Source organism: Pongo abelii, chromosome 11 (assembly GCF_028885655.2).
Source record: "Pongo abelii isolate AG06213 chromosome 11, NHGRI_mPonAbe1-v2.0_pri, whole genome shotgun sequence".
Taxonomy (NCBI): Eukaryota; Metazoa; Chordata; class Mammalia; order Primates; family Hominidae; genus Pongo; species Pongo abelii.
The window spans coordinates 92,467,571-92,539,659 of record NC_071996.2 but is presented as its reverse complement, the minus strand read 5'-3'; the positions used below and the strand labels follow the sequence as shown (position 1 = coordinate 92,539,659).

At 38.2% G+C, this 72,089-nt stretch overlaps 1 protein-coding gene across 1 annotated transcript; it reads left to right on the top strand.

The window, feature by feature from the left end:
- Window positions 1-14,641: 14,641 nt before the first annotated feature.
- On the top strand, window positions 14,642-34,778 carry SLC40A1 (solute carrier family 40 member 1). The gene is given in 8 exon segments (NM_001132161.1): window positions 14,642-15,022; window positions 15,560-15,627; window positions 20,151-20,310; window positions 22,526-22,641; window positions 23,644-23,770; window positions 29,760-30,005; window positions 31,146-31,793; window positions 33,167-34,778. Coding segments are annotated over 8 exon segments (1,722 nt in total). The 5' UTR covers window positions 14,642-14,979; the 3' UTR covers window positions 33,481-34,778.
- The last annotated feature ends 37,311 nt before the right edge of the window (window positions 34,779-72,089 follow it).

Below are 72,089 nucleotides of genomic sequence, written 5' to 3'. Positions count from 1 at the left end.
ACATAACATCTAAAAATAAATAACCTTTAATTTTAATGTATTGACTTTTTTAAAAAAAGGAGAAATGAGTGTTTTGGTTTGGTAGCTATACTTTGATAGATATCTGTCTTTAATAAAATATAAATGTAGATACATTTGGAGACAGAGTTTGATAGCGAATGGAAAATTATGTTTTAAAAACTCTTTTATCCAAATTATAATCTTAAACACTCATACAAAAATTACTGGAAATAAGTGCTTTCTTTTGGAGGAATTTTCACCTGAGACTCCTTACATGATGCAGGCAATTTTTAGGGCTCTTGTTGTTGTTGTTGTTTGGTTTTTTGTTTGTTTGTTTGTTTTTTGAGACAGGGTCTGGCTCTGTCATCCAGGCTGGAGTGCAGTGACATGAACATAATTCACTGCATCCTCGACTTCTTGGGCTCAAGCGATCCTCCTACCTCAGCCTCCTGAATAGCTGGGACTACAGGCACAAGCCACCACACTCGACTAATTTTGTTTATTTTTTTGTGGAGATGAGGTGTCACTATGTTGGACTCAAGTGATCCTCCCACCTTAGCCTCCCAAAATGCTGAGGTTACGGGCATGAGCCACTGCACCTGGCCCAATTTTTAGTATTTTGATATTTGATGCCCATCACTTAAATAATAACAATTTGGAGTATCTCACAAAGCAGCAAAACCTGTCATAGCTACCCTATGAATTACTATTTTCTAAAACCTTGTATTTTGCTGAAACTGAAAACAGCAACTTGAGACCAAGTTCGTGTTTTCACAAACAAGTAGTTTAACTAAATTAAATTTTAAAAGGCTGGATTCCATTTATTTTGAGGGCTTTTATGATACTAGATGCTAGATGAGGTATCTAGGGCTTCTATCATACTATGATACTAGAAAGCTGTTTGAATTTTTTACATCTTGTTTCGTTATTTTCTTGTGGACACTGATTAGTACAGCAAACAGAAACTCTAGATATTCTTATGTTCACAATAAAAGAAACACATTTTCAAAATAAATCCATATGTTAATTTAATTTTATTTGTTGAAATAAATTTTTATTCTCTTAATAAGGCAAATAGCCATTTAAATAATAAGTAATACCAAAAAAATGCTGGCAAAATCACAGGTACTGATGAAAATTCAGAAGCATTATTAGTCTTTTTCCTTGAATTATACATGGCATTTAATTAAACAGCACTTCTTTAGTTCAGCATTCCACTTTAGCAGTGATAACTAAAAGCATCAATTCTATGTCTAGTTATAGCCAAGGAATACCAACAGAACACTGGGGTTTGTTTGTTTGTTTGATACAGGGTCTCGCTCTGTCACCCAGGTTGGAGTGCAGTGGAGTGATCACCACTCTCTGCAGCCTCAACCTCCTGGGCTCAAGCCATCCTCCTGCCTCAACCTCCTGAGTAGCTGGGACTACAGGCATGCACCATCATACCTGGGTAATTTTTAAAAATTATTTGTAGAGGTGGGGTCTTGCCATGTTGCCAAAAGCCATCCCCACTAATTCCTCCTTGTTAGCAGAACCTCTGTTAGATGTTACTTGAAGAGCCTATAATCTTGAGGAAAGTGATCCTAGTTTCTGGCCTAAAAGCAGGTATATGACCTAGTTCTGTTCAATGAAGTGAAGGGAAAATCCCCTGGGAGTCTCCTCGGAATATTTTTCCCTTTGATAAAAGAAGGGGCTACTAAGGGAGGCTCCCTGCCCTGTACTCATAGCTACTTCTGCCTTTGAACATGGTTAGAGATAGGACATGATGCATGGAAATCCTGCAACAATCTTGCAACTCTGTAAAGTCCAACAGACTCTAAACCTGACATCATAGAACCACTGGGTCAACACACCCACAACTGCCTTCTTGCAAACTGTGCGGGGAAATAAATCTCATTTGTTTATGCCACTATTAGGTGACTTGTGACTGAAAACATTCCTAACTGATATAACAAGGCACCTGTATCCTACAGCATATTATCAATAATTACACATGGGCTGATTTTCTGTGGCATCTATTTGCTCATTAATTCATTTAGTCAGTCATCAAACATTTCTTAAGCAACAACTATGTGAAAGGCACCGTGCTAGGCACCAGAAACACAATGCGAAGCAAGATAGACACATCTCCTACAGTCTGAGTGAATAGGCCTCAGTTATTCAGTTTGTGGCTAACTTGTAACCCCTCTCCCCCTTATCCCCAAAGCTTTTAAGGCAGGTGATCTACGTGCATTTGCCACCTCAATTTGTGAAATTAGCCAGGAGATTTGGCCAGTCAGAACTAGCCACCTCATTAACAAATCAAAAGGAAGATTGATCCTTAGTTTTTTAAAGATTGCTGACCCCTAATTAGTAAACATGAAGACTCTAAAAAGGAATGATTGAAGTCAATGAAATTATAAAGAATGGAGATTCAGTAAGTATGAACTTAACTTCTAGGTACTCAAAATAGGATTGCTTTCTGAAAGTTTGAAAAACAAATTTTTGAGGCAAATAAAATACTGAATGTAGACAAATAGAATTATTTTTTCAGATAGGAAGTGAGAACCACATTATAAAAAGCAAAACATAGATTCAGGAAATACAAAGATCAGTGAAAAGATAGCTCTCCAGCAGTTTCCTAAGTTGTCTGTAAGAAGTAAATTAACATTTGAGAACTCACCAAGTCCCAGGCACTCTCTTTGTGGCATCTCACATGAGCCTACATTAACTATGCAAAGAAACATTACTATTTCCATTTTACAGAAAAGGAAGCTGAGGTTCAGAAACTTAGGTAATCTCATCACATAATTAATAAGAAATAGAGTCTTGATTAAACTCAGGTTTGCCTAGAGTCAAACAGCATATCCCTCTACTATGCCATACCACTTCCTTAAAGACAGGAGGCAAACCACTATGATCTCTTAAAAATTACCCTTTTGCCCCAAAGTCAGAGTCCGAATCTTGGGTCAATGGAATGTAGGTTAATTCCTTTTGGCATTTATACTCCTGTTCCTGGGAATGGTTTACAAAATAGTGTCTAATTTCTTAATAGCTGAGCCAGGAGATAAAATTTATGTTCAAAGAAAAAAAAATAAAGGACATTCAAATTGGAAAGGAAGAAGTAAGAATTATCCCTATTTGCAGACAACATAATCTTATATTGAGAAAAACCTAAAGACACCACCAAAAACCTGTTAGAACCAATACATGAATTAAGTAAAGTTGCAGGATACAAAAATCAATATTCAAAAATCAACAGTATTTCTACTGGCCGACAGTTAATAACTTGAAAAAGAAACAAAGAACGCAATCCCACTTACAATAGGTACCCAAACAAATAAAATACCTAGGAATAAATTGAGAAAAAGAAGTGAAAGATCTATACAAGGAAAACTATAAAACATTGATGAGAAAAGTTGAAAAGGACACACACAAAACGAAAAGATATCTCAGCTCATTGATTACCCAAAGTGATCTACAGATTCAATGCAATGCCCGTTAAAATACCAATGACATTCTTCACAGAACTAGAAAAAGCAATCTCAAAATTCATATGGAACCACACAAGACTCCAGAAAGCCAAAGCAACCCTGAGCAAAAACAACAAAGCTAGAGACATCATACTACCTGACTTCAAAATATATTAAAAATCTGTAGTTACCCAAAAGGCACAGTACTGGCATAAAAACAGACCCATGGACAAATGCAACAGAATAGAGACCCCAGAAAGAAGTCCACACACCTACAGTGAACTCATTTTCAACAAAGGTTTCAAGAACATACACTGGGAAAAGACGTTTTCTTCAATAAATGGATCCGGGAAAGCTGGATATCCATATGCAGAAAAATGAAACTAGATCCCTATCTCTTACCATATACAAAATCAAATAAAAATGGATTAAATACTTAAGTGTAAGCCCTGAAACTATGAAACTACTAAAATAAAACACTGGGGAAATGTTTCAGCATATTGGTCTGAGTAAAGATTTTTTTTGGGTAATACCTTAAAATCACAGGCAACAAAAGCAAAAATAGACAAATGGGATTACATCAAGCTAAAGAACTTCTGCTCAGCAAAGAAAACAACATACAGGATGGGACAAAATAGCTGTAAACTATTCATCCAACAAGGGATTAATAACTAGAATATATAAATAACTCAAAACAACTCAAAACCAATAAGTAAATAAATAAATCCAATTTAAAAATAAGCAGTGATCTGAACAGACATTTTTCTTCTTCTTCTTTTTTTTTTTTAGACAGAGTTTCACTGTTGTTGCCCAGGCTGGAGTGCAATGGCGTGATCTCGGCTCACTGCAACCTCCGCCTCCCGGGTTCAGGTGATTCCCCTGCCTCAGCCTCTTGAGTAGCTGGGATTACAGGCATGTGCCACCTCACCTGGCTAATTTTGTATTTTTAGTAGAGATGGGGTTTTGCCATTTTGGTCAGGCTGGCTTTGAACTCCTGACCTCAGGTGATCCACCTGCCTTGGCCTCCCAAAGTGCTGGGATTACAGGCATGAGCCACCATGCCCGGCCATGAACAGACATTTTTCAAAAGAAGAGATACAAATGGCCAAAACTATATGAAAAAATGCTCAACATTACTAATCATAAAGGAAATACAAATCAAAACCACAATGAGATATCATCTCTTCCCAATTAGAATGGTTATTATCTTCCTGATCAAAAAGACAAAAAATAACAAATGCTGGTGAGGATGTAGAGAAAAGGGAATCCTTATACACTGTTGGTGAGAATGTAAATTAGTACAGTCATTGATATGGTTTGACTCTGTGTTCCCACCCAAATCTCATGTGGAATTGTGTCCCCAGTGTTGGAGGAGGGGCCGGCGGGAGATGATTCAATCATTGGGGCGGACTTCACTTTGCTGTTCTCGTGATAATGAGTGAGTTCTCATGAGATCTGGTTGTTTAAAAGTGTGTAGCACTTCTCCCTTTGCTCTGTATCTCCTGCTCTGCCATGTGAAGATTGTGCCTGCTTCCTCTTCACCTTCCGCCATGATTGTAAGTTTCCTGAGGCCTCCTCAGACATGCCTCCTGTACAGCTTGCAGAACTGAGAGTCAATTAAACCTCTTTTCTCCATAAATTACCCAGTCTCAGGTATGTCTTTATAGCAGTCTGAAAATTGACTAATACAGTCATGGAAAACAGAATGGAGGTTCTTCAAAAAACTGAAATTAGAACTGCCATATGATCAAGCAATCCCACTGCTAGGTAATCAGTACATTGATGAGATATCTTCATGTCCATGCTTATTGTAGCAATAGTCATAATAGCCAAGAAATGGAATCACACTAAGTGTCCATCAACAGATGAATGGATAAACAAAATGTATACATACATATATATATATATATATATATATATATATAACCGCATATTATTCAGCCATAAAGAAGAATGAAATCCTGTCATTTGAGCAATATGGATGGAACTGGAGGACATTATGTTAAATGAAATAAGCCAGGCATAGAAAATTATTGCATGTTTTTACTGATGCAGGAGTTAAAAAATGTTGATCACATGGAGGTAGAGAGTAGAATGGTGATTACTAGTGGCTGGGAAGAGTAGTGGGGAGTAGGGATGAAGAGAAGTTGGTGAAAGTGAATGAAAATACAGTTTAATAGAAAAAAAAAGTTCTAGTGTTTCATAGCACAGTAGGGTGGCTATAGTTAATAGTAATTTATTGTATACTTCAAAAGAGCTAGAAGAGAAGATTTATAATTTTCCCAACCTAGAGAACTGATCAATATTTGAGGTGATAGATATCCCAATTATCCTGATTTGATCATTACACAATGTATGCATGTATCAAAATATCACATGTAGCCCAGAAATATGTACATTCATTATGTATCAATCAAAAAAGGTCTAGATTAAATACCAGAAGGCTCTTCTTCCCTCTTTTAATTTCTAAACCAATTGATTACAGTAGGGAAGTTTTCTTTCTCTTGAGAGGGTGACAGAGTTACATAGGGACAATGTGAACAATATTTACACTCAGGGTTAACCTGGACATACATATATAGTGAAATTAATTATAGAAAGATTTTGACCAGTAATCTTTGTAAGTATTCCTCAGAAATGCTTACCCACGCTTTTGTGTGTTGAACCATCAGTTTATATCTATGGGGGAACTTTTAGGTTTAGTTGTGTAGCCAAACTGCCCTTGTTTGAATGTGTTTGGCAGAGAACTGAAAGTATTAGTTATTTTGATCTTCTATATGAAGGCAACAGCTAGTTAATTTGACCAAAAGGCACAGTTAGGGCACTTCTGGGACATTTTTACAGTGGTGATTTTATATACTGCTATGGTTTGCAAAGCAATTTGAGACAAATGGCACTGATTAGAAGTCTCTGAAATATGTGAACACAAGAAGTCAGAAGAGTTGTCATATACTTGTGCTTTGAAAAAGGTGAACAGCTTGAAAAGAGAAAAAGTACCAGATTTTCCCTAGGGCCAGATAGCACAATCAAGTAAGGAAGATACCAATTTAATGCAGTTTGTGAGATTTTAGTGAGGAATTATTTCCTAAATATCCAATCATCAGCTCATTATCACCTCACAATAGGCAGATTAATACATTTAATTTGCTAGGATTACAGTCTTGTTTGAGTTGGTCAACTGCTTGTAAAGTGAGACATTTTTTAAAAAGTAGTACACGGCTCACACCTATAATCCCAGCACTTTGGGAGGCCGAGGTGGCAGATCACTTGAGGTCAGCAGTTTGAGACCAGCCTAGCCAACATAGTTAAACCCCATCTCTACTAAAAATACAAAAATTAGCTGAGTGTGGTGGTGGGCGCCTGTAATCCCAGCTACACAGGAGGCTGAGGCAGGAGAATTGGTTGAAACTGGGGGCGGAGGTTGCAATGAGCTGAGATTGTGCCACTACACTCCAGCCTAGGCAACAGAGTGAGACTCTGTTTAAAAAAAAAAAAAAAAAAAAAAGTAGTACAGAGGTACTTCTGTGACACAAATACAAACCTTTAACCATTTTACCATTGGTGTTCAACTTTACCTTAGATGGTCCACCTTATGAAGGACTGAACCACAATCATCATTCTATATCAGTACATATTAACCTTAAAGGCAGTAGGCTGCACATCATAAGTACAAACAAATTAGAAATCTCTAGAGTAATTGGTACTAAGAAGAAACTAAACTCATTTAATGATACACTACCTCCTTATAAGCTGAAAATTATAGTCTAGGTGTTTTTTGTTTGCATTTTTAAATTAGTCAAAACATTAGTGTTTTCTAATGTGATTTCCTAAGGTTGCTTTATTGTTTTTAATCAAAGGCTGGATCCATCTTAATGCTGAGGCAAATACAAAGTAGATTATACAAAAAACATACCTCATGACCACAAGAAATTACATGTTGATCTTGCCACAGAATAATAATGAGCCGTGCCTGTGTATCAGAAAAAAAGGGCGGGGACAGAAAAGGGGAAGCTCGCAGCCAGTGCTGGTGGAGACTCAGGTAAGCCTAAGAAAACAATCCTTGAAGAAGTTAAAGCGAGCCTCAGCTGGACTTCCACAATCAAATGAAACCTACATGTTTAAGGACACATTCTTTGGGATTTTTAACCTCAAAGATATTTTTGCCAATCAATTCTAGCAACCTATTTTGTATGTTTTTGGCAACTCTATAGGTGTATATTGAAAATTAGTCTTCATACGTAAATGTGATGTTCTTCAGGAAGCAAAACTTCAAATATGCATTGCTACATTTCAGGTAACAGATGCACTAAACAACTCAAAAAGCAATTAATTTAAATGCAGAAACACCAAAGCAGTTATCAAACCAAGGTCCTTACTTGGTGGTATTATTTTCCAGGTTATCACTATTTGGATCCAGGAGACAGATAAAGTAACCTGAAAATAAACAAGGATCATATGTTGCCTTAATGAGTACCTCAAAATTCCCCAGAGGTATAATAATGAAATCAAGTGCAAAATCAAGAATAGAAAGTCACCGGGCGCAGTGGCTCACGCCTGTAATCCCAGCACTTTGGGAGGGCGAGGCGGGCAGATCACGAGGTCAGGAGATGGAGACCATCCTGGCTAATACGGTGAAACCTCGTCTCTACTAAAAATACAAAAAAAAAAAAAAATTAGCCATGTGTGGTGGCAGGTGCCTGTAGTCCCAGCTACTCGGGAGGCTGAGGCAGAAGAATGGCGTGAACCCGGGAGGTGGAGCTTGCAGTGAGCAGAGATCGCGCCACTGCACTCCAGCCTGGGTGACAGAGTGAGACTCCATCTCAAAAAAAAAAAAAAAAAGAAAATCGTCACCCATTTTCACTTAAATAAAATAATACCTATATATATGTTAGGAAGATATTGAAATTTCTTTAAAAACTATTATTGCAATTCACATTTTTAAAACTTTAATTAGCATTTTATAAATCAGCATCCTTGAAGAAAATTTAGTTAGCCCTGTTCAAAGGTTGAGGCTGCATAAAGCCTTCTTGTATTTGAAGAATCAAAGCCTCAGAACGTTTAAATTAATCTTTTTGTTTCTGTGTATATAATATATGCTCATTATAAAAGTAATACATGCTCATTATATAGAAAAACATTAAGAGGAAAATAATAACCATAAATACTGTTATTGAATCACAATTTTGATTAATCTGATCTTAGGGACCAACTATTGCCTTAATTTACAAATGAGGAAATAGAGCTTAGATAGAGGTCAAATAAGTTGCCCAAAGACACAAAGCTGCTTATTAGCAAAGATGGAACTCTTTCTCCTGATTTCTAATCCGAAGCTTGTTTCTGATGTACCATGCTGCCCATTTTCTTTTCAAACCCTGATCTTTTGTGTTCAGCCCCTTAAGTTCTCCTTAACTCAATTCCTTTTCCAAACCCATAGTACATCAAATCACCAACCCCTATCACTAAAAACCTTCCCTACCTCCAGAGGGACACACACATACAGGCAATGGACCTTTGGGGTTGATGTGATGTACAATGTCCTTGATCAAAGACGTTGTACAATCACTAGAGGATTAAGTGAGAAAATATGAAAGCACATTGAAAACTGAAAAGACCTGTGCAAATATTCTTCTTCTTTTTGGTAGAACATTTTCTAAATATAAAAAATGATTCTCAAAAATACATTTCTTCTGGTACCATAGAAAAACTCATCTTCTATACTAAATAATAAATCTGTATCTAATGCTGCTTTATAAATAGCTTAAAAATAACCTCCTTCATATTGTAAAATCTATACTTCTCATGTCCCCTTTAAAATTTTATCACCTATTTCCCTGTACAGTGCCAAGAAATTCCTTTTGACTATTTTTGAGATAAAATATTTTTATAAAGTTCCAACTCCCACATCTTTTAATACTGATTACAAAATTCAGTAGTAATCAGTCTGAAAATAAACATGGAAAACCTCCAAAATATTTCATTTTTACTTAGTTTCCTCTTGTCATATCTCAAAGTATAAAACTGAGCTTTGGGTTGTTTGTTCGTCTTATGGACAGACAGTGCTCTGGAAGCGGAGCTAGACTATCACCTGGATTCGGGCAGCAGGCTTCACACTGACACCCTCCAACAGCCCCTGGTATTAAGTGGTTCCCACACAACCAAGAGGGCAGTGGTACCTCCCACCACTACTGCCCTGGTTTTATGCGGGCCTCCACCATCAGTGCTAAGTTACTTCTAATGTCTTTTTCGTACTTGAGTACCTGTCATCTTTAAGGAGCTGGTAGGGAGGAAAAGCCATATTTATGCTTATTGGCATCACCTGTGTTGTTCCAAGCTTATTAGACAGGTAAGAGACAGAATAACAAAGCAAAAAGAACAAAGGCCTTGCAATCAGACAAGTCTAGGCTTGAATCCCAGCTCTGCCCCTCTCTAGCTGAGTGACCTCTAGTGAGTTGTTTAACCTCTCTGAGTCTCAGTTCCTTATATGTACGCTGAGGATAATATCAGTATTATTTCATAGGGCCGTTGTGAAAATAAAATAAGATAATATCTGATAAGCACCTTGTGTCATAGCTTCCACTTGTATAGTGCTCCAAATATATGGTGTCTATTGTTATATATGTTGATTCAATGTAGATAACACTGCAATGAAATATTTCTGACACACATCCTTGGGAGGGGCCTTCATACTGTATTTTTAACTTTTCTTCAATGCTGATACAATTACTGTAGCCAGTATTTCCTAATTGCATCAGAGAAGAGGGCTTTGTCCAGGTCACATGATAAAAGTCTTTATAGTTCTAGGATTTTCCTTATTACACTATTGTGTGAGCACAAATTAAGGACCCAAGACTAAGGATATTGTCTAGGGATTTTATGACTGAGAGACATCATTATATTTTACTATGTTGCACTCATAATTGACATGCTGTAATAATTGGGTATTTTGTGAGACTTGATAACGGAAAAATCAGTAGTATGGAAGTAGTATTTACTAGAAAAAAAAACAAAATAGAAGAACAAAGACAAAGATCATACCACTAAGAGGTTGGGGTGGGGAGGGAGCTGGAAACAGGGACTCTTGCACTGGAAACATGAACTATGTCCTAAACAAAACATTAAGGAACTCTGAACTTTTTGACAGCAGCGCAAAATGCAAACTTCATGAATATAAGTTTATGGCCAGTTTAGTAGGGATCAGCTTCAAGGTGCTGCTTAGAAACAGTGTAGAGTGTCTGAAAAGGAAGATTGAAGATATGAGAATGTGTTAACAGGAACTCTGCTTAGATGGATAAGGTGTTCTGTGCTGTCTTCTGTGAGGGGCTTGCAATCAAACTGCAGTTGAAAATGGCATCGAGAAGACCAGCTAAAATAACTGAACACTTGGGAAATCCATCCCTGTTTATACAACCTGAGGAAGGCAAGGCTGAGCAGCATCTGGAGAATGTGAAGGGGATACTGTTGTGGTGACACCAAGCATTTGTTTTGCGCTTTAATGAATTCAGACAGAATACGGGAGAACAGACTTGACATCGTAACATGAGAGAGTTAGATTAGACAGCAAAAGTAACGATCCACGGCAAAAGTTAAGAGACTGAAATATTTATTAAATAGAATTTTATGTATTTTCTGGCTGTATATGGAGAAAACTAAACAGTTAACTTAGTTCCATGTTTTAGTTTCCAGTCAGCGTAATGAACAAGACTTCTCTTTTTTTCTTCCCACAGTCTCTTTCTATTTGATTAAGATCTCCTGAGACTACATTTGGCCTACATTTATCTCAATCAATACCATTATTGAAAAATGGCACTTTCCTTTTAAGAATATATATATATTTAATCAAGGTAAAATTTGCATAACATAAAATTCACCACTTGAGCCATTTTGGTGACTTTTATTATTTCACATTGTGACAAAACCATTGCCACTATCTAGATTCAGACAATTTTCATCACCCCAAAGGGAAACTACATACCCATAAAGCAGTCACTACCTATTCTTCTCTCCTCCAAGCCTCTGAAAACAACCAATATGCTTTCTGTCTCTGGATTTGCCTTAGGAGTATATTTCTTTTGGAATCTTCCAAATTCTGTATTTAATTTTTCCAACTAGAAACTGTAGACTAGTGTGTGTGTGTGTGTGTGTGTGTGTGTGTGTGTGTGTGTGTGTGTGTATGAGAGAGAGGAAGCAAGAGAGCACCCCCAATGAGAGCCAGCATTCATAAGAAACTTCGCAAGGTCAAATCTATTTGAAATGTTCAAACAAAATGAAGACCTGGGAGGATATTTATCTTTCAATAGGATGTCTGTAATTTAAAGTAGATGTTGAACTTAAACTTCTCAAGAGCCATTCATTCATATTATAGAAATATAAAACCGTTCTTGAAATTTGCCTGTAACACTGAGAAAGATTTTTGAATGGAAACGTGGCTTTATAGCTCCTAAGTTAATGTAAAAAGGTTCACATCCAACAGAAGCACAGTCCTGGATTGGAGCCCTTCCTGTAATAGTTGGTGATAACCCTATTACTTTTTTTCTTCAGAGCAGTGGAATAGTGACCATTATTTATTCTGCCTTTGTCCTGGTGAGCACATCTGATATGGCAGAGGAAACTGAGGATGCCTGGCCGGTAAGTGAAAAGGCAACTTAAAAATGAAATGATAAAACCGTTTTTATTTCCCAACCATAAACACTTTAAATGAATTTTAAATAGCCATATACATTTTATTCTGGCTGGGATTTTTAAAAAGTTGGTTAACCTAGTTACAAACTTTAAAAAATGTTGAAAATTAATTGGCAAATGGTCTTTAGGGTATCTACTATTTTTTGTAAACTGACTTAAAACTTGCATGACTTTCTTAGATTAAATTGATGGGAATGTTGTATAGTCTGTGTTCTCAAAAACATATATATGACTTTTGGAAGAAATCTTAATTTTCAACTGGTCAAATGTTTTCTCAGAAGGAGGAAGAGCCCGAAGGGTCTTGTGATTAAAGCGGTGCTTTGTAACCTAGCATGTCAAAGCCAAAAGAGTTCTGTAATTTTGCACTTTCTGAATAGTTTGAGGATTTTTATTCCATTTTCATTTTCAATTTCTTTCCATTTCATAAGCCCCAACTAACATATCTCAACTATTCTCATTAATTAGGATTTAAGATTCCCCTTCCACAGCTCACTCACTGGTTTTAATGTCATGAACCTTGCTTGTTTTCTTTCCAAAGTATCTTTCCTACTTGCTTCACTGCGATATCCCATTTGTTCTTTATAACATTCTCTCAGTTTTGGCTTCTGGGGACTCCTTGGTGACAATGGAGAACAGAGACTCCATATCACATTTTGAGGTATATGCTGACTTAGCCACTCTTTCCACAAATACTTCTCAAACAGTGTCTACGGGAAGTAATTTTTTTTTTTTTTTTTTTTTTTAACCAACCGAACTTTTAAAAAGCCACCTGGAAGTTGGGGACAGCATGACACTCCTTCTTATAATATGTAATAATTAATGTAAAGCACTTGGAGGTCCTTGTTGCTGAGACACACTCTGACAAATGTGCAAACTATCATTATCCTTTGTGCCTTGCTTGAGGACCTGTCAAAAAATTCATCTCTAATAAGGGATCGCCATAAAGTGGAGGGGTTTATTTACCAGTTCACTCCTTCACTTTAGTTCACTCATCTGAGTATACTTTGGCTTATTCTCAAGGATGCATGTATAAATGACCCTATTCTCCACGGTCAGCAAACCAAAACCTCTCTAAATTGGGAGAAAGAACTTGAATGTCGTGTGAAAGAAAGGAAAAAAGAGGGCTTGAAAAGGAAAAAAAGCAGTGAAAAGCAGTAGTTAAACTGTAACCCCTATCTCTACTCACCAGACCACATCCCAACCGAATCCAGCTGCACCCAACCCGTAGACCTTTGGGGCTCCTGATTGAGAGTGCAGATACAGGGCACATACTCATTTGTGGCTCCCTTCACTACTGGGTGTCAGTCTGGCCTGTGCTCAAGGTGTGGCATCTGGTTGGAGTTTCAATATGTAGGATCCACTCCCAGGGTTTTGGTGAGATTGAGAAGGGTAAGGTAACCTACTGGCAAAAGGGGCTGGTATGCCCCAGGGGTTGGTTTGGCACAGCAGGATTAAAACGAAGTCAACCAAGGCTAGAGTCTGGTGTTCTTTAGTCATTCACCTCACCCTCCAGGAGGCCACCGAATGGCTTTATCTGGACAGGGACAGATCCAGGGACACAACTGGGATAACCGGTATTCCTGGTAAGCCTGTCACTGGGGCATTTGGAGGTTAGGTGGGGAAGGGACGCGCGCGTGGGGGCGGGGTGAGAGGGTACAGAGGGAGAAGGAATGATGGTGAAGGGCTTGCTGGGGCTGCAGCATCCTCATTCTGTCTCCAGGACGGATTTGGAAGCCCCAGTTTGGGGATACGGGTAGGTCTGTAACTCGCTGCGGGACTTCACCTTTGCAAGCCTCCGTTTGCTCCTCTCAAGAGGGATGGACTCTGATCTTTGCACCCCCTTCCTGCCCTTTGATTCTGGTTCTTTGAGGGAAGCCCTGCTATGCAGTCCGGGGAAGGAAAGGCATTCTCTGCCGCAGGCGGGCCGGAATGGGAAGGCCAGGAAAGCGGCCTCTGTGGCATGAATTATATTTATTTAGATACCTGTATTAAAAATTATTTTCGTTAAAAAAGGAATCCCCACCCACCAAGCTCGGGCTGGAGCTTTGCACTGCGACCGTCCAGCGGCCGCCCTTTCCCTGAACGGCGGGGTAGCCGGTGCGCAGCGCTTTCTTCCAGCACCTGACGCTTGGTTTCGCGCAGAATCTCCCTACGCCGCCCCGCCGGCTCCACGCGCTTTTCTCCTTTTCCCAGCCCCACGGCCGCCCCCCGAGGTTGCCCTCGCGGCTTCCCGGAGAGCAGGAAAACCCGGGGAGTGGAACGGGTCGAGGCGAAGGTCCCCGCAAGCCGCGCAGGGTGTCTGCGGCCGGTTGGACGCTTGCGCCCGGGGCGGGCGACTCCTCCCGGCAAGGGCGCGGGGACGCCCCGGCGCGCAGGGTTGACGGGAGCTCGTCTCGCGCCGCGGGGACGCCCGGGCGGCCCTGAAGGGGACGGGGCGGCCCCAGTCGGAGGTCGCAGGGAGCTCCGCCCCCGACTCGGTATAAGAGCTGGGCCCGGCCCACGGCGGCGGCGGCGGCAGCGGCGGCGGCGGCGGCGGAGGAGAAAGCTGGCTCAGGGCGTCCGCTAGGCTCGGACGACCTGCTGAGCCTCCCAACCCGCTTCCATAAGGCTTTGCCTTTCCAACTTCAGCTACAGTGTTAGCTAAGTTTGGAAAGAAGGAAAAAAGAAAATCCCCGGGCCCCTTTTCTTTTGTTCTTTGCCAAAGTCGTCGTTGTAGTCTTTTTGCCCAAGGCTGTTGTGTTTTTAGAGGTGCTATCTCCAGTTCCTTGCACTCCTGTTAACAAGCACCTCAGCGAGAGCAGCAGCAGCGATAGCAGCCGCAGAAGAGCCAGCGGGGTCGCCTAGTGTCATGACCAGGGCGGGAGATCACAACCGCCAGAGAGGATGCTGTGGTGAGTGGCGTTGACCGAATGCATATGGTGGAAACCCAGGTGGGGTTTGGAGACAAGCAGCTCTACACGGGTTCTGGAGGAATGTGGCTCTGCTGTGAACCATAGCTTTGTAAAAAGATCCTTTGATTCATATTTGGTGGACGTTAAGGAAGAAAGGAAATTCAGGGTGTGGGAAAAGGGGTTTGCACACAGGCACGGATGGAGTAGATTGGGCAGTTTGGATTGCTTTGTGTGAAAAAGAAACAAAACAAACAAACAAACAAAACCCAAAAAAGAATGTTGAAACAAGAGTTTCTTCACTGTATGTGAAATGTGAAGTTGGGCAGTTACTGACTAGGTCAATAACTGAATTTAGTGAATGGTATTAAGTGAACGAAATACATCGGTTCATAGGTAACTTGATAAAATGTACGTGGTTTGTCCTGCAAAGTAGTTTTTAATAATCATGTTCTAATAAGATCAAATGGATAAGCATTCTGCCCTCAGCTCATTAAGTGACTACCATCGCTTTTTCTCTCCCCGCCTGTGTCTTTGCAGGATCCTTGGCCGACTACCTGACCTCTGCAAAATTCCTTCTCTACCTTGGTCATTCTCTCTCTACTTGGGTAAGTGAGAATGCATAGTCTTACAACACAGTTGCGCAATTTTTTATTTCCTTTCGTTCCAGCCAGTTGTATTAAGCCAACTTCCAGTTTTGTCAAGCAGTTAAAGAAATAAATCATCCAAGTACACATGCTTTAATGAAAACGTTATTTACATCGAAGATCTTTCCCCATGGGTGTTAGTTAATGCAACTTAATTATCAGATCATCGTAGTTTATGTAGATAGACAACTATCCAGACAAGATTAACAAGGAAAGGAATATTTGCCTTGTTTTTAAATTGTATGTTGCATTAGTAGCTTTAGTAAATAGACATATCTGCTACAAAAGATGGATGGATGTCTCATATACCTTCTCTTCTTCATATTTTAAAATATTTTGTTTTCTTTTTTTGTTAAAATTTAGTTCCAGCGTGCAGGACCATGAGAATACAATAGAATGGTAGAGTGACTGACTTAGGCTAATAATAACATTCTAAGATTAATTGAAACATAAATGACCCCCAGAACAAATATCTGAGTGACAAAAATTCTGGTCTTTAAAAATGTTATCTATAGTTAGATAAAGTTTGGGGCAATGGAGGCTATCTTAAAATTAATCATCCAGTGAATATCAGCAATGGATTTACAGTTTTCCCTCTGACTTTCTGGGTTGTCCTGGAAAAGACCTAGTGTTTCTGTAGATCTGGGCTCCTAAAACTGTCTCCCAAAAATAATAAACTAGAAGGGTGCTAGATATATGTTTAATGATGCTTAGAGTCTTTAACATTAAACAATTATTGTTTAAAAGCAATAAATCTGGCTATATTCTGTCCATGGCTCATATGTATTTAAAAAGAATGGAAACAGTTTTGAGAGTAAATTTTTTGAATGTTATTTTCCTTTTAAATTGGAAACTTTTATTGGATCATCCTTAAGACATGGATGGAAACCACTGGAAGAGGAAATCTATACCCAATGCCTTTGAGAAGTTGTTAAGCTACATTATTGGCTCTCTGAGAAATAGCAGTTTATAGATGACATTTTAGAAAAGCAAGCTCCTATCTTACCAGAGGCTTACACAGGGATGACTCTGCAAATACATGTAAACAAAGTGGAATTGGTGTGAGTTTGTTTTCATTCCAACAGCTGATGATGCTAAGTAGAAACCTAGTGAAACAACCCTTAATAAATCAAAAGCAATTGTTTGTTCCCCCAGTTTAATTCAGTAAATATTAAGTATTAATAACAGGTGATGGAAATAGTATCTGAAATTCTCAGCCTGTGGTCTGGCCTTGCTCTTAGAGGAAGAAGATGCCTCTCTTCCAAATTCTGATTATGGTTTATGTGACCTTTGGTTAATAGGTTAGGAGGTCATATTTGCCAGAAAACCAGTGGCACCGTGGTTGTTCCAGGAGGATATTTTGTCATGTTCATTAAAAGTCCCACAAAAAAGGTGACACATGCTTATCCCAACTTTACAGTAAGTCAAGCAAAGGAGGTTCTCATGAGAAAGTTGGATTAAACAAACAGCAGCAACTACAATCATATAAGGTTTAGTGGATTTTTACTCCTTTCCACTGCAAAGGAGTGCAAAAGAGGAATGTCTCTAACACTGGGTAATTATACTTTTTATGTTTTTTCTCTTGTGTGGCACTCTGCCTGATTTTATTACAACAAAACATTTATGTTTCTGTATTATGTGTGTGTGTATATGTATTATAAATATATGTATTTCCCGTCCCACCCTGCCAAATCATGATTTCTTATGCACTGAACATGGGGACATTAGAGTAGAAGGTTGCCTCGGGTTAGTTTTGTGTGGGGTTGAATGCCTTTTATTTCTGACTTCATTTCTATCTGCCAATGGATCAATGCATTTTACTCTATATTATCAAAATACAAGGTAGTGTAAGAAGTGGATCATGGCTAGGTGCAATGGCTCATGCCTATAATCCTAGCAGTTTGCGAGGCTGAGGCAGGAGGATTCCTTGAGCCCAGGAGTCTGAGACCAGCCTGGGCAACATAGGGAGACTCTGTCTCTGCAAAAAAAATTTAAAAATTAGCCAGGTGTCATGAGGCACACCTGTAGTCCCAGCTACTGAGAGGCTGAGGTGGAAGAATTGCTTGAACCCAGGAGTTTGAAGCTGCAGTGAGCTGTGATCACACCACTACACTCCAGCCTGGACAACAGAATAAGACCCTGTCTCAAAAAAAAAAAAAAAAAAAAGTGGATACTATTGTCAAGGAGCTTATAATACAATTTAGTATGGGCTTTAAAAAATATCTAATAGATATCTAATAACAAAAAGGTGACAGTGTAAGACAGTGAAAAAGAGGGGCCAGTTGCTTATATCTGATAATGTGATCTTACAAACTCTCTCCATTTAAACCCCAATATGTCTGCATTTCTCCAGCCCTCATTTCCAAGAGGCTCACTTGGCTCATGGAGGCCTTTGTCGCCACCAGCTGCATCCTACTTTATATTTCCTCATAGCAGCACGTGCCCTGTGCTAGATTTGCTTTTGGTCTGTGCTCACTGGAATGTGAGCTGCATGAAAACATGGACTGTGATTTTTGTGGGCTGCTGAAGCTCTAGTGCCTGCAAATGTCTGGTACATAGTAGCCACTTAGTAGGTATTTATTAAGTGGATTGAGGACCATGATCATTCATTGACAGTTATTAGGTTTGCCTTCAGCTCTCAGTCCAGTGGGGGTACATGGACACATAAATAGATCATCCAAGTTTAGTGAGAATTGGTGGGAAGGCAAGAAATGGAAATAAGGAAGGATGGGCACTTGGTCAATATTTACGTAGACTTTACCCAAATATTAGGCTTTTTGTGAACATAGAATCTGTTGCTTCTTAAAGCCTAAACCCGTTGGAAATTGGGGTAATGTGAGCAATTTCTTTCTTTCCATCAAAGAGGTGGTATGACATACAAGAATAAGCAAGATTCAAAACTTTAATAGCATTTGTCTTGATGGCTTGCTTTAGAGGACTCTAAGACAATTAAAAAATACAATAAGAGTAAGAAAAAAAGAAAGAAACAACAGTATTAGAAAAGTGTTTCTTAACCTGTGTGTTAAGAAAGAGAAAACTCGCTGACAGAGGCAACCTATCATTTGGGACATGTGTGTGTTTTTGTCTTTTCCTTGGAAGCTATTCAGAAGAATGGAGATTAGAATAAAGTATCTCCCCTCTCCCTATCCCATTTTATTCTAATCAAATCTAAATTTGCTTTTCAGGTTAAAGATTAAGTAACAGCTCCACGCCCCTGCTGTTGAGACAACTCAAAATTACTCCAGACGTTGCCAAATGATCCCCGGGGAGGTGGGGTGGGGGTAGAGAAGCAAAGTTATCTCTAGTTGAGAACTACTGGTCTACACAAAGTTTTTTGTAAATGAATGCTAACATGCATCAATTTAAGTTTCGAATGTATAAAATTATTATCTTGGCTTCATTAAATTTTTAAAATCATTTGACATACCAGGATAGTATTTGCTTCTAATACATGGATTTTTTCATGAAGATGTTAACAGACTTTGGGAAGAACTAGGAGTAGAAGTATTTCTGTAGGGTCAAATCTATGAGGCCTGGAATTTGGTTTCCTATAGGGATTCCCAGAGATAAGTTATGATGGAACATGGTTGTCCTCCTTAATGTTAATTTCAGAAGTCAGGGATGGAGCCTAAAATCTCATAATAAGGTCCACTGTAGATTTTTTAAGACATTAATTTGCCTAATTCACTTAAAAGTTTCTGTTAAATCACATTTCACGGTAATGAACTCCAAAATTCCCTATATTCTCCGGAGTTTGTGTGAAGAAATAGTAGCTTTTTCCCCCTTTCAAAACTCATCTGTATTAAAATGTTAACGTAACTACTTACTTAGGCATTTAAGTTTATTTCTGACATCACTGTTTATGCAGTGCCAGAATTTGCTGTTACTACTCTCCTCTTTCCGATCACTCTGCTGTTTTATGACTTTCGAATTATGACTTTATGAAATCTCATAGGTTTTAGGATATTAGACATGAAAGAAACCTTGGAGATCATATAGTCCATTCCCATCATTTTACAAATTGGAAAACTGGCTTTTTCTTGATGCTCAAGGTATACTAATGTTTGTGAACTGTACTGTAATTGATTTCTGGTTCAATAGTAAACTACTTTATGTCTCTGCAATCAAGATAGGCAAATTCCAGGCCCCAGGAGAAACCTGACACACAGGAGAACACGTTTTTGTCTCAAAAAGCCATCTTGGGTCTGGAAACTGCATTTTGTTTCTAGAATGACAAAGAGAATGTGCGGTTCATTAATATCATGCCTTTTCAAGTTTACTTAATAATTGGGCAAGAATATTTTCCATTGTGCTGGGATGAACGTTTTAACATCTGAGCAGTATTCAATCTAAGAGTAATTACTGACTTTGAAAGTCTCATAATGTAGCCAGGAAGTGCCCTTTTGATAAGGAAGCAACTTCCTGAGTACAATAGACTAGAAACGAAAAATATTCCATCAAAACATTTTCTCTTTTCATTTAAGGGAGATCGGATGTGGCACTTTGCGGTGTCTGTGTTTCTGGTAGAGCTCTATGGAAACAGCCTCCTTTTGACAGCAGTCTACGGGCTGGTGGTGGCAGGGTCTGTTCTGGTCCTGGGGGCCATCATCGGTGACTGGGTGGACAAGAATGCTAGACTTAAAGGTGAGTGTTGTTATATAATTAAGCCCTTATATTCGTGGGACCAATGCCTGAGCTACCTCTGTAGCAAAGGAAACAACAAACTAGGAGAGAAACAACCAGGGAATGTCTGCATGCCACACTTGAGGGAGGAGGGCTTAGATGGCACCACCTCTGAATGGAGGGTCCCATGGCTCCCACACAAAGTTGGGATGCCTGGTCATTGACCTAATAGATTTTTTTGTATCTTTGGCTGTTCATAAATTTCATATGTTAATTATTAACCTTGTAGCACTTCTCTGAGAACCATGTTAAACATTAAAAGTTTGCTTAACTCAGGCTTCCTAACTGTAACTTGTACTGAAGTCCCTTTAGTGTGATGTTCCTGGGACAGCTTTAACATCTGTTCTTTGGTTACTATGTTTCATGTAAGAGTATGTATAAGGGAATTGAAAACTAAGAATAGTTTCAAGGCAGAATAGTTGAGCCTGGATCACAAAGAGCTGAATTATAAATTTTGTAGGGAAAAAGAAGAAATAATAATATATTGATATTTATTCTAAGCATTAGTACTGAAATCATGTCATTTTATACAGGAAAGAAAGCAATTGAGCAATTAAATTTTCCAGTATATAAGGGAAATATGGATAATCATTCAGGGTAAATTTTCTTGAATTGCTCAGTTGATAATGCCAAGACCTGACCATGCCTGACTTAGATGTTGGCAAGAGACTGAGGTTTCATTCTTTCAGTGCGAGATGACTGCTTCTGGACACAGAGCAACAGGCTTATCAAATTCTAGGACTTGATGCTACTAGGAAAATGGTCAAGGTGAACATATTTCTGTTTTTAGAATGAATAGACCAGAACACATATAGAAAAAAGTTATGTAATCTAGAAAAAAATTTACTTCTTTGTATCATTATACATAGGAACACAGGAATATTATACATAGAAACTTTTAATCTAATGATTGTTGAGCACTGCAATCATAGATTAGGAAAGAATATTGAATTGGATGAAGAAAAGTGTGGTAGGATAACAATTTCCCACTTATCGTTTATAATCAACTCATACATTACTCTTTATGAAAAATGTTTCCTGATACCTCTGGGCTGAGTTTACCATTTCTTCCTCTGTGTTCCCATAAGGCTTTGTTACCACCTCTGCTCTTCACACAGATATAATGATCTGTTCACATATCTTTTCTTCTTCTGGTCTGTAGGGTTCCAAAAGCTAAGAACCTTATTTAGTTGACATCTGATCCTTATCCAGTGAACGAATGCATGAGTGAATGAATGAGTTATATGTTGGGATTTTATATCAGACTGCTTTCAGAAAGCAGTTTATTTTTTCTTGGGTCTTTGATATGACCTTCCAAGCAAGGATGAACTATATTATCCTTGAAGACAAGAGCTGTAATTATCTCTTATATATAGAACTTCATGTTTTCCAAACTGCTTTCATAAGTGTTTTATTTGAGCATCATTATGACCCTATAAAGTAAGGAAGACAGGTATTACCATTCTCACCTTCTAGACGCAGGCATAAGAGATGTTGGGTATCTTGCCCTAGATCATCTACCTACTGAGTGGCAGAGAAAAGGCTACCGGGTGTGTTTATCTGTCCTTACTCCAGCGCTTTATCTATATGGGTGCCTCATGTTAAGAGAATTGCCATCTGTGGTGGAAGGGGTAGCTTAGAATTTCATAGCAATGGCAAATAGCATTAGTATGCAAAGAAATACACTGCTGCTTTATTCTTGGCAAATTTTTGTGTGTCTTTTCTATTTAGGTATACCATATTATCAGATTCAGCCTGTCATGTAGGCTGTTGTAGATTTCATAACTTCCTCTTTAACCTCGTACATGTTATTGTTTTACCTTAAGCAACAAAGAGCTGAAATGTGGATCATGTCTATATCATACTACAGCTCTGTTTATGTTAAACTTTCAAGAAGATAAACTAAATGAAAATGTAGTCATTATGATAGACTTCAATGAACAGAGAAACTTGTGGTACTTCATCATTTTGGTTGCATATTTACTGGTCTGGTGTGATCCTCTGGGTTGTATTGGGAGTAGTTGAGGCAGGACTGACTTCAGAAAGGTTTTCTTTTTATGTGGTAATAATTAGGTCTGTGTATTAATGTATTATAGTAGAACAATTATGTGTGGATAAGAACAGTCTCACTGAGACATTTTGATGTAATGTACACTTTGTCTCTTCCTCTGCACAGTGGCCCAGACCTCGCTGGTGGTACAGAATGTTTCAGTCATCCTGTGTGGAATCATCCTGATGATGGTTTTCTTACATAAACATGAGCTTCTGACCATGTACCATGGATGGGTTCTCGTAAGTTCTCAATGAGATTCTTGATGGCAGAAAATTGAATATCTGGTAGTGGTAAAGGATGAAAATGCTTTGAAGCTATTTTTTTTTTTTGCCAATGTGACCTTTTAATATTGATTTCTGTGTCTACTGTAATATCCCCTATAGTTTGTTTTGTTGTTGTTTTGCCCACAACAGGCGCTCATTAAGTATTGTTTGAATTTAAATTTTGTCCTATTGGTTTTTAATGGCATTTCTAAGAGTTTACTATAGAATTCAGTTGTTTGTTTTCAGCTTTTTAGTGACCTATACTTTGTTTGTGCTATTTAATAAATGTTATCCATATCTATATTAGTCAGTTGTAATTGTGTTCCTCCAATAATAATTGTTACTTCTGTTTGGGAATGTCAACCAGATAACTTTTCATGTTGTGATTTCATAAGAGCTTGATGGAAAAGAGGAGAGGGATGGGGTGTGGTATAAACCATGCATTTGGTGTCATATTGAATCTTCTTGTGTATATGTGGATTGATATTATAGAGTTGCAAAGCCAGGTAGGACTTTAGAAATCTTTGAGCCTATTCCCTTCATTTTATTGAAAAAATTAAGACAAAGTGACGTTAGTTGATTGCCCATTATCATGCAACTAGAAGGTGTCAGAACTCTGACTTAAATACAGGTGTTTTCAATTCCCCTTCAACATTCTTTTCAAAGGAAATATTTGTGGGAGAAATGTTCAAAACCACCACTGTGTTAAAATTTTATAACTGTATTCACCTGACTATTATAATTTTTGTATTATGTGTACTACAGATGATCTAGATGATACAGATTAGGACATTATGCCCCTTAACTACTGGTATTCATTCAGTTTCATATATATAACGTAAAATGATTTCTTATAAATGAAATTAAAATACTTTTTTATCATTCCACCAAAGACTATTTTAAACTGCCTTGTTTAGTGACATATGTACAGTGTGGTAAACTGACATTATAACTCATTTTTTTGTTGTCATTCTTTAGACTTCCTGCTATATCCTGATCATCACTATTGCAAATATTGCAAATTTGGCCAGTACTGCTACTGCAATCACAATCCAAAGGGATTGGATTGTTGTTGTTGCAGGAGAAGACAGAAGCAAACTAGCAAGTAATTTGGTTTTCTCTTTCAATGAAATGGGCATGTTAGGATTCACTTTAAATCGGTGGTGATAAATGAGGCTGTAAGCCTTTTATTTTTGTTCTGGGTATTTTTTAAGAATGATAAATTGAAAGCATACTTTTTTTCTTACCTTATTGTCAGTTTTAGTGCTGATTTATCTCACTGTTACAAAGTTAACTTATAGGATAGCTAACTTCTCTTTTATCCTACGCAAACTTGGCAAATGGAATAACTTTTTCTTTCCTTTTTTTTTTTTTTTAAATTCAATCAACTTTCTAAATGTTAATACTTAGAACAGTGCAAATCTGACATGAGATTTTACTGGTCATACCTATGAATGTTATTACTGGTGCTTATCAATCATGGATGTTATTTTTCTCTAAATCAAATGGAAACAACTTAATTGTAGGAGAGACTCTAGAAGTTAATTTCTTCCATCTTAAAGTTATAATCTATAATTTTATTACATTATGTACAATGTAATATAATTGCTGTTAGAAATACCAAAGAAATAGAGGACAGAATATAGTTTTTAAGAAGCTTACCATCTTAGTTGTTCATTGGGAATATAAACAAGTGGTCAAAGAACGTCTGAAGAATGCTTACAAAGCAACATGTCCTATTCTGTCAATATTACTTAGGCTCAGAATAACCTCCCTCACTCATTATTGCCCGCCGTCCCCTCATATGACACACAGACACAATTTGGATTGATAATTACACAGGGGAAAGGAGGAAGGGTACACCTCCCTACCTGTCAGATCAGCTGAGTCAACTCTGCTGATCACTGAGATAATGGGTATAACAAATACGTTGCCCAACTATCCTGACAGACAAGTAAACCATTCTTGATGACTTAAATGGCGTATCCCAGGATACAGAAGGCAAGATTATGTGCTGGGGTTAGCAAGCAGCTTTGTTTGGACCATTTGGTTAAAAAAAAAAGTTAGAAAGGAGGGGTGAGTGAAGGAGAACAAAGTCTGTGGAAGGTCTAGAAGAAGAATTTGTCTGAATCACCACTTTGTGGTTGCAGTATTATTATTGGGTTAGAAATTCCACAGTGATTGATTTAAAGGATGGTGTGTATGTAAGATGAATTTAGCATGTGTTAATCTGTATCACAGGAAATTCTCTCTGGAGCTAAAATCATGATTCTCATTTACTTTTCTTCCTGTGATCATTTATAATGAGGGATAATTTCATGTCTTTTTTGTCACATTGAACTAGATGATAAGGCTTTGTCTTTTTTTGTTTACTTTCTCTTTTTAACACACTACTTAAAGCATGTAAAATATATCCATGTTTTAAAATTCAGAGGGTACAAAAGGATATATTTTGACAATAGATCACATATATATTTGTTGGAATATACTTAGAGAAGAAAGTTGACTTTTACAATGATTATTCTGTTATTTGTGCAGCAGCTATAGATAAAATGAAAATAAAATAAAATTATTTTCTTTCACTTAACTAATTTTAACTAACTCGTTTGACTCTGCAAAGTTGAAATATGAAAAAGAAAGTTAACCAGAATCTTTAACTTGTCCTAATATATATATACACACATATATATACACATACATATATATATACGTGTATATGTATATACATACATATATATATATGCACATATAAATATAACTACAAACATGCCGCATAACTCTGTGGGATTTTTCTATGAAGTGATGTCCAAGAATAACAACAAAAATATGACTGGTCGTTTCTCAGCTGTCTTTATATTATGAATTATTGCAGAGTGGAAGAATCTAGGCTATTCAGTCTTTTTCTAACTTTCTGATGTTTTTCAAGTAGGAAAGGAAGTGAGATGTTTGTTGAACTCTTGTCCACTCTACATTAGCTTTTAGTAAGTGGTGCTCTTTCACATCCAGCCAGCAGTGTGGGCTGGTGGACTAGTGAAGGAAAACTTTCTGCATGTTTCAAAACAGGAAACAGAAACTTCTTTAGTTCTGAAGGTCAGAAAGTATCTAATTGTGGATTTTTTGTGCCATTTCTGCTGTTGCAGAGTTAAAGGAGAACAGAGAAAAAAGGAGGAGGATAAAGGAAAAATGGGACAAAGAAGGGGGAAAGTACATCTAGAAGGGACTCCACCTGCTGCCTTGGGTTCCTATGAGGTTGTGTCTCTTGTACACAGACCCACCTACTCCAGGCAGGAAGGATTTGTGTTTATGCGCCTGATTTTTGAGGTTGTGGCAAAGAAACCCAGGTAGGGGCCTAGGCCAGGAAGGCTTCACCTGTTTGTGATATGTTTAGAGGGTGAAAGGGGAGGGGTATGCCCGTGAAAACTAAAAGTTGTGAGCTGGATGCTGATTGCTCCCATTTCCTCATCACAGTGTTTCTTAATTTTAGAGATTGTTTGAAAACTAGAAGCTGTATCACTGAGGGTAAAAGAAAAGGAGGAATTTTCCCTGCCAAGGTTAAAAAGTTGTAGAATTTCAGTGGCATCAGGCCAAAATACAGCAGTCATTATCCAGTTTAGAAAGTTCCAGAAAAGGTGTTATTTTTCTCATAAATACTGCTAACTAATCTGTTAACTAATTGAGGTACTTTCTAGGTGCTTGATTCAGTACAGTATTTTACGATAACATTTTCTTGTGCCACGTTTGAATCTTACTTCCTTTTCCCAGGCTTTTTAACTCCATCTATTGCTTTTTTTCGTCCTCCATTTCTTTTGAGGATCACTCTTTATTAGTATCTTCTGAGATTTTTCTTGCCCATCATTCTAGAAAATAATCTGCCAGTTAGCTTGATCAAGTATGACAGATACATTTTGTGTTTGTGTGGTATTGATTAAAAATCGATTTCATATATGAAGTAAACAAACCTGCTAGGAAATTTAAAAAATGTTTCTTCTATGGGATGTAATATACCCATTATAATAGAAGTAGTTATTTAATGTCATGTTCTGTGCCACAGCTGTAGCTGAGAGCAGTTAAATTGGAATCAAATCAACACATATTTGTGTGCTTATGTAAGACTAAATATAAATTGGTAAAGAGCGTATATTTGCATATTCATAAGACTGATTCTTTTCTAGCCTGCTACCAGTAAGATAAGTCTTTTTTTTTTTTTTTTTTTGAGACGGAGTCTCGCTCTGTCACCCAGGCTGGAGTGCAGTGGCACAATCTCAACTCACTGCAAGCTCTGCCTCCCAGATTCATGCCATTCTCCTGCCTCAGCCTGCCGAGTAGCTGTGACTACAGGCGCCCTCCACCATGCCCGGCTAATTTTTTTGTATTTTTAGTAGAGACAGGGTTTCACTGTGTTAGCCAGGACGGTCTTGATCTCCTGACCTCGTGATCCACCCACCTCGGCCTCCCAAAATGCTGGGATTACAGGCGTGAGCCACCGCACCCAGCCTAAGTCTTTTTTTTTTTTTTAATTATTTTATCCATCCTGCATCAGAAAAATAAAAGCTGTTTTCTAATACAACATTTCTACTGACACCTACATATTATTAACTTTCTAAGTATAATATAAAAGATGGAAATCGGTGACATTGGGAAGCTCCGTGAGCTCTTAAAAACTGAAGTAGTGAAAGAGTAAGAAATAATTTTAACTAAAATAATTTGTTGTTGTCATTCTGGGACTTTAAGATTCAAATATATGTTTTCTTTAGTTACTTGCTTTTTGGATTCCAATTATTGAGTTATTTGGATAAATTCCACACTTCTCTGTTGGCATATGAGTTGGAAACTTATTAGTTAGTGGGAGGCAGATGGTAGTGAAACCTCTGCGATGGCAGTCAAGTGTAAGATCAATGAAGGCTGCCTTTGCCTCTCAAGTGAAAGGTGAAATATGTCAAAGTTCTCCTGTTATCATATATGCAATATATACTCATAGGGCTAATTGGAAAGCAATTGAGGACCAGGAAGAATTACAGAAGGAATAAAGACAATCTTCTGTTAATGTACTTCTTCGTCACGTATTGTTTTTCTGTTAAGGTGACCCAAATGATTGCTTAAGACTTGTCTCACTAATTTTCACTCTGTTCTGTGAGACAGGAAGTAAAAAAGTAGATCACTTTCTTCACTTTCTTTTTGTTCTAAAACTTTTGGTTTTATTTTATTTTAATTTTTTTTATACTGACACATAATTGTGCTTATTATGGAGTACATAGTGATGCTGTGATGAGATGAGATGGAGATACATCTCCATCATCTCAAACATGTATCATTTCTTTGTGTTGGACATTTTTTTAACTTCCTCTTTATTTATTTTGTCCTCCACTCTGACTCAGGAATACATTCCCGTAGTCAAACTCTAGACTTTGTTATCACCACTACGTTCTCTCCTCCCATAATCTCAGTCTTAGGCATCCATATCTTGAGAAATCACCTTCTGTCTTTCCAGCAACTTCTTCATTACCACAGCCTCAACAATCCATGTGGTTGGCACCTACAAACCATTCATTCCACTGCCTTTTCACTGTTCATGACCTCTCTCTTGTCTCTTTCTTACCCAGCTTAAGATTCAAGGCCAGTCATGATTATATGATCATCTCTTAGCGTATACCCTCAGCTCAGTTGGCCCCCTCTCGTTTTGTCACTTTTGTTTGGTAAGACTGTGGTTAAATCCAACTCTCCACAGTAGGGCATGGCTGGAAAAAAATGCATGAACTTGCTCAGCATTCTCACTTGAGGTTCAGGGCCACAGAGTTGGTCCTTTCATGCTTCCAGATAATCACACTTTTTTCTCTGATTCTTTCCTTCTCCACTTTCCTAGAGTACCAGTCACAGTTGTTTCTCCTCTCTCATCACATGTTCAAGTCCTCCTCCCCCATCCTCACTTTCGTCAATGACCTGGCTTTGTATTTTGCTGAGAAAATGGAATAAATAAGAAGAAAGCTTCCATGTGATTCCACCATCACGTCTCTCTTCCTACCTGTACCTGAAGCCATATATGTGGCCTCTACTCTTGTTACTATTGATGAATTGTGTTCATGTCTAAGAACAACTCCTTCAGTTATGCGGTAGATTCAGATTACATCCCTTATCTACTGTATCATTCCAGGTAGCACATAATCCTGCTTTAATTTTGCTCCTCTTAAAAATCCCTATCTTTAGCACACTTCCTTCTCTGCTACTCTATTTCTTTGTTCTTCTTTTTGTCAAAACATATCCAAAAGACTTGTCTATTTCCAATTCCATTTTTTGGGCAGTACCTTGCTTTCCATAAGGCCATGGGAAGCATTCACATTGTGCTCCAGGGTATGACTCACTGAAAATACAAATGGTGTCCCCTGGGGTTGGCACCAGTCTCTTAAATCAGCTTTATTCAGGCATTGCCCTTATTGTTCTCCTTTTTTTGAGGTCTCCAGAATCTCTCTTGTGACCAAGCTAGTGTTTCTTTTCAGTGCTTCTCGTTGCTGTGATGCTCTTTTTTTCAGTGAGTCCTCTGACTTCGCCTTATTTAGAACATTCCCCTGAGCACTCTCTGCCCTTTTGCTGCATTACTTTTCACCATAGTATTTAATAAACATCTGACATATGCATTGTTTGTGTGTGTACACACACACACACACACACACACACACACATGCTTGTTGATTTATTGTCTTTTCTTTCCTGTGAAAATATAAACTGTGAAGACAGGGAAGGATGTTACTTTTCTTCTTTATAGTGTTAAGAATTGTTGAGAGTAATGCCTAGCTTATAATAGGCATTTAAGATATATTTGTTGAAAAAAATGAATGTAGAGTCACTGCTGTATTCATTTTAAAAAGCTATTACACTGATCTATGCAATTCCAAGGGATTATCATTTTTGAGGCAAATTTAGTGGGACTTGACCCAAACAACAAATATTTTTCCAACAGAATGTCTTTCTTACAAATGTACTTTTAGAAAACCACATTTTAGGAATCTATACTCTTGGTTTACAGCTTTGTATTGTGTAAATGGGCAATCTCTCTTTGATGGGTTTGCACACTTACCTGCCTCTTTCACCTGCCTCTCTAGATATGAATGCCACAATACGAAGGATTGACCAGTTAACCAACATCTTAGCCCCCATGGCTGTTGGCCAGATTATGACGTTTGGCTCCCCAGTCATCGGCTGTGGCTTTATTTCGGGATGGAACTTGGTATCCATGTGCGTGGAGTACGTTCTGCTCTGGAAGGTTTACCAGAAAACCCCAGCTCTAGCTGTGAAAGCTGCTCTTAAAGAAGAGGAAACTGAATTGAAACAGCTGAATTTACACAAAGGTAAACTGAACACAATGATCGCTCCTTTTGTTCTCATGTTTAGACCTTAAATGTTGGTGAAGATCAAAACTATTTTGAATTTGTATCAGGTTTTATTACCAGTGGGGGCCGGATGAGGTTAAATATATCACTTTGGTAGACGAGGCAAGAGCAGGCTTTTGAGGATCTAGGGAAAAACTCTGGGTTGAATCTGGTGGGGTTGGAATGGGTCCCCTAGCCTTCTTCCTTGATGTGAGCAGTAGTTATAGAGGTTCAATTACTTGAGAGATAGCTGGGCAAAGCTAAGTCATAGGACTGGGAAAAAATGTGGGGAAAAAAAGAGAATGAGAGAATCCCTTGGACTCTGTGAGGAGGGAGTTACGTGGTCATGTGTAGGGCAGTGGAAGGGAGTGAGGACACAAAGATGGGTATTTCACTGGAGAAGAGGATGCTGGGCTTCTGGGTAAATGGAATCTTTTACCCAGCTCTGCAGGGACCCAGAAAATAATATGCTGGGGTTTTTTTTGTTTTTTTTTTGTTTGTTTTTTTGAGATAGAGTCCTGCTCTGTCGCCCAGGCTGGAGTGCAGTGGCGCGATCTCGGCTCACTGCAAGCTCTGCCTCCTGGGTTCACACCATTCTCCTGCCTCAGCCTCCCAAGTAGCTGAGATTGCAGGCGCCCACCACCACACCCGGCTAATTTTTTGTATTTTTAGTAGAGACGGGGTTTCACCATGTTAGCCAGGATGGTCTCGATCTCCTGACCTCGTGATCTGCCCGCCTCGGCCTCCCAAAGTGCTGGGATTACAGGTGTGAGCCACCATGCCTGCCCAATATGCTATGTTTTCTTAGACAATTTTTATATTTTATCTGGTGAGTTTTCCTGCTGTTTACTTTGGTGGAAGTATAATTTCTAAGAGCAAGAGAGAGAGAAAAAAAAAAGAGGGATAGATCAACAGTATTTTGTTTATTTAATAAAAATGACACGATGATTATTCCTTGGCTGGAATTCTTAGATTATTAGTAAAAGAAAATACATATTATAATGTATAACCAAGGGTACCCATTGGGAAGGGGAATAGAAGGAAAAAAAGTACTATTAATAATTGGGTTTTATTTCTACATGTCCTCCCCAACAAAATAATGGTATCTTTTCTTAACAGATACTGAGCCAAAACCCCTGGAGGGAACTCATCTAATGGGTGTGAAAGACTCTAACATCCATGAGCTTGAACATGAGCAAGAGCCTACTTGTGCCTCCCAGATGGCTGAGCCCTTCCGTACCTTCCGAGATGGATGGGTCTCCTACTACAACCAGCCTGTGTTTCTGGCTGGCATGGGTCTTGCTTTCCTTTATATGACTGTCCTGGGCTTTGACTGCATCACCACAGGGTACGCCTACACTCAGGGACTGAGTGGTTCCATCCTCAGTATTTTGATGGGAGCATCAGCTATAACTGGAATAATGGGAACTGTAGCTTTTACTTGGCTACGTCGAAAATGTGGTTTGGTTCGGACAGGTCTGATCTCAGGATTGGCACAGCTTTCCTGTTTGATCTTGTGTGTGATCTCTGTATTCATGCCTGGAAGCCCCCTGGACTTGTCCGTTTCTCCTTTTGAAGATATCCGATCAAGGTTCATTCAAGGAGAGTCAATTACACCTACCAAGATACCTGAAACCATTATTACAACTGAAATATACATGTCTAATGGGTCTAATTCTGCTAATATTGTCCCGGAGACAAGTCCTGAATCTGTGCCCATAATCTCCGTCAGTCTGCTGTTTGCAGGCGTCATTGCTGCTAGAATCGGTAAGAAATCTCTTTTTATATATTAATGAACTAAACTGTCTTTTTGTAATGTAGGTTCAGAGAATCCATTAATAAATGATCTGAAATGTTCCCTAAATGTTAATTTAAGCAAAATCCGCTATTATGAAATTTTTATTTTACATATATATATTTTATATTTATTTTGTTTTATATTTTATTTTATAGTTTGAAAACCTGTATTTGTTTACTTTATTATATACATAACACTTAAAACATGGTTCGGGCTTGAACATTTTTTCTAAATGAATATCTTAAATATTACTTTTTTTTTTTTTTGAGACAGGGTCTTGCTCTGTTACCCAGGCTGGAGTTCAGTGATGCAGTCACAGCTCACTGCAGCCTCGACCTCCTGGGATCAAGCAGTCCTCCTGCCTCAGTCCCCCAAGTAGCTGGGACTACAGCTATGTGCCACCATACCCGGCTAATTTTTGTATGTTTTGTAGAGATGGGGTTTTGTCATGTTGCCGAAGGTGGTCTTGAATTACTGAGCTCAAGTGATTAATTTTTAAATGTAATTTAATTTATAAAAGATATTAGCTATATTAAGTATACTGCCATCTAGTAGAGTCTTGATATTGCAATAACCCTAACAAAAAAACTGTAGTTTAGAAAATATTCCCATAGGACAACACTAAATAGGTAATGTTTTTGGCTTTAAAAGATGTGAAAGTAATAAAAAAAATCCTTCAAAGGTCTTCTCTAGCCAATATGTATTTATTATATAGTTTGCCACACAAATGGATTTTATAGCCCTGGAAGGAAACATAAAGACTTCTTACAAAGCAAAATTTAAGTAATAATTAATAGAGTACTGATGAATTATCTCTGAATTCACTCTTGAAATGAGTTTTTATCTTGCGATACAAAACAGTTCATTAGTTTATTGAAGATATTAATTTCCAGGCAAGACAGCTTTATTGTTTGGGCTTTAGAACTCTAGCAGTAATATAACAATGGTTTAAAGTTTCCTTACACTTTAACCATAACCATTTATTAGGTCATTTGAAACTTAAAAAATACTAGTACTTATACTATAATAGGATTTATTATGTCTCTGATTTCAAAGTTTTGTTTTTGTAGTATGAATAATCACAGAAAAACAGAACTAAGAAGTTTGTAGATCAGACTTCTTTTTGTCTGATGACTGTAAAAATCATTTATTGAGGCCACTAATAACCCGATATTTATTTATGAAAAATAATTCTTAAGGCAAGGCTATGGTATATTTAAGGTGACTTAAAGAGAGTCAGGCTAAAATGTATATTTTGCATATGTCAATAGATTTTTATCTGTAATTTGAAATGTATACCTGTAAACTAAAATCTAATCTTTAAAAAAATATTTTATTATAGGTCTTTGGTCCTTTGATTTAACTGTGACACAGTTGCTGCAAGAAAATGTAATTGAATCTGAAAGAGGCATTATAAATGGTGTACAGAACTCCATGAACTATCTTCTTGATCTTCTGCATTTCATCATGGTCATCCTGGCTCCAAATCCTGAAGCTTTTGGCTTGCTCGTATTGATTTCAGTCTCCTTTGTGGCAATGGGCCACATTATGTATTTCCGATTTGCCCAAAATAATCTGGGAAACAAGCTCTTTGCTTGCAGTCCTGATGCAAAAGAAGTTAGGAAGGAAAATCAAGCAAATACATCTGTTGTTTGAGACAGTTTAACTGTTGCTATGCTGTTACTAGATTATATAGAGCACATGTGCTTATTTTGTACTGCAGAATTCCAATAAATGGCTGGGTGTTTCGCTCTGTTTTTACCACAGCTGTGCCTTGAGGACTAAAAGCTATTTAGGAAACCTAAGTCAGCAGAAATTAACTGGTTAATTTCCCTTATGTTGAGGCATGGAAAAAAATTGGAAAAGAAAAACTCAGTTTAAATACGGAGACTATAATGATAACACTGAATTCCCCTATTTCTCATGAGTAGATACAATCTTACATAAAAGAGTGGTTAGTCACATGAATTCAGTTATCCTTTGGCAGATTCTTATCTGTACTAGAATTCAGATATGTCAGTTTTCTGCAAAACTCACTCTTGTTCAAGACTAGCTAATTTATTTTTTTGCATCTTATTTAGTTATTTTTAAAAACAAATTCTTCAAGTATGAAGACTAAATTTTGATAACTAATATTATCCTTATTGATCCTATTGATCTTAAGGTATTTACATGTATGTGGAAAAACAAAACACTTAACTAGAATTCTCTAATAAGGTTTATGGTTTAGCTTAAAGAGCACCTTTGTATTTTTATTATCAGATGGGGCAACATATTGTATTAAGCATATGTAGCACTTCACAGCATGGTTATCATGTAAGCTGCAGGTAGAAGCAAAGCTGTAAAGTAGATTTATCACACAATGACTGCATACAGACTTCAAATATGTCAGTAGTTTGGTCATAGAACCTAGAAGCCAAAAGCCATACAGAAGGGCAAGAATCCCAATTTAACTCATGTTATCATCATTAGTGATCTGTGTTGTAGAACATGAGGGTGTAAGCCTTCAGCCTGGCAAGTTACATGTAGAAAGCCCACACTTGTAAAGGTTTTGTTTTACAAATCACTTGATTTACTTTTAACACACTCAGGTAGAATATTTTTATTTTTACTGTTTTATACCCAGAAGTTACTTCTACATTGTTCTACAGCAAGAATATTCATAAAAGTATCCCCTTCAAATGCCTTTGAGAAGCATAGAAGAAAAAAAAGTTTGTATATATTTAAAAAAACTGTTTTAAAAGTCAGTTTGCAACATGTCTGTACCAAGATGGTACTTTGCCTTAACCGTTTATATGCACTTTCATGGAGACTGCAATACGTTGCTATGAGCACTTTCTTTATCCTTGGAGTTTAATCCTTTGCTTCATCTTTCTACAGTATGACATAATGATTTGCTATGTTGTAAAATCTTTGTAAAAAATTTCTATATAAAAATATTTTGAAAATCTTAATTTCTTTTTCCTGAATTCTGTTCCCCAATTATTTAACAAGGCTTTTGTTACAGAACATCTGTTTTGGGTAACTTGTTTTTCTCTCTAAAGGGCTACAGTGTCATGATTTTTAGTGTTATCTCCCTGTTCATATTTCTAGTTTATGGTGGACTGGATAAAAGTGTAGTAAACATGAGGCCCAGCACTCTTTCTTTGACTTTGAATATATCACACTAAGCACTTTTAAGTTCTCACTTCTATTTTTCCTTCTGCAAATTGGAAATCATAGTATAAAACAACCCTACCTACCTTTCAACTTTCCTGGTTGAATAAAATAAGAGAAGCCATGTGGAATTACTTAGTGAACTACAAGACAACGCAGCATTTTTACTGGCGGTTGGACCTTAGTAATGACAGGGAGCTGAGGATAGATGTCTGCTGCCTCTAGAGAGAGTAGAGCCACATTCTACGTAAAGGAAACATTTATTGGGGACTTGATCTAAACTTTGATCAGTCCTAGGGATGCAGACTGGACTCAGACATAGTTGATCAGAGCCTCCTTTCCTTTCTCCTAAAATTGAGAACTTGAGAGCATTTGGCATCGCCCTGCAACTACTGATCTGTTCATGATGTTTGTGCAAACTAGATGCCTCTGTTAGGTTTGGCTGCTGTCTTGAACTGGCTCTCTGCTCCCTCCCACAGGGGTCAAGGCTGGGATTGAAGATCTGTCCTGAATGTTTGCAGCTGTAACTGAAGGCCTATGACCTTGAAAAATGAACAGAACCACATTAGCAAGGGGAGGCCTCAGCTCTTCATATGGGCATTTTGCCATTCTGTCCATCTAGTGAGAGAGGCCCTGTGTAGGAAGAAGCAGCATGGAGTTGAAGAGTTAATAGGAATTTTTACAGCTGCTGCTCTTAACTTTGCAGACTACTGCTCAGAGCAGGAAGAGGAAGGAAGTGGAAAAGAATCGCTGCTGGTCTGGACAGCCTTTGTTGTTTACTTCCTCAGACTACAGAAGTAGGGCAGGGGTAGGTGACCTGTGTGGCTGTGTTGTGGGGGTGCTTCTAAATATGGGGTCAAACTCAAATAACTGCAGAGCCAATTAGGTCATTAAAATGAATGAAGTAGATTTGAAATAGGAAAATATTCGTTTTATATGTAATTGCGTTTTACAAAAGTATTTAATTTTGTTCCCACTTAAATTCATTACATTTTTTTTCCTGCGTTTCTCTGTTGCAGGCTTCTTACAGTTATTAAGTTGGTTCTTTCAGCATACACACCCTTTGTTCGCATATTAAACATAGGTAAATCATCTTCATTTCTATAAAGAAATATCCCCCTTTTTTGGAAACACTGGCTTGCTTGATTTTTTTTTCCTTTTTCCCTACCCTTTAAGAAAATAAGAGTACAAATAAGAAATTACTTTACTGTTTCCCGTAAGACAAAAGACAGTGCAAGAGGCATGCTAAATGGCACATGGCCTTGGCAGTCCTATTGGAGTGGTAATAGGGTACACCCAGGTTAAGGGGTCAGCTGTAAGCACTTCCCATTGCCATGCTGGAATGTGGGTCCTGTGTTGTCAGATCTTTTGATCTTCAAAGAGGAGATAGGGATTCTGGAATCTCCAAATTCTTTTTTATTTGTTTTGTTTTTTGTTTTTGAGACAGAGTCTCACTCTGTCACCCAGGGTGGAGTGCAGTGGCATGATCTGGGCTCACTGCAACCTCTGCCTCCTGGGTTCAAGCAATTCTTTTGCCTCAGCCTCCCGAGTAGCTGGGGCTACAGGCCCCCACCACCATACCCAGCTAATGTTTGTATTTTTAGTAGAGAAGGGGTTTCACCATGTTGACCTGGCTTGTCTCGAGCTCCTGACGTCAGTTGATCTGACCGCCTTGGCCTCCCAAACTGCTGGATTACTAGCGTGAGCCACTGCCTCTGGCCTGGGATCTCCAAATTCTTAAATACTGACAACTTATTTGAAAGTGCTAAAAATACTTTGCTAGCCAAACAAAATACGTGCCATTTTAAAAGCTTTTCTCTCAGGGGATTGTTTGTGAGCAAGGAGATAGAATTTAATTAAAGCTACTAAGTGTAGGAAGAGAGCAGAATGAATGGACAAGAATTGCAAAGTAAGGAGAACAAGAAAGAACTGGGCAGACATTTGTGGTAGAGTATTAAGCTATTAGGCATCCTTTATTGGAGGTTCCTTTAGGTCAAATGATCTATGTGTTTATTACTTGCCATACTGATGTAAGTACGAATTCTACCACATAGTTCCTTTATTCCATGTGTTTGCACTATTGGGCTATAGGATAATGACGTTTAAAAAAAATTAAAAAGCTTTCAAGTTGCCAGAATCATAAAGATGGTGCACTCCTGTTTTGAAAAAGAAAAAAGCACCAAATTTTAAAGAATGAAAGTCCACTTCTCCCATCCCACTCCCTGAATCCTCAGAAGTACCCACTGTGAACAGTTTCGGGCTTGTTCTTATAATTTGTTTTTACTGAAGTTTTGAAAACAAATCTTTTTATATCATCATTTGGTTTCCTCAACAAGATTCTATCTCTGTCTGCTGACTACTACTATGTATTTTTTCCCCACATTCTAAGGAAGGTTAAAATAAAAGTCATGTTTGCATTAAGACTGTTGATATAGAAATTTAAAACTTTAATAGAACAGAGGAAAATAAATACACAACTTATCTAGTCTAATATTTATTGTGATTAAAAATAAATTTAGTCCACGATTCCTTTCAGCCAAGACAAAAGATCGTTGAGTTTTACTTTTCTCTCTCAAATGATACTTCAAACTCTATAATGTCAGTTAAGTGTTGCTTCTGCTTTTTATAATGTCATCTTCCTCTTGATCCACCTTCCAGAAAAATCTTTGCTATCAGGAAATATTTATTTTATAGGACAGCAATTCAAGAATAGAGTTGAAAAGTTAGGAGAACCTTGTGACAACACATACACAATTAGCACAAGTCTGAACTGGCTACAATTAGTCACACTTTAAAAGTTAAATGACTTTTTTTCCTTATAAGGAAGCTTGTTTTCAAGTCCAAAAGGGAGCAAGTATTTTATCTAAAGAATGGACAAATGGAAGATCAAAGTACAACACAAGTAAGTGCTTTATTTTTTTTCATGTTCTTTACCCTGGCTTCTATGTGGGTTAGTATATATTTTTCTATTTGAACATTTTCCTTATTGCATTTTGCTGGGAGAAAAGTGCACTGCAAAGTTTCTGCAGTAAATATGTTCAAAATTGACTTGGTGGTTGTCCTAAACTAATGTATACAGTTGTAATGATGATAATACAGAAGTTAATCTAATTAAATAGATTGAAGATGTAAGAGAATAGATATATTTTATGGTAACTAAAACACTTCAAAAGAAATCCATGTTTTGAAGAACTATGTTTTAAGACCTTATAATAAATGATCTCAAATAAGCAGGACATGGGCATATATTAAGTCCTATCTAAAGTAATATTTGAGCTTAATGTGAAGATAATTAAAAGAATGCCAAAGATAGATTTAATATTTTATTTAATACTATGTATTAACCAAATAGATACATATCTTCTTACCTATTAAATCCAAGGTATTTAAGTAAAGAAACTCCAGTGGAAAGGAATTAACATTTGAACATCTATTATTTGTCAACACTTTATTCATTTAGTCCTCACCATAACTCAGTGAAAAAGATACTGTCTGTGCCTTATAGATGAGGAAACAGTTTTAGAATAAATATCATGTACTTGTGCAGCTAGTAAGTAGCAGAACAGAATCTAAAACGATTCTGTGTCCAAAGGCTTTCTCTCCTCCATATCCCATAACCCTGGCATGAGCTTTGTCTAATGAGAAGTGCCAGAAAATCCTTAATATCCTAAGGGGCCTATTTGTTTATGGCAAATGAGGATTTCTAGGGTGGAATCATCACCAGATCAGAGACAAATTTCTGGCATAAAAAAGTATTAATAGGGCTGCGGTGGCTCACGCCTGTAATCCCAGCACTTTGGGAGGCCGAGGGGAGCGGATCACGAGGTCAGGAGTTTGAGACTAGCCTGGTCAATATGGTGAAACCCCGTCTCTACTAAAAAATACAAAAATTAGCCGGGCGTGGTGGCATGTGCCTGTAGTCTCAGCTGCTCAGGAGGCTGAGGTAGGAGAATCTCTTGAACACGGGAGTCGGAGGTTGCAGTGAGCTGAGATCACGCCACTGCACTCCAGCCTGGGTGACAGAGTGAGACTCTGTCTCAAAAAAAAAAAAAAAAGTATTAATAGATGAGTGAGTGCTGATACATAAGCCCTAGTACAAAAGGCTGTAACACAGGTACAAGCCATTGTTTCCGGAATAGCTCAGATTGACAGATAAGGAGAACCAGTGAGGGAAGCTGGCAGAAGGATCTCCACAAAACAGCTGCTCCTGTCACCCATGCAGAACACATTTGCAGTGAAACTGACTTGGTGACATTTGCAAGTGAATGGCTGAAGAAAGTTAACAGTTAGGATGGGGGCAGTACTCTTGGTGAAGGTATGCCCCACCACAACCCCTGCCCAGAGCACACCCTCCTGTTCTGATATTGGGAGTGGAACCCTGATTTACCTTTGCACTCTCTGCCCATGTATCTTAAAGAAGTCTACCCAATGACATGACTTGCCCACTAGCACAGAAATCCTTCCAGTCAGTGTGATATCTGTTAAGAAAAACCCCACTTAACAACAGAGGAAATCCACACGAGCTACTTGAATTCATCAATCTAGTCTTTCTCTCATGAGTATGTGCAGATAACCACTGATGGCCAGATATCTGGGGAAAACCAGCAGCATCAGATAGGGCTAAGATGAAAAAAGAAAGTCATAGACCAACGAAAACAGGTTATTTAGGGAAGAAAAATTTTAAAAAATTCTAGTTAATGTCCTCACAATAGTGACATCCTCAGATGAAAGAATGGTGTCTATAAAGAAAGTACACGGTTTTATGCAAAAAGAGAACAAGAGGAAATTAAAAATATGATTGCCCCTCCCTCCCTCCATTCAATAAAAAGCTAGGTTTAAAAGTAGAGCAAACAGACAAAGTAACTATGAGAGAAAAAAAGTGAGAGATCATAAAGATTAATCTAGGATGTCAAATACCTTTCTATTGAGAAATCAAGTAAGAGAGAGCAGATAAACAGAGGAGCTGAACTGGGGGTGGGGGGTACCGGAGGAGAAGCTGGACTACCTTAATGCAATGATGAAGAGTTTATATGTTTCTTGTGTAATGTGGATAAAAAGCAATAAGAAACTTCAGGAAAAACACAAAAACTTGTACAAGAAAGTCATGTTCCAGACATGAAACCAAGTAAACTGTTTCATATGGCATGATGCTGAGGAATTACTGGAGTAAAAGAAAAGAAAATTAAGTTTACTTTTTTTTTTTTTTTTTTTTTTTTGAGACAAGGTCTCACTCTGGCTCAGGCTGGAGTGCAGTGGCATGATCTCGGCTCACTGCAGCCTCCAGATTCTCAGTTCAAGAGATTCTTCTCCCTCAGTCTCCCGAGTGGCTAGGATTACAGGCATGCACCACCACATCTAGCTAATTTTTTTGTATTTTTAGTAGAGACGGAGTTTCACCATGCTGGCCAGGCTGGTCTTGAACTCCTGGCCTCAAGTGATCCACCCACCTCAGCCTCCCAAAGTGCTGGGATCACAGGCATGAGCCACTGTGCCTGGACACTTTCATTCTTAAATCATTTCCTTTGAGTGGCAAAGTTTTCCTTACATAGGATTACATTTCTTTTTCCTGAGGTTTAATCATAATACTTGATTTTGCAGTGAATAATATCAACATAATAATAATGTTCTATATGCTATTCATTTCTTTTAGAATCAACCAGTAAACAAAGCTTAGAAGACTTAATAAAATAAGGACAAGACTTTATAAAACAAAACGTTATTAAAAAACCAAGATTTTATTTTAAAAACCAAGGCTTAATTTAAAAACAAAGCTTTATTTTAAAAGCCTTTATATAAACAAGACTTTGCCAGGTATGGTGGCTTATGCCTACTGTAATCCCAACTACATGGAAGGCTGAGGTGGGAGGATTGCTTGAGGCCAGGGTTTCATGACCAGTCTGGGAAACATAGGAGACTCAGTCTCTGAAGAAATAAGAAATAAAAAAAAAAATATGCTGTGCATGGTGATATGCACCTGTAGTCCCAACTACTCAGAAAGATCACTTGAGCCCAGGAATTTGAGGCTATAGTGAGCTATGATTGCACCACTTGCACCCTATCCTGGGCAACAGAGGGAGATATTGTCTCTAAAACAAACAAAAAAAAAAAACAAACAACCCACAAGATTTTATATGAAAAAACCAAAAAAACCCAAGACTTCATAAAACAAAGATAGGGTGTACTGTATATGTTATAAATACCAGTAATTTAAAAGTCATGGTATAGTTAACAAAACCTGGGAGTTACAGGTGAGAAGAAGTGAAGGATAGTGGAGCATTCATACGTTCTCACTTTGTAGAGAGGAAATTGAGATACTTCCTAAAATTAATGGAAAAATAAAGAGAATTTAAGCTTATTATTTGAACTCATGAAAGGTAACTAATAAAAAGTTATACAGTAACCAATAAAACCTGAGAGAATGGTCAGGGAGAAAGCAGCCAGTGAGACGAATCACTTATCTTTCACAGTGGGTCATTGTTTCAGGTTGCTAAATCAAGAAATGGAGCTACATTAGTAGTATTAAGAATTAGATGCAGCTGGCTTCACAGCAGTCACTTCAGCAGATCCTAATCCTTACCTAAATCTTTTATCTATACGTTTATTAAGAAGCTCATTCTTCTCAAATACATATCTTAATGAGCCCAGTGGTTGACTTAATGGGAGAACAACTTATACCATTCATTTGGAAACACAGGTTTAGGAAGATATAAGCAGACTTTTTCAAAAGTCTATTATTGTGATGTGTTAATGGTCATTAAATTGACTGTAAGACTGCCCTCTTTTAAAAGCGAAATATGTATTTGAGTAAAGAAGAAGGAAAAGACTGTATAATCTTAGAACTAAGTTAATTGAAGTATAATATAAATATATGTCAAAATGTGTTATAAATTACGTTATGCTGTTTTCTTCATGTGCAAATGTGTTGACTATGGCTTGTAGGTTATTTGCATCTGATACTTTTTTTTTTTTCACTCTTCTCAGTTCTAATCGTCCTTTGTTTTTCTCTCTTTCCTGGCAGCATTTCATTCATATTCTCAGATGTTTTGCAGTTCTTAAAATTCTCAGATCTTTGATTTTAAGCAAACAAATGCTTAGCAATGCATACAGGTCTTACAAACAGTTTTATACAATATGTTATGTTCAAAATGGTGGCACATGTTTAACATAACACATTGTAGAAATTCCAAGTTTAACTTCCAAAGATTAAACAAATACTCAGACATGAATCAACCTGTCAGTGTCAACATTTATAAAATAAGAGTCACAGTTTTCAGGTGCTTATTAAAAACTGGTGTTTTCATTGGCTGGAGGAGTGTGTGAAGATCACACCCTTCTAAACACAGGGAAACAAACTAATGTTGAGATAACTACTTGAAGACCTAAGGATGGAAATAATGCCAAGTGCTTATCTCTGGTTAGTCTAACAAGGGGTAAAGCTGTAACTTCATTTAATACCATTATGTCTTTGAATTGTTAAAAGCAGTAATAGAACCATCAACACCACAAAACCAACACCATCCCTTAAAATATGGTTATGAATATATTAACAGTTTGGATAGGGAGTTTAGGTCTTTCAGCTTTTAAATAATTTCAGTTAGGGGGTTCCTTTTAACCCTTTGGGTAGGTAACATACTGGGTACCCCAATATGTTACCTACTCCCTCCTTCCATGTATTTTGTATTTTATGTTACTAAATAATAATAGTTACTAGTTAGAGACCGTTTCTACCCACAGTTCGTTCATATCTGTAACTATGGTCCAAAAGCGCTAACCCCAGAATAAAATGTATGATCTGGCTAAAGGAAAACATCACGTGGTGAACTGATAAGAGGAGCTTATTGTGAAAGTCTCTGAATATAGTGTAGTGCCAAAACATTGTTTTTCAATGTCAAAATACAGAGTTCACTGGAAAATTTGGAGCTGAATTGAGGCATACCTAAAATAGAGCCCTTGAGCAAACACGCTTAGCTATTCCTCATCACCAGTCATTCCTGTTGCTGGGTGAATTATTCTCATTTCTAATTTGCAGATACAGGAAGTGAGAGTTTCAGAAAAGTAGACATATTCCCAGTATCAAGTTAGTGTCAGTATCAAGCAAGACTTAAACAGTAGTACCCCCAATAAGAATTCTGAAGGATGTTAATTTAGTGGGACCTTGAACCTTGCTTAAAGGTAGATCCATATAAATAGGTCATTACTTTGTATTTCCCCACAATTTATCTAGCTTATGAAGGCTACTGGGGAAAAAATACACATCTTAATCTCATAAAACTCACACCTACTTCCTCCTACAATATATAATTTTAGAGGAGGCTAGTTTGAATTCCCAAATAGGTTGAGTCATTGGTGCCTGCTATGTGTCAGTCACTGAGCTCAGCACAGGAAAAACAAAATAATAGGATATCAGATGTATTTACTGATGTTTTGTAAGGAAAGGCAAAGCATACAAATAAACATCTTTATATTGTGATGTGGAAGGGCTGTGGTGATGTGTATAGGCTGCTATGGGAGGTTACAGGGCAATATCCAGACCAACCTGGAGTAAGAGAAGGCTTCCTGGAGAAGACATGCTCCAGTTGTGTCTGTTCTGTTTGTGTAGTGGTTTTTTTTTTTTTTGCTCGTTCAAGAATTCCAAATAATCATGAAAATATAAACAAGAGAGTAAAACTCACCCAAAATCTCTTCACGAAGATCATTGCCATTGACATTTTAGTGAATAACCTTTCCAGGCATGCATGTATATGTGTTTGCATACCCATAATTTTATAAAAATGTTGCCATACTTCACATGCTATTCAGTATCTTGATAATTTTTCATTCAACAATATAACCTGGATATCATTGCAGAGCAATACATTTAAAATCATGTTACAATTTTTCATGGCCATATAGTATTTTATCATACTTTATGCCTTTGTTTAGCCAGAGGACAATTAGGTTGTTTTGTTTTTCTGCTGTTTTAGATAATGCTGTAATTAACATCACTGTGTTTACAGCTTTGGGTACTTGAGCAATGATTTCCACAGACAGGTCTCTGGAAAAGTTGCTAGATCATAAGTTATACACATTTGAAATTTTGATTCATAAATGCCAAAATTCTCTCCAGAAAAGTTGTACCAATTCAAATCACCATTTTCCTACACCTTTGTCAACATAAGATTTTGTCAATCTATTATGTGTTTGCCAATCTGATAAAGAATTTTTATCTGAATGTGCATTTCTTTAATCAACAGTAAGATTAAACTTTTCAACTTCTTGCCTATTTTTCTGATTTTTATGAATTATACATGTTTTTCATAGGCATGTTTATCATCATCTGATTGGTAAAAGATCTTTGTATGCTGGGGATGTTAATGTTAGTCTGTCGTATGCACTATGGCTATTTCACCTCTTTGCTTATTTGACCTTAATTTTGGTTTAAAAATATTTATGAATTGGGTCTATCAGTCTTCTCTATTTTGATTTCGAGTTTTGGGTGGGCTGTAAAAAGGTCTTTCCACATAGAGTTTTTTTTTTAAAAACTCATATTTTTCCCTGGTACTTTTACAGTTTTATTTAAATAAAATTAAGCCATCTAGAATTAGCTGTGGTATAAGAAATAAAGTGGGGTTTATATTAGTTACCTATGTCGAATAATCTTTTCCCTTGCTGATATAAAATGCTGTATAGTAATTAATAGGTGCTGGAGTTAGGCTGCCTGGATCAAATACTGGCTCCATTACTTACTAACTGGATGAATCTGTTTTCTCATTTATAAAACAGGAATAAAAATACTATGTACCTCTTGGAGTTGTTTCCAGGATTCATACATTAGTGTATGTAAAGGGCTTAGAATAATACATGACATATAATAAGAGCCCACTAAATAGCTGTTATTGGATACCAAATTCACATGTATATGTGGTACTATTTCTAGACTTTATTGTTGCATTCACTGGAGTCTAGAAATTCATGGGTCAGTACCAATTCTAGCTTTATAACAATGCATGGACAAGTTCTCATTCTTTTTCAAAATTTTCCTCATTCTTTTAGTATATTTATTTGTTTATTTATTTAGAGATGGAGTCCCACTCTGTAGCCCAGCTGGAGGGCAGTGGTGCAATCTTGGCTCACTGCAACCTCTGCCTCCCAGGTTTAAGCAATTCTCCTGTCTCAGCCTCCCGGGTAGCTAGGATTACAGGCACCCATCACAAAACCCGGCTAATTTTTGTATTTTTAGTAGAGACAGGGTTTCACCATGTTGGCCAGGCTGGTCTCGAACTCCTGACCTCAGGTGATCCGCCTGCCTCGGCCTTCCAAAGTGCTGGGATTACAGGCTGGAGCCACCACGCCCGGCCAGCATTTTTATTTTTCTATATGAACATTAGAATCATTTTGTCAATTCCTAACGAGCTCATTGAGATTTTGATTGGCAATACAGAGAATGTTATTTGGAAAAGTTGACTTCAAACCTTTTAATTTTTCTTTCCATTAAATAGCATGTCTTCCATTTATTCAAATCTTTGTGTTACTTTTTGGTTTTATTTATATGGGTCTTCATTTCTTAATACTGAATATTCTGAACTAAGTCTTGAAGGATGAACTGGAATCAGCAAAATAGAGGGAAAAAATCGTTTAGTGGCCTCTCTTAGTTGCCAGAAGTCATAGTTATACTTGGAACACTCCTAGTTTTAGAAATAACATTCTTTAGTCAGTCCACATGAGATACAACCAGTGAACTAAACTGGAAAAAAAAAAAAAAAAAGATGTGGTCTTTCCTGCAAAGAAGTAGAGTGGGGCAGACAGCCAGTGTGAGAAATATTTATGCAGCTGTTGCCTGAACTAGTCCAAAGAAAGTTCTGGTGACTGTCAACAATAAACATGTTTAGCTTGCTAAGAACCTATTGATTTATTTAAGAAAAATCCGAAGTCTAATATGTTTTCAATCAGTGTGTATGAACCAAGGAATGTGAATGTGGGTGAATGTGTGTTTGTGGGTGTTTTGAACAGAACTCAACCTAGGCAAGTTTGTGAAGTAGTTCCAGTTTTCCTTCATTTGCCATTTGATCTCATTTTTAGCCCATCTCACCTCAACCTCAGAACCATGGCCTTGGAATACCACTGCTAGGGTTTAAATTTCCTGCCCAGGTACTAACTTTCTGTGTCCTGTCCAAGCTAACACTAAATAGAACCCTCTCCCTCAAATGCTGAGTCATGGATAGCTGATCTTAGTCAATCTTTGCCTAGCTAGGGATGAAATAAACATCAGTAGACTCCCCTGTCCTTAAAGTGAAGTAATATACCTTAAGGTACTTTTTATCCAGAGTTCTTTTTCAGACCTCAGAATTTTAAAGAGATTCATGATCTCCCACCCTGTGACTTTTTATTGCTACTATGTACACCACCTAGGAGTACACGGTTGCCCTTGCTACTCCCCCAGCCTTTAAAAAATATTATATATATTTGGATCAGGAGACTCATTCTATTCTCAGGGCAGACTATCCAACCTACAAGCCAGCTGTTGAAAAATAATACTTTTGTGGGTTTTTCTCTGCTCTACAAGCTGGATTGGTCTTAGACTTCCTGTGACACAGCCAGGAAGACAAAGCTCATCCAGAATTGTCCTCATGCTAATTACATTTTATTCATTTCTCCAACTTCAAAAATACTGGCAGTTCCAGTAATAAAGTGGTTTCTTCTTTCATTCAACATATCCTTACAGAGAACCTAGCAATAATTGTAAGAGGCAGGAATAATATGACAAATTTTTTTAAAAGATTCATTAATTTATAAAGCAAAACATTTTTTTAAATGATCTAAAATTAGATTGTGATGATGGCTACTCAACTCCGAACATGCTAAAAGCCTTTACGTTGTATACTTTAAATGGGTGAAATGTACAGTATGTGAATTATATCTCAATAAAGCTGTTTTTAAAAAGCCATAGAAATCCAAATACCTCAGTGCCAAAAAAAAAAAAGAAGCATAGTTATCAGCTTAATTTGATAAAGTAACCGACTGCTATGAATTAAAAATAGCTAAAGTAGCTTGAGTGGCTTCTTTGGAGTAGGCCGTTTATGTACAGTCTCTTTTAATGTTCATAGTAAGCTTTTGAGGAAGGCAACACTTATCCTTATTTCATAGATGAGAACTTGATGCGTAATGAGGTTAGATACCTTTGTCAAAGCTAATGTAGTTATTAGGGGATATAGTTGGGATCTAAGCCTAGACACCTGCCTCCAGCGCTTAACCTCTGAAACACTGAGCTAATCTGAATACTCAGAACTGGTTTGGTTTTTGACTGCCCTTCACAGTAAACAACAATTATCCTGAATATTGGATCATTTCTGAAGACCCAGACAAGTTCTTTCATGTAGTTGTGGCTTGATTTTGAAATAGGATCTACAAAACAGTGACTTACATACAATTGATTTTCAATCTCTAATTTGGTAGATATTTTCTGGAAATAATAATGTCTATCATATTTTACAACTTGAATTACATTTTAAAGTATCCTAGGCTAGAGCAACTTGCTGTGGGAAGCGATCCCTATGCCTCCTACATAGATACAAATGGTGAATATTGTTCATACTCATTTACCTACATTTTTAGATTTCATTTGTTTCAAGCAAAGTACTCTGACAACTGTTACAGTATCAAGTTCTTCTACATTTTTAGAAATCCCAGCATCATTATAATTGAATATGTATCCCACCAGCTGAGGGGAAACCAAAGATGTCATTTTGAAGAAAGTAGTCTCCCATCCCTCTGTAGGTGAGTTCAGACTCCAAGATAAATTAGAAATATAGACTAGGATGATTCATTGTCAGCTTGTGGGGAAGCCCAAGAAGACCAACATTTATTACTGACTGTTCAATTTAAATAATTAGGCAAAGCTAAGCCTTGTCTCTTGCAAGAAATCTTGCACGAAAGAGCAATAGGAATAACTATGTTTGCAAATTTTGTCTATGGGGACGTTCTTGAGACTAAGATTTAAGATTATTTTTTCTTTTTCCACTTTCAACAGAGTTTCTAAGCATATGAAGCTTCCTTCTTCTGTTTCCCACCCCTCTTTTCCAAGTCCCCAGCCATTAGCAGCCCGTAGAACATTTGTAAGAGAGGTGTTATGACGTTTCAAAGATAAAGTTACATAATCTAGTGGTTAATGCAAATTTAACAAGATATTTAAGATCAAATAATAATCTCAACCTTCTGCTCATATATTGGCTGGGAACACAATTTCTTGGTGTGTCAAGTTGATTTTCCAATACAGTTTTTAGTTTAAATTAACAGTCTTTCTTGGTTGTCTATTCGAGGCCCAGAGCAAACCATTGTCAGGGCTTATAGAGATGAATAAAATAGAATCCTCACTTTCTAGAAGCTTACAATCTAGCAGACAGAATAAGATAAGCATGCTAATAACTCTAAAGCAAGGCCTATTGGTAAAGGCTGTCAGCTACTACATTTGTTGAGTGTATGCCATGAGCCCATCTCTTTACTAGGGCTCATGTTAAGTGGAATAAAAGAAGATCAAATAAAATGCTAGTCATCACAGATCCTGTTAGTCTGTCAGAAAACGACTTTATGTAGAATATGGAATAAATAAGTCTTTGGCCATAAAGGATGCATAGTTTGGAATAATCCGTTTCTATCGAATCCTTTAATTAAAAAAAAAAAAAGAAAAGAAAGGAAAAGAAAAGAAAAGAAACAAAGAAAGTTGTCTAGTTTGGCCAAAGAAGAGTGATGTGGTTTGGCTGTATCCCCACCCAAATCTCATCTTGAATTGTATTTCCCATAATCCCCACGTGTCATGAGTAGGACCCAGTGGGAGGTAATTGAATCATGGGGGCTGTTACCTCCATGCTGTTCTCATGTTAGTGAGATCTGATGTTTTATAAGGGGCTTTCCCTCTGCTTTGCTCTGCTCTTCTTGCCGCCAAGTGAAGAAGGATGTATTTGCTTCTCCTTCTGCCATGATTGTAAGTTTCCTGAGGCCCCCTCAGCCATGCTGAACTGTGAGTCAATGAAACCTCTTTCTTTTATAAATTACCCAGTCTCAAGTATGTCTTTATTAGCAGTGTGAGAATGGACTAATACAAAGTGGGTACCTGTGCAGCACTGGCAGGTGATGAGGAAAACCAGAAGAGTATATCCACAGTATAGCAGTTATAAATACTAGTTTAAAATTTATGTCTCAGTTTGAAATTTATAGAGAATGGGGGAACGAATTATGTTTTTCAGCTGAACTTTTGGAAGGTTAAAGCGGATGAACAGGGAATAGTTTAGAATGCAGCAAAGGGAGGCTGAGATAACAGGGAGCAATTTAAGCCACCCAGGTGAAAAGTAATGAGGATCTGGACTAGCACAACTCAGAGGCAGACAATTTACATATCAGAAACAGAGACAACAGGATTCTAGAAAAACGGGATATAAGAGAACAAGAGAAAAAAAAATGTATGGTGACCACAAGGTACATTCTGGCTGAATGCAAGAATAATAAATGAACAGAAACAATGTAACAGGAGAAGACGGCTGAATCCAAGAAAAATAAATTAACAGAAAGAATGTAGTAGGAGAAGATGGCTCAAGGAGAATGAGATGATGTTTTCAGTTTTAGTTTTACCGCCGTTCAGATACAAACAACTGGAGACATGAGTTTGTAGCTAGATAGAGAAGTCAAGGCTAGAAATAGCAACTTATACAGAATCAGCTGCCTAAAGGTGATCTTGGAGCCAAGGAATGCAGTCACAAGGGGTAGAGCAGGGAAAGAGGACAGGATCAGAGTATAATATGGAGGAAAGTTGACTTTCCTCACCCTGGAAAGAGACCAGGGTGATGCAACCAAAGTATTCCCATGGTTGCCAGCAAATCACTAGAAGCCATGAGACAGGCATGAAACAGATTCCCTTTCAGAACCCTCAGAAGGGACCAACCCTGCCAACATCTTGATCTTGGATTTCTAGCCTCCAGAACTGAGAGACAGTAAATTTATTTTGTAAGCCACCTAGTTTGTGAGACTTTGTTAAAACAGCCCTAGCACACTTATACATGTCCCAAAACAAATAGGTTAACAATGTGTATCCCCACGTGGTGCACTTTGACATCACATGTACCACAGAGAAAAGAGTGACTTAGTTCCTGAAACAATGTATTCATGGCCAGGCTCAGTAACTCACACCTGTAATCCCAGCACTTTGGGAGGCCGAGGAAGGTGGATCACCTGAGGTCAGGAGTTCGAGACCAGCCTGGCCAACATGGTGAAACCCCATTTCTACTGAAAATACAAAAATTAGCTGGGCATGGTGGTGGGCACCTGTAATCCCAGCACTTTGGGAGGCCGAGGAGGGTGGATCACCTGAGGTCAGGAGTTCGAGACCAGCCTGGCCAACATGGTGAAACCCCATTTCTACTGAAAATACAAAAATTAGCTGGGCATGGTGGTGGGCACCTGTAATCTCAGCTACTAGGGAGGCTGAGGCAATAGAATTGCTCGAACCCAGGAGGCGGAGGTTGCAGTGAGCTGAGATCGCACCATTGCTCTCCAACCTGGGCGACAAGAGCAAGACTCCATCTAAAACAAAAATAATACAACAACAAAAAGAAAGAAAGAAAAGAAAAAATGTGTTCACACAAGCAGTTTAAAACTACCTCATTTTCCAAATCCATTTCCCAGAGAGAATAGTTCTGTGACTAGAGTTTACACTGAGAGGGAACAGCCAATTTTGGAGAATAAATCTCTGCCACTACTCTGGACTGCTTACTCTTCAAAACCAATCTAATAATAGAACTGGCCTGTCCACAATGATTGGCCAGTTGCAGAGTTGAGCCGTCAGAGGTGTTATAAAAATAAAGCCAGGTAAAGTTGCCTGTTAACAGGTGAAGGCTCTGAATAGGTGTTTTTAACTGGGGAAATGATTATGATTTCTAGAAATGTACTGTCGGTGCTGCCTTTTGATATTCAGTGTTACTGGAAAAGAAAAATACCAACTGCCATTTTATAAAGTGGCCTTTTGTATAACTGCAAGCATTTACAGCTCATCATTGGTGTTCCTGGCTTGGCCATAGATTCTCTCTATACAGTGGAAACATTTTTTAGTGGTCAAGTTGCTGAGCGGGTGGTTTCCATGGCAGAAATACTTTACTTTGGGCACATTTTAAGTACATTCAGCATTATGCATTTCTATTTTCAAGACCATTAGAAGATTGTTTTGTGGCCAAAGCTTTTCTTTTCAGACAAAACAACCCAGATTCTGGCTAACATTCACTGGATTTAAAAGATAATTTTATAAAACATAGTATACATTAATCACTGACCAGATATTGCTAAAATCTAATTTAGGTTCCCTTTTCCCTCAAATTGAAAAAAATGAAAAGCTAGGACTTCAAGTGATCATAATCTGCAGAATCCTCATTTGTGTAGGTGATAACTACAAATGACCTATGAAATAATACTGTCAAAGTAAACTGTCTGAACCCAGGATCATATGGAGCCACATTGGTGATACTTACCTGGGTGATTCTGTCCCTCCTTCTTGCTTGCCCGTGGACACACTTACCTCTCATCCCTCGTTCATTCCAATTTTCTGTCTAATGCCTTTCAGAGGCAAAGATAAAAGCAGAAGCCTTCCATTGACAAGTTTTTAAACTTCAAATGACTGGCCATTTAGGCTATTGTTCAAGTCAGTAAAAGGGTAGAGGAAGAATGGTGTGACCGCTTGTGATGACAGGGTACTGAGTGAAGAGGGCAGCCATGAATCGCAACCTCCAAGTCCATAGTAATCCGTAGCTGGCTCTTCGCCCTCAGCATTTGAGAACACAGCGAAAGTAGGAGTGGTACAGAACTGCAGACCCCATTCTCCTTCTAACAGAGGCAGAGGCTACTATGCCAATTCTGTCCTGGAAAGTAGACCTTCTGTGGACAGATTTTTTTTCTGTTTTCTAAGAGAGGTCTGAAAGATTTTTTTTTTTTTAACCTCAAAACTTCTGCTTTTAAATGGTGGAAACTGTATCAGCCTCCTATTGATGTTGTAACAAGTTACCACAGACAGTGGCTTAAACAATACAAATTTACCATCTTATAGTTCTGGAGGTCAGATGTTTGTCATGGGTGGAAAGCAGGGTGTTGGTGGGCTATGCTCCCTTCTGAAGCTCTAGAGATGAATCCATTTCCTTGCCTTCTCTGGATTTTAGATGCCACCTGCATTTCTTGGCTTGTGGCCTCCATCACTGCCTTCAAAGCCAGCAGCATGATGTCTTCACATCTCTCTGTCTCTGACCCTCTGCTTCCTTGATCACCTCTATTTCTCTCACTCTGATTCTCCTTCCTCCTTCTTTCCCTTATATGGACCCTTGCGATTCCATCGGGCCCACCTGATTAATCCAGCATAACCTCCTCACCTCAATATCCTTAACTTATTCTCATCTGCAAAGTCCCTTCTGCCTTGGAAATAAGCATATTCCCAGGTTCTGGATTAGGACATGGACTTCTGGAGGGGACTATTATTCTGTCTGCCCCAGAAACTGATTCCCCCCCTCTCTCTCTTCTTTTTAAATGCAGCCCCAAATAAAACATGTTTGTGGCTACCACTTTGTGATTTCTAGTTACACTCTGGCTATCCCATCCCTAAGAGTGAATGTCTGTCCTTTAGAGATATGTGTATCTTGGCTGACAGTCATTCACAGGATAATAGCTGAAGAAAGAGGAATGTCTATCTACAGCCTTCATTAATGGGAAATTCTCAGAGAGGACCCGGACATGACGTTTACCTGGGATGGCACCACTTTGGACTGCCCAGCTGGAGCACCTCTGGAATTTATTCTAGATGGAATGACTCAGGGTTACTAACCCATGAGGGAAGGATGACAACTGAGGTTAAGGGTGAGGGTTTACAAAGGAGGAGGTTTGCATCTAGAGATTACATAAGGAGCAGAGATTACACCAGAAAGGTGCAGACAGGGCAACAGATTATGAATTGGGGAGAGTTCACGCAGGAACCGCTGCAAGGCCTTCAACTTGCTGGGTGCTTTGCCCCTAGACTATCTCTCTTAGACTAAACTACTGCTTTTTCTGCCCAGTTCCTTTGGTTATCTTGCCAATCAGTACCAACTGATATACCTGTACTGCTTTGTAGGGTGACACTGTGGGAAACAAATAGGTTGGGCAGAAAAAAGAAAAAAAAGAACAGCCTTTCCTGTTGCTGGCCCCATGTAAAGGAAAGGTGGCCTCTATCAATGAAGACAATGATTGCACGTTCTAGATGGTTCCCGGCTGCAGAGTGAGTCATGGCAATGCCAGAGTAACTCCCTGGGTTCAGGAAAGATATGAGGGACAAAGCTCATTCCTCAGTATACAAGAGGGAGGTGTCTCAGCGCAGAGAGAGGCAGGTGGAAGAGGACAAGGCTGACCCAGGTTAAAGTCATTTGTGACATTTTACGTGCTTGCTGGGATAACTCCACTAATCAGACCACTAACATTTGCCTTTGGCTAACAGTTTGAAAGATTCACATATTGGTTTTTGACAAGATTTCAGTAAAATTCATGGAATTTACTAGAATAAACAGTAGTTCCTGTCATATTTTCCACTTCATAAATCAGCAGAATAATTTTTCATTCACACCTAGCTGACCTGTGGTCATAGGTGACCTCTCTTAGGTCATAGTTTCCTCTTAGTTCTTGGAACTTCAACTGTTGCTGCTTTTTCCTAGGGAGGATCTTGGCCACAGATACTACCTGGCTCGATGAATGTGGCATTAGCTGTCCTCATAACAACAATCTGATAAATCAGTCCCTTGGCAACTTGTGTGGATCTGGCAAAGAGGTAATGGGAACAAGGACTGGGCAATGTTTTCATCATGATTTATGATCTTCCCAGGTCAAAGCTGAAGCGGGTCAGGTCGAGCTGAACCAGAATCATGTCTGACTGGAGTTCTCTTGTCTGTTGGCAAAAAACACTGCTTTCTATCTGATTCCAACAAGTATTAGACATTTTACTGACGATGCGTGTACGCACACTGCAAACACAATGTGAAGAAAGACATTGTCTTATTCATGGTTGTAACCCCAGCACCTCACTTAGCAGAGGTCAGGTTTGCTCTCAGTAAAGAAATTATATATAAGTGGAGTTGGCTGCAGTCATGCAGCACCTGTGTCACCTCAGGCAAGATACTCAACCTGTTAAAAAGAAAATAACATCTATCTCCCAACAATCTTCTAAGGATTCAGGGAAATCGTGGATGTGAAGGTATTCTGTAGCTCTGAAGTGTCATATAAATGTCTTCAGCAATTATTATATGCAATTTGAGTTAGATTTTACCTTTTCTGTGTACTATTTTCTTTAAGAGAATACACTGATAATTTCATTGATTAACTAGCCTACGTGCCTTCTAAATGATTACAATTCTTATCTAAGGGCATCTCAGCTAACTAAGCAGCATAGGGCCCACATGTCATTTTTTTTAAAAGTTGTTTTGAAATTTTTTCTTGGAAAAAAGAACAGAACTGAAGTCCACATCCATATCAAACAGCATACGTGACACCCAGCAAGAAAAACTCATAAATATCTGCTGGAGTCAATCGAGGATGGAGATTTGGGGTTGTTTTTATACATTAGTGATTTTATGGAAGGATTGATATTATTAATCTCATTAAAAAAGGTATGGGCAAACCTCCTCTTACTAAAACAGAGTTAATTGGTTTGAAGAAACCAAGCTGAGATATTTTGGGGGCAGGAACAGATTCAGTCATTGACCAAGTATCGCCCATGCCCAAAGGCACTGATTTACTTGTTGCTGAAAACAACTGGAACACTTCACGCTCCACCTTATTATGAACTAGAACAATGAAGTTTTATGAAACTCCTCCAACTTACCAAGAAGCTGGTGAACCACAGGCTGTCTGAGTCATAGACTATCTCTGAGTTTGGCAGAACTTAGGCCATTGCTTCTTAACTCAATTTTGGTTTCTTTGTCAATTTTTCATAATTAATTCATATTCTCCCCAGGCCACAAATCTCTACCTGTTATTAAATTGGTTGTTTGACTGATTTAATTGAGTGATTTGCATTTGCTCTTCTTATCCTTTTGGTCGTCAGGAGGGAGTTAATTTTGTAACAAAGCTTCATTGTTGCCTGGTTGACTCTGGAGGAATCTTCAGCCTGCCTGAAGCATAGTGTGCTGCTGCAAGAGGTACCCCCTTCCTTATGGGGCTGTAGATTTGTAGGAAACAATGATTATTGCTGCAGTTTTATCCCGAGCATTAAGGGAAGCTTAGTGGTTAGCAAAGGAAGAACGTGAATTTTGGAGGCCAGAAAAAAATGATCTTAAATACTAGTTTGACATTTTTCTTGAGTGAACATTGCCACATTATTTTATGTCTGGATTATAATAGACCCTTGAAATATTTAAGGAACAATCCTGAGGCATGGGAATCCTCAAATGCAAGAATACTACCAGAATATTTCTGGAGAGCTGCAATAGAGAGGTGAGAAATACAAACTCAAGCTGAAATAGAGGTGCTCAGAATAATCCCATCTTACTCCCTGATTAATGACTTGCTCAACTACTTCAGCCTTCAACTTAGCAACAGCATCAAATGAATGCTTTTTTTTTTGAGACGGAGTCTTGCACTGTTGCCCAGACTGGAGTGCAGTGGCGCGATCTCGGCTCACTGCAAGCTCCGCCTCCTGGGTTCACGCCATTCTCCTGCCTCAGCCTCCCAAGTAGCTTGGACTACAGGGGCCCGCTACCACGCCCGGCTAATTTTTTGTACTTTTAGTAGAGATGGGGTTTCACCGTGTTAGTCAGGATGGTCACGATCTCCTGACTGGTGATCTGCCCGCCTTGGCCTCCCAAAGTGCTGAGATTACAGGCGTGAGCCACCACTCCCGGCCAAATGAATGCTTTTGGAAAATTACACATTATACACTTTTGGGGTTACTGGCAAATAGCTAAAATCCCCAAGGTTAAGTCTTCAAATGACAAGTCTACTATAATACCTACTTCTTAATTTTGTTGTAACAATCAGAAAATGTAACATAGGTAGAAGAGTTAGAACATAGTATAATCAATAAATATGACACTCCTTCCTTCCAAAATAGTGTTTGTTGGATAAATCAAGGAATATTGGTAAGAGAATTGCTTCTTTTCATGTAGAAGTATGATAAGTGTAGGTAGTCTTTAGAAATTTTTTCTAGAATTCTCTAGACTCATCACCTTGGAAACATTGGTTGTGCCCATACATTGGGTCTGTGGCCATATGAGGAAAAAGCCAGGTCACAATTGCCTGTTCACCCCTCCTCACTCCTCCCTCTTCTTGATTCTCTATGAGGGAGGATTTGAGCTTATCTACAGTATGTATGTAGAGGGGAGGGAGGTTTTATTTTTTAAATTCATTTTCTTATTAACTAGATTTTTGTCAAATTTATAAAGTGTCTTAAAAGATGGATCATGTAATTAACATAAATCTCTGAAATAAATTAAAAATAAAAAAGGAACATTAAGAGATTCAACACTAACGTATTAAATACAGTTGACCCTTGAACAACATGGGGATTAGGGGCACCAAGCCCCCCATGCAGTAAAAAATCTGCATATAACTTTTGACTCCCCCAAAACTTAACTACTAATTGCCTACTGTTGACTCAAAGTTTATTGATAACAAATAGTCGATTAACACATATTTTGTACATGTATTATATACTGTATTCTTACAATATAGTAAGCCAGAGAAAAGAAACTGTTATTGAGAAAATTATAAGGAAGAGAAAATATATTTACCATTTATTAAGTGGATCATTATAAAGGTTTTCATCCTTGTCATTTTCACATTGACTAGGCTGAGGAGCAAGAGGAAGAGACGAGGTTGATCTTGCTGTCTCAGGGTGGCAGAGGCAGAAGAGGTGAACAGGTGGAAGGGGAGGCAAGAGAGTAAGGCATACTTGGTGTAATTTTTACTGAAAAAAATCCATGTGTAAGTGGACCTACACAGTTCAAAGCTTTGTTGTTCAAAGATCAACTGTATATTATAGTTCATGTGAGAAGTCAGGGTCAGAGCAAGAAAGGCAAGAAGTTGTCTATAACAAATCATCTGTATCCCATAATTCTTTCACATACACACAAATTAAATAGAACACTTTAAAAATTACTTCTAATGCTTCTAGTTTAAGATGTCAGACAAGGTACAAGTCTTCATTTTAACATCTACTAAGAAAAAAGTAGAGATGCACAAAGAGAAGTAAACTAATGACACTGTAGACAATGAAATTGTGGATAAACCAACAAACATTATTTTAATAAACTTTTGGGAGATTGAAAATGAATGGGAATATCTTGGTGAATGAAATAGGCTGAGAAATTCATCGTTTTATAGATGATAAGCTATAAGGAAATATAAGTGAGTCTCTTCTGCAAAATCCCAGAAAGTCTCTGGCCTGAGTCCATAGCAAGGGAAGAAGAACTGGAGTTGAAATCAGGGGATTTGTTTGAAGTCTGTAATGAAGCTGCTGCAACCAGTAGGTACCTCAGTCCTTCTTCCCCAAACCAACATGCAGGCAAAACACCAGGTGGCTCTTCTCTAAAACTGAACAATGTTTGGGAAAAGCAAAGACTTCAAGTCCTAGTCACCTATGGATAAAGCATAGAAGGCTTTTCTGTGCTTGCAGGACTGAATGCAAATATTAATAAACTTACATGGTAAAAAAAAAAACCCCAAAAGTATAATGGATAGGAGGAAAAACAGAACATGTAGAAGGAAGGGTAAGGATGCCAATACACTGATACCATTAATGCAGTCATCCATTCATTCATTCACTTGATAAATATTTGCTGAGAACCTGCTGGGTGCAGATGTTGTTTTAGGTACTTGAGATACAGACAAAGGGGGAAAAGACAGACAAAACTTCTTACCATTTTGAAGCTTACATTAAATTATGCCTTTAATAAGTGAGTTGCAAGAGATACTGCAAAAGCTGATGGGATAAGAAATAGAGGTTTAAATATATTATTTAAAGATATAAAGATAACTGATAGAATTATTAATACTAATAATATATATTGAGAAGAGTAGAGATGAGTACATGACCTGAATTTCAAGCTCTCATGTGTGGGATTAATTAAATACTATCTAAAGTGGACAAATCAAAACAGAGATAAAAATCATAGTATCTGGAATTAGGGAGGTAACCACTAAAACTACAAGCAGAAACAATTGGAAGAGTTTGCTTCTAGGATGTGGTATTGTGGGTAAGAAGAGAAAGATATGGGTGCTATTTTTGCTTTTTATCATATGTGCTATTTGCTTTGTTACCATGTGTATATGTTATATTGATTAATATAGATTTTTAAATTAAGTGACTTCTAAGAACAGTTACAGTTGAAGAAGAAGACCAATTTTTCATCTACCAAGTGTCACAGATTAGGCATAAAATCATTAGAAATGGATTTTCCTTTCTGCATCCTTTAGTAAGTGTTTAAAAATAGATACCATTTTGGTGTCTCGTCTTGGCTGTAGTGAATGGTAGAGTCAAAATAATAGGTTTGTGAAAACAAGAGCTGGAAGTGAAAGATAACAAGAAGTTTGTACAGTGTGTTATCAGAATAGCTTGAGTGCAGTTCATTTGAACAAAGTAATGTTTTCATTTCTCCATTGTTTACCTGTGCTTAACCCGCAGTGTTGAGGAAATTTGGAGCTAACATTTATTGAATGCTTTTTTTGTATAAAGCACTTTGCATATGGTAAGTCATTTAACCTACTCAACAACTTTATGAAATTGGCATTAATTTTCACATTGGATAGATGAGAAAATTGAAAATTAGACACATAACAAAGCTCGCTAAAGGCAACCTAATTTTTAAGTGGAGAGCTAGGTTTCCAGAATATATATAGTGTATATACAGTATATATATACACACTATTATATATATATTGCAGAGTATATATAGTATATATAGTGTAACATGTTTATCTTTATAAGCTATTGGGAAACATCCCCCTGTGTGAACAAGAAATGGAAGAGTTGCTAAAGAAAAGCCCTTGAGTAGACACTTAAGTAACTTTAAGTAACAGTACAAATAATTCATCAGTAGTGACAAAAACGGAGAGTACGTGACTCAGATATAATTAGGCAGGTAGATATGAAGAGCTTGTTTAAGTTCTCTTCGGATTTCTCCTGTTTTATCATTGAAAAGGGGAGTTGGGTCATTAGTTAGGAGTAGCAGGAGAGGGGTAGGGTAAAGGTGTTGGGAGAAGTTTAAGGAGGAGGAAAGGGCAGATGAATAAATGACTCCTCTAGGGAAGAGAATGGATAGTGTTGTCTGATGACATGAGATTCAAAGCTGTGTGTGCATGCATGTGTGTGTATGTGTGTGTGTGTGTGTGTGTGTGTGTGTGTTTAGGGGTTAGGAGGAGAGATGGAAAATGATTTAGAAGAGGAGCAAGGAGGACATATTTCCCACCTCCAGACCTAGAGACCTGTAACAGCCACAACCTGAGAGGGCTGGAGAGGAAGCAGGGAACTCAGGGAAGAGGCGGCTTTTAGTTGGAGCCCTAAGAGACAAGAACATTCATGGACATTTTGAGGATGTTGGGTAGTGATGATGCACTGAGCACTCTCCAGGGTACAGCAGAAGAGTTGGAGGAGTTGGAGATGGGGTGGGAGCTGAAGTCACAGCCTTATGGATATTGGGGTTTGGGTTTGTGGGATCTCCTGAGAGACCTGAGTTTTTTGTGCTGACTGAAGTAAGTGAAGATAAAGCAGAGATAGTGGTAGAGACAGTGAGTCTCCCCTGGAAGGGAGCTCTAAAGCTCCTCTGTTTTCCTGCTGGTGGAGGGGTGGAGGACGATGGCAGACAGTCTCATGGTGAGCATGAGTGGTTCTGGGGCCATCTCCTCACTTGTGTGTAATGAATCAGCTTCCATGAGTGTGATACTTGTTTAATGTCTGTCTCCACCACTAGATGCTAAACTCCATGAGGGCAGGGACAGTGTAGCTTACTTTTGCATCTTCAGTGCCTTGAACAGTGCCTAGCACATACAAGGTGCCCAATAAATATATGTTGAATGAATACATAAGTAATGAAAGAATTGAGGATTCTTGGCACAGAGGTCAGTATAAGCAGCAATCTGATGAGGCTGCCAATAAAAGGATAAAGGGGATAATGTCCACAGTGGAGAAGGTAATAATTTCTTTTTACTCCTCACTGGGCAGCATAAATCTGTAGGATTTTATCCATTTTTGGCCACTACACTGTAAGAAGGATGAAGTTCACTTCTTAGCATGTTAGGCAATTTTGGCTGCCAGAAAAAGGGACAACTTATGTCAGACTCTGTTAAGTACTGAGGGATTTAGTGTACAGATATTTGTAGAAGAAAGATGATAGAAATCTCATGGAAGCACAGGAGTAGTTCTATATGTGGGCCTCATGGGGAGTGAAACACACTTGGAGAACTGAGTTATTTAATGGCTCTCTCAGTGTCCAAAGGTTGAGAGTCAATTCTCTCTCTTAATAGTGACTCAGCTCTTTTCTGTCTCTTGGTACTTCTCTAGGAATTCCTGATCAACCATGTCACCGTTTATTCTAAATATATTGTTCTCCACTTCATATTTGCCTAGAGTCTCTGCTTATTCATTGTTTATTCTTAGTTACTCAATATGCTCTAAGGCTTTGAGGCTGCTCTTCCTCATCTTCCCCCATCATATCAGTCCAGACACTCTGTAATCACTTTGTAGACTTCTCTCAATATTTAAGCTTACCCAATCAATTTTTCATTTCTATTTGTGGCTTAAAAATGCTTCTCAATAGTTTTCCGTTCTCTCAGCTGTCTTCTCCTTTGTTACAAGAGGTCACAATTTCTTACTTGGTAGCAACTGACCCATCTTTCCCTTTTCTAAGCCCCTGAAGAGGGCAGGTGAAAGTGGGGGTGTCCTTTCCCTGTCATATCAATCTCTTCTGGTCTTCAAGATGGCATTTTAATCTTTCTACCTGTCTGCGAAGATCTCAGTCTTTTGGCTTAGAAAATCTCTCTTATCCCCCGGGTTAATCAGCCTATCTTCTTCAAATTTTGTGGTCGGTCATCTTCTGTTCCTCCTTTGGTAAGATAGAAACATGCTTTCCAAACCACTACAGTTCCTACTTGAATTCCTAAGCAAATCTGACTTCTAGAGACAGAGAAGTTTACACACAATTTTTTGGTGCCTTCCTAGCATTGTATTGTAGGTTTGTATTGATCTTGTTCAGTTACTTCTCTATTTCGGCCGATGATCCATATGTATATCTAAGTACTTATGGACAGCACCAACTCAGTGTCCTATGGGACATTCAAATGAATCTTCCCCGTTATGTCCTTCCATATTTCTACTTCTGCTAATTTCACCACCACCTACCCAGGAGCTAAAGCTCCCAATTGGTATTTATATTCCACTACTTCTCTCTTGCCCTCACTCTAGACACTTAATTAGTTGTCTAATCTTAGGCAAAGAGAGGTGTCAGGTGGTATGAATTTGATAAATCAAAACATTTGTAAGGCTAAAGATTAAAAGGATGGGGCGAGCTTGTCTGCCTTTGTTTTTTGCTTTGCTGTTCCAACAAGAGATGTGTTAGCAAATGCCCATGACAGAGAAGTTAGTGGACTTCAGCAAAGGAAAGAAGCAGCAATGAAACATGGTTCAAATCTTCACGTACACTCTGCTGAAAGTTTGTTCTGTCAAGACCCCTGCTTTCTTCATCAGGGAGTTGGACTGTACCAAGTCATGTGAAGGTTACAGAGATAGTTCCTATGGCTGCTTCAAGCAAATCTCTATGCTTTCTTCCTTAAAGGTCATGCAGTTAAGGAAAAGTGCTTACTCTTCCTGTCTTACTTTTTATATTGGAGTAAGCTCAAAATAATTCTCAGACAACAGCTGCTAATAATTACAGAGAAAGCATTTTATGTCTGCCCAGCCAAAGCCCTTATTGTGTTTGACATGATGAGCATTGGTGGACTGCTTCTTTCTCTACTTTACCCAGTTTCAACTTTTCTTACCTTTGGTTGTATTTACTTCTATGATAGGTGCCACACCTGCCTTACTAACCCATCACATGTCCCTTTCTTGTTAGCTAAAGGTACCACCACGGCCAGTACAGACTCTGATCTTTGGTCTCTGAGCATATGACTAGCATGACATTAGCTGTCCAGGAATTGCCATGTCAGTCTAGAATCTGGAAGATAGAAAATGATCTATAAAATAGTCTACTGCCCACTTCCAGATTCTCTGTGGTGTCTTGAGAATAAATTGTCTGGGTATATATTATTAAGTATACTCAATTTGTGTCTGTGGCAGTCTGCCTAGTATTCTTGTTAGAAAGAATTTTAAAAAATGTTTAGGTACCTCCTGTGTATTGGGTAATGGTTAAGCATGTTCATACATGCTAACTTATTTGGGCTTCTTTAGAAATCAGTAAGGCATCAGTTTCAGATTTTACAGATACAGAAAATAGTTGATTCAAGTCACATAACTAGTAAATGGATGAACAGAAATATTATAAGCTTGGCCTGGCTTCTGTCAAAACTACGCTTCTTGCTATATATATATATATATAATATCTGGATACCTGGATATAGATGTCCAGATATATTTTCCTTCCTAGTGTAATATATACATACACACACACATACACAAAAACACACACACACACACACGCAAACACACACACACACACATACATATATATGTAAGTTACACTAGGGTAGCTAGCTACCATGTCTCACCTCTTGTCCCTGTTTTTTGTTTTGTTTTGTTTTTTGAGACAAGATCTCACTCTGTCACCCAGGCTGGGGTGCAATGGTGCGATCACAGCTCATTGCAGCCTTAACTTCCAGGCTCAAGCAATCCTGCCACCTCTCTCTCCCAAGTAGCTGGGACTACAGATGCAGACCACCACTCCTGGCTAATTTTTTTCTGTAGAGACAGGGTCTCACTATGTTGCCCAGGCTGGTCTTGAACTCCTGGGGTCAAGCAATTCTCCTGCCTCAGCCTCCCAGAGTGTTGGGATTACAGATGTGAGCCTTTGCACCCGGCCTCTTGTCCCTGTCTTAATTTTTCCCTTTCAGTTTGTGGCTCAACATCAGAAAACTGCATTTCTACAGGCTCTTTGACATTGGACAACCTATCCTCTGCCTGCATTTTCACTTGTTGGTTGCTTTAGCCTTTAACTTCTGGAAGAAAGAAATATTCAGTAGTGTCATAGCATCAGATAATAGAACTTAGATTTGCTCTAGATTCTACTGCTTCTTCAAGGCATTGACTTGGATAGGTTATCAATCTCCCTAGCACTCGATTTCCTTATATGCAGAATAAATAGATTGGATGAAATTGTCTAAGGCTACTTCCTTCTCTAATAACAATTTTTAACCTTAATTGAGAGTTAATGACATTTTTGTTAGGATGTAGGTATTATTTAAGTTTTCATTTAAAGAAATTGAAAATAAACACTCTCACTGAGGAAATTGAAGTCAGGAAGTTTACGTTAACTCACCCAAAATGACAGCACTAACAGGTTGTTGATCTTGGATTTGAACCCAGTTACTTGAGGATAAAGTCAAATGCTCCTAACATGGCACACGAATGATCCATGAGCTTGCCTCTCCAGACTTAACTCTCATACTGCAACTATATATTCTAGTGACTGGTGTGTTTGTAGATTCCCCGTACATGGGCAGGGTGTAAGAATCATTTTAATTGTGTTTTATGTCTCTGGGCCTTTACTTGTGTTCATAATTTCCCTCTGGGGTGTATCTTTGCTTCCTCTCACCACCTGAGTAGTTCCTATTTTTTCTTTCATAACTTAGTTCATGTGTCTTTTTCTCTAGAAAGCTTCTCAAATTCCCTGGTTGAGAAATGCTCTCTTCCTTGTTCTCATAATACATTATGTGTACTTTCATCCTCAAATGTACCACATTTTCTTAAATGCACATATTTTATTCTGTCTCCCTCATTAAATCATAAGCTCTTGGCAAGAATGTACCTCATCCTGGTTATCTTTTTATCCTGGAATCTAGCACATGCACAATAAATCTTATTTGAACTTAATTGATCAGAATGATGCCAAGCACAGGGATTTACCCTTGTTTTTCTCAAGTTATTTTCTGAGTATGGTTATATTCACATCCTCATTTTACAAATGGAGAAATGCAGGCTACATAACACAGGATAGAACCTCAAGATCTTACCCATGATCAGACTTCTAGAAGGAGTTGTCTGTGCACATTTCCCCAATGCCTTCACTTCCCTTTCATAGCTAAGTCTCCAATTCACCACACTACTCAAATTGTTCTGGCTAAGATCTCAATGGTATCCGTATTACAAAATCCAATATGTATTACCAATCTTCCCCATACTTGGTTTTCCCTGAGTGATCATTCTCCTCATTTGATAATCTTTCTTTCCATGGCAACAACTTACTATAACACAAAAATCGAGTGTTCCTGCTACCCCATCTGGCCAACCCTTCTCATTCTACTTTGGGAATGCCACCTTCTCTATTTAGAAATTGGAGTTCTTCAAAGACCAGTCTTGGACCCTTGTTTCTTTCTAATCCTACATTCTTTTCCTATGATGTCTCCTCCACTCCCACAGCTTATAAAAAATGTTATGTATACACCAATGACTTGGAGATTGATATATACATAATATACACCAATATTAAACACAGACACTTCTGAGCTCCAAAGACATACTTACAATATTTACTTAGTAAGTGTTACTAAGTAAATGTTACTTACTCTTGGACACCTTTCATACATCTCAATTTTAACATGTCTGGATTTGAACTCATTTTTTAATCCCTGAAATCTACTCTTCATTTATATAGTCTCAATTTCCCCATCTCCCATTCTCCCAATTGCTCATAACAGAAATGCTAATGTTGCCCTTGACTCTTGTCTCTTTTAAAATACCTGTCAAGGCATTACCTTGTAGACGAACCTTGCAACTGTCTACTTCTTCATATATTCATTGCTATGCTTCTGGCTCATCTGCCACCATCTCCTTCATGAACTATAGCAATAGCCTCCCAATCGGACCTTTACTTTCACCCACACTCATGCCTTCATCTTGCTTTGCTCATCCTCTCAATTTTTTTCTATGTGTAGACCACTAGTCTTTAAAAATGAAAAATTAGCCAGACGTGGTGGTGGGCGCCTGTAATCCCAGCTATTCAGGAGGCTAAGGCAGGAAAATCACTTGAACCTGGGAGGCAGAGGTTGCAGTGAGCTGAGATTAGGCCACTGCACTCCAGCTTGGGAGACAGAGCAAGGCTCCATCTCAAAAAAAAAAAAAAATTATATCCCTGATTTAAATCCTAAAATGTTTTCCATTTCTCTTAGGATACAAAAGAAATTCTTGATATGGCTTACAAGGTCCTGCATGATTGAATGCTCACCTTTTTATTTCTCCAATATTGTTTTCCATCTTAGCACTGATCACAGTTACAATTATGTCATTATTTATGTGCTCTTTTTTTTTAAAACTATTTTCCCCACCAGAATGTAAATTCGGTAAGATCAGTGTCCAGATTTGTCCTTGACTTAAACTGTTTTCTGCCACTATAACAGAATATCTGAGACTGGGTAACTTATAACAGAAATTTATTTATTTATTATTTATGCAGGCTGGGAAGACCAAGAGCATGGTGCTAGCATCTGGCCAGGGCCTTTGTATTATATCATCCCATGGTGGAAGGTAGAAGAGCAAGCAGGCTTGTGAGACAGAGAGGATGGGAGCCAAACTTCATTATTTTATAGGAACCCAATCCCACAATAAGTAACCCACTCTCATGATAATGGCATTAATCCATCCATTCATGAGGGCAGAGCCCTCCTGATCTAATCACCTCTTAAAGGTCCTATCTTTTAATACCATCACAATGGCAATTAAATTTCAAAATGAATTTTGGAAGAGACATTCAAACCATAGCAGTCCCTTTGATCACTGAGTCATAGGAGCATAGCATAATGCCTTGTACACAAAAGATGGCCAATAAATATCTGTTGAACAAATTAATGAATCAATTAATTAATGACACCTTTTTGAATTGCACTAAAAATAGGTCATCTTTTAGAGTTCCCCTCTGGATAATTCTCCCAATTCAAATATCCTTAAAAATTCTAATTTTTAACAAATAAACCCAGCTACATTGTATCCCAAATTATTCACTTTTCTTCCTATCATGCTTACCATACATAAAACCCAACTATGTGCCAAGCACAGAAGTTAGAGAAGTAAAAGGGCAGCAAGGTACAGTGGGCAAAAAGGAGACACAAGAATACATCAAACTGTTTTCAACCCTTTGTAACAAATATTTACTAACCTGAGTACTGGTGTACTGGTATGTTTCTCTGATATTCGAAAGATGGTTGCTGTGGCTATTGCCATAAAGGAGGTGGGTCTGCCCAACTTTTTGTGCTGTGGGTTCCATGATGTTTGGGCCACAATGCCCTTTCAGTGTGCATATGCCTTAAGTGGCATTGATGACTGATGAATGTGAGTTCATTTCCTTTGTCATAAACTCTAAGGAACTAGTCCAATCCTTTTAGGAAAGTGTCGTCATGTTGGTTATTGTTTTCAGCTTGTGTATCTTGGCTGTCTTTTACAGACATGCATATGCTATGCTGTAAGCCTTAGTCTAATATAATAGGAAATATGACCTGTATTTTTGTGTGGCCAATTGTTTTCTCATGTTACAGGCAAGGTAGCCTTGTAGAACTCAGGTAAAGAATAGAGTGAAAATAGCCAATGTTAGTAATAGACTAAATTCTGAATTAGTCATTGAGCTTTCTTTGTTAGGTAATTCTAAGCAAGAGATTGCACGACTATCTCATATCATTGTGTTTCAGCATTTTCGGTGAATGTGCACCTTATTAATATTGAAAGTTAAGTGGCCAGGGTGATAATGATGAGTGAGCAAAAATCAAGATACATGCACTTAACAAAAATGATTCTATGTTAAGAATGTTAAAATTGTCAGGGATTTTTAGGCTTTGGTTACTATTTGTATGCTCTTTTTAAATCCTCAGCACAGCAGTACTCAAATTAGTACTGGAGAACTATCAAATGGCATGTGAAAAAATATCTAGGGTTATGCATTTTCTTGTAATTTAATTTATTTTAATTACTAAATCTCTTGCACCCAGGAAATCAGCAGTTTTTTCTTGAATAAGTGAAAACATATAACTTTAGCACAGCATTAATGTTTTATTGTACTAAATATTTAGCAACAAAAAGTTCACTCTCTTGGACTGTTATAAACATTGTGGATTTTTTTAGGTTGAACAAAATATGCCACATTAAAGTACTGCAAATTCATAGACTGAAATCTAGGGCAAAGTTCAAATCCCTTCAACTGTGTTTTTTCTCTTGGCAGACTGTGTGTTTCTGTTCAACCACAATGCTAATCCCACCCTGAACTCGTATTTAAATGTCTTTATATTAAAATCTTTATTTAATCTGATTTAAACAGAAGTTTTTGCTGGGAAGAAAATTAAGAGATTATAGCATTATAACATATTTTAAACATTTTGCAGAACTACTAGTTAGTATTAAGTGTCAGTTAATGCAGAATAAACCATGATAACGAAAATATTCTGAGATAATCTACATAATACATCTTCTAGACAAACTTCTAAGTACTACAGTTCTTTGTGCTTAAGCCTGTGTTATGAAATCTTTGCTAAATAAAAATTACCCCTTTTCTGTGTTGGGTGGGTAGTGTGGTGTGAACGCAGTCAAATCTTCATGGCTGAACTTTGGAATTAGTGCTAAGCAGTGATTCTGACCCGGTTCTATGGCATGCAGGGGTGTGTAAAGAAACCCTCCTCGGGGACGCACATCCCCAGACTGCCCTTTCTAGCTAACTCAGGCTGACTTTAGAACCAGGTGTGCCTAAACCACACTTTGTGGGGCGGGGGGAGTTCACAAAACTATCATGTTGTTGTTGTTCTCCTTTTTACGTTTCTCACTGTCTATTTTGGCAACATCTACAGTGAGGGAAAGCACTAGATGCTCCCAAGCTTGGTCCAGGAGCAGCTGCTACAAATCTTCTTCCCTCCCTTCCTTCTGGGACGTTTGTGCCAAAACAGCTCAGGATGAAAGGCATTTTCAGTTTTTACTGTACTTTTCCTTTTGATTAAAGACATGGGAAATCAGAAGAGAGAAACTGCTAAATGAGACCATAAGAGCTGAAAACGCTGAGTGTACCCAAAGACAGCAGGAAAGCCCCCACTCCTTCCATCATAGCAACAGAAGGGAGGGTGACTGGACTGAGAGGGGAGAGCTGGTCCTACAAGGAGGAGGTTGGAGTTCCAATGTGGAAGTCCAGTTCTTCAACTTCTCTAAGATGGAGGAGAAGGACGAGAAATGGTACAGGGAAAGACCACTTAGAGAGTAAAAGAATAATTGGAAAGCTTTACTTAATGCTTTGTGTCTTCTCTGGAAAGACATTCTCTGTGAGGAGGCCGTCATCAGAAATGAGGAAGATGGCTGATGAGAGAGCAAGGAATGGCTAAAATGCAAAGGCTGAGTGTTGATGGAGAAGGAGGAGGGGATATTAATGGTCTTTCAGTGGTTAGCAGGACACTATGATGTAGTAATAATGGATCATAAGCAGAAGTGAGTACATATTCCATCTTTAAGAAAAATAATACAAAATTACCAATACAGAGTATGTACAAAAGTAAATATTTAAGATAAAAAATTACAACAAATTACAATAATTTATGTTTGCTACTTCACAAAAACATATGACTATGGGAACCATTGCCAGGCTCTTGAGGGCTTTGGAAAGAACCTCTTGCAAAAAAGGAGGTTAAACCTTAAAGCTTCATTAGCTTCGTGGTAAATTCACCTCTGTTCACAAGAATAGAAATACCACTAGAGTAAAGGTCTGGCTGGCACAGTATGACTTTCAGACAGCATCTTAAAGGCACTATTGTGGGAGCGGATGATGGATGCCTTCACAATACTGGCCTCAAATTATTCAGAACACCACTAACTTCTGATTTTTCTATAAAACTTGAAGAAGAATTTGCATATGAAGATGCTTTAAAAACTCCTAAAGGTCTCCCTGGGGGAGGAGCCAAGATGGCCGGATAGGAACAGCTCCAGTCTACAGCTCCCAGCGTGAGCAATGCAGAAGACGGGTGATTTCTGCATTTCCAACTGAGGTACAGGGTTCATCTCACTGGGGTGTGCCGGACAGTGGGTGCAGGACAGTGGGTGCATGTTAGTATGTTTTTTCTTACATTCTGCAAACTCTGCTATGCCTCAATCAATAATCAAATTTGGCTGGGCACAATGGCTAACGCCTGTAATCCCAGCACTTTGGGATGCCGAGGCAGACGGATCACAAGATCAGGATATCAAGACCATCCTGGCCAACATGGTGAAATCCCGTCTCTACTAAAAATACAAAAAATTAGCTGGGCGTGGTGGCACACAGCTGTGGTCCCAAGCTACTTGGGAGGCTGAGGCAGGAGAATAGCTTGAACCCAGGAGGTGGAGGCTGCAGTGAGCCAAGATGATCGTGCCACTGAACTCCAGCCTGGGCGACAGAGTGAGACTCCATCTCGAAAAAAAAAAACAAATTTACCTAAGCATTCAGCAAACCTATTTATTTTTTACCTTGTACAAGCACTTTAGGGTTTTAAAAATAATTGCTATGTGATATTACCTTTCATTTTTCCTAGAACATTCTTTTTTCACCTTTGTATTCCATAGTTGAGACAATATAATTTTAGTCCCCATTTACAAGTGATTCACCCTCAGCCTTCATTTTTCTATAATAAAGTTTTAACTTTTACTTTCATCTTCTTTTGGTAACTTCTTAATTCCCTTGATAATATGCAGTTCTCATCTCTGTTCTTTTTCTGGGTTGATCCTTATTTTTCTTAAAGCACATGGCCAAAACTACAACCAAGGTTGCATGGAAGAAAGTGTCATAGTTTTATAAATCATTCTAATGCATGTGTGTGAGTTTTTTAATTCTCTTGCTATATTATGCCCAGCATTTGGTGGTTTGTAGGCCATAATGAGATTTTTTTCAGTTTGATGTCTCTTTTAGATTCTCTTTAATAGTAGTTGCTTGGAATCATAGGAGAAATTCGGTCAGGATAATCCAGAAGTTTGAAGTAATGGGCAAAAGCACTCAAACTACTGGGGAGAGTGATGAATGAAGCAGACAGGGGGTGATAGAAAGGAGTGGGGTTGCAATCTGAAAAGAAGGTTTTGAGAGATCAAAAAACAAGTCAAGTCACAGGATAGGGAGCATTGGTTAATTGACAAGATAAAAGGATTATGATCCTAGAGAAAAAGCAGCAAGTTGGCACCAGGTTGATACAATGAAGGTAGAGTTGTACCTTGTAATAAGGTCCAAGGTTCTTTCATTCAATAAGTGGCCAGTGTGGGGTGGAGTAGGAGGTCAGGATGATCAACTAGATAGAACTTGTGTGGTAGGGAATAGAAGAATGATTCTCAACGCTGACTGCACATCAGAACCACCTGGAGAGTTTTAAAGCCTATCAAGGCCCAGGTCCCACAGGCCAATTCAATCAGAATCTGGAGGTGGGTCTAGGCATTGGCAGGTGTGAAAAATCACCGAGTGATTCTTGTATGCAGCCAGAATTGAGGACTATGGATTTGAGCAATTGTTTGCACCTGCAGAAGTTTTTAATACTCTTGCTGCTCCATCTGGCCTTATTACCTTTTACCAATTAAATCAGACGATTTGGGGGTAAGATTTTGGCTCTGTGTCCCCACCCAAATCTCATCTCGAATTGTAATCTCCCTGTGTCAAGGGAGGAACCTGGTGGGAGGTAATTGGATCATGGGGGCGGTTTCCCTCATGCTGTTCTTGTGCAAGTTCTCATTTGACCTGATGGTTTAAAAGTTGAGGTTTCCCCTACTTGCTCGACGTTCTTTCTCCTGATGCCTAGAAGGTGTCTGCTTCCCTTTCACCTTCTGCCATGATTGTGAGTTTCCTGAGGCCTCCCCAGCCATGCAGATCTGTGAGTCAATTAAACCTCTTTTGTTTATAAATTACCCAATCTGAGGTAGTGTCTTTATAGTAGTGTGAACATGGGCTAATACAGTAAGATCTAGGCAAAAGCCATTTAAAAAATTCCCCAGGTGTTTCCAACCTGCAACCAAGTTTAGGAACCACTGGGTTAGAGAGATTGTATCCTGTGATCCTACTATGTACCATGAATAAAATGAAATTATATTGTATGATAGCCCTTGTGTATTAAAATAATACTTTGTTTTGAGGTTTAATGCACAGAAAGGAATCCAGATGCTGCTCTTTGTCTTAGTTTTTTTTTTTTTTTTTTGAGATGGAGTCTCGCTCTGCCTCCCAGGCTGGAGTGCAGGGGCACGATCTCGGCTCACTGCAACCTCGGCCTCCAGGGTTCAAGTGATTCTCCTGAGTAGCTGGGGTTACAGGCGCCCACCACCATGCTCAGCTAATTTTTGTATTTTTAGTAGAGACGGGGTTTCTCCATGTTGGCCAGGCTGGTCTCCAACTCCTGACCTCAAGTGATCCGCCCACGTCGGCGTCCCAAAGTGCTAGGATTACAAGCATGAGCCACTACGCCTGGCCTGTTTGTCTTACTTCTGATGGTTTAGTACACCCTTCTAATTTAAGAAAATGACAATGACAGAATTTTGAAAAATGGAGGAGGCCTTAGAGAAGAAGTCACGACCTCTTTTTTTACATATGAGAAATAAGGGACCCAGAAAGGATAATTTAATTGTTCACAATCTCTTGGGTGGTTAATAACAGAATTGGGTCCCCTGACAGATCATTTTCAATTTTCTTTCTACTCCTCAATGCTGGCTTCATTACAGCTCTCAGTTTTGAAGTGATAAACATTAAAAGGGATATGACTTCACTGATAAAATCTGTGGAGTACATGGACAGGGCGAATGTGAATTTGTCCATAAAACTCTAGAACACTAGAAGTAAAAGTTGCCCTCAAAGCCATGAAAAAGTTTATATTAAAACAAGTAAATTAAACTACTAAAGTATCCCCTAATACCAAACATGGCATTTAAATTAGTGACCATGAGAATCTTTCAAGCCAAAAGAATGGCCACTGGGTAGCCATTC